Below are 60,948 nucleotides of genomic sequence, written 5' to 3' on the forward strand. Positions count from 1 at the left end.
TGTCAAGTTATATAAGTGAGAACTTTGACAATCATGATTATTTGATTAGAATAGAAAGCTTAAGATTATGGGGTTGGGGAACTTCCCCTGGTGGTTCAGTGGCTAAGACTCCATGCTCCCAGGGCAGTGGCCTGGATTCCATCCCTGGTCAGGGAACTAGATCCCTCACGCCACAGTGTTGAAGGTCCCATGTCTGACAGCTGAGATTTGATGCAGCCAAATAAATATTTTTTAAAAAGATGATGGGGTTAATATCAGTAGATTCATAGGCATAGGATTCTCATTAAAATGAAGCTGCTTTTTTCTTCAGTCATAGTGGGAAGGGTAGGCGAGGTAGGTGAAGTATGTTTTGCTGTTTTCATTTTTACTGGATGAGTCAAAAAAAAGTTATGTTCATATTAAGATTTATCTGTTTTGGAATCTTATAACTTATGTTGTTCTGCATACCTGTTTCTAAGTATATAGATAAAAAAATTAATGTTTACTTGAATTGAGAACATGCATAGAATAACATGATTATTAGCATTCAATAGTAAGATACGGCATATTAAATGAAAATTTCTTGAAAAATAGGATGTCAATGACAGTTGAAGAAAGTTTTAATTAGAGACAAAGGAATGGACTTACTTAAAATTTCTCTCTCTCTTTTTTTTTCTTTTTCTCAGGATAACAGTCAGGAAACTTTAGATTTACTGGCAATCAGTTCTGTTGCGGAAATGGAGTTGCTGGGCTTGGAGAAGCTCAAGTGTGAACTCATGGCCCGGGGACTGAAGTGTGGGGGCACTCTGCAGGAGCGGGCAGCGAGGCTCTTCTCTGTCAGGGGACTGGCAAAGGGGCAGATTGATCCAGCTTTATTTGCCAAGCCTTCAAAAGGGAAGAAGAAGTGAACTTCATCAGAGCTGATTTTCTGTTTCTTTATAGTCTAGTGCTTATACCCTGTATAATGTTGACCCTTGAACATTATTCCTTTTGCTATTAAAGGTGACTTTTTAATAATCCAGCTTTAACTATCCTCTTTTTCATTATTAGATTTATGGAATTAATTTGTGAAACTATCTGAGCCTGAAGATTTTTTTTGTGGGAAGCTTTTTTTATAGCTCATTTCTTTAATAAATATAGGGCTATTCACAGTTTGGGTTTCATTTTGTGTCTTTTAGATAAGTTGTACTTTCAAAGATTTATGGACATAAGATTATTTGTAATATAGTCTTTTCTATCTTTTAATATCTGTAGGAGCTGTAGTGGTAATTTCTTTTTTATTCTCATACTGGTAATTTCTGTTTTTCTTGATCAGTCTAGGTAGGAGTTCATTATTTGTTGATCTGTTCTCAAAGAAACACCTTTTGGCTTTGTTGCTTTTTCTTAATTGCTTTTAATTTCATTGATTTCTACCCTTTATCCTTTCTTATACTTTGCTTGGGTTTACTTTGGTCTTTTATGTTTTTCTTCTTAAGGTACATACCAAGTCACTGACTAGACTTCGTCTAGTGTAAATATTTAAAGCTGTGAGTTTTTCTTTAAGCACTATTTTGACTTCATCTCAGAATTTTTAATGTATTTTCATTTTCATTCAATTTTAGATATTTTCTCACTTTCTTGTGAAGTCTTCTTTGACCCATGGATTATCTAGAAGTATGTTGTCTAATTAGCAAATTTTTTTTGTTCAATTAACTAAAAAAAAATAGTTTATGCATTTCTCCCATCCTGTACTCCCTGCCTCTGACAGCCACCAATCATTTCTCTGTATCTATGAAGTTTGGGTTTAAAAAAAAAAAAATTTTTTTTTTTAGATTCCACATGTAAGAGTGGTCATACAGTATTTGTCTGTATCTTACTTAATTCACTGAGCAAAGTGCTCTCAGGATCCATTCATATTCTGAAAATAGCAAAATTTAATTCTTTGTTAATGGCTGAATAATATTCCATTGCATATATTATTCGTTTGTCATCCATTTATGGGTACTTAAGTTGTTTTCATATCTTGGCTATTATAAATAATGCTATAATTAATATAGGAGTGTACATAGCTTTTCAAGTTTTTGTTTTCCATTTTTATTATTGTTTATTTATTTATTTTTGGCTGTGCCTCACGGCTTGTAGGATCTTAGTTCCCAGACCAGGGATTGAAACCCAGGCCCTCAGCAGTGAAAGTGCAGAATCAAACCATGGGACTGCCAGGGAATTGCCTTTTTTTTTTTTCGGTAAAGAGTGGATGGATGGTTCACTTTCTGAACCCTCACAATCGGGCAGTGTTTTTCTGTTACTTTTGCATATATGATAACCTTGACTGGATATAAAATCCTAGTTTACAATCTTCTTTAAAAACAGTAGATATTTGCTATTTTTTCTGGGATATAATATTGCAGTAGAGAAGCTTTTGATTCTATTTTGAGTTTCTTAATGTGAATTTTTTCCTTGGATACTGCTTTTTCTTTATGCTTTAAATTTTAAAATGTCACCATGTTATTTCTAGGTATGGTCTCTTCCTTAATATTTCTTAGTATTAGGTAACTTTTTTTGCAGTGTAAAGACTGGCCTTTTAATTTTACACCATTATTTTCCTATTATTTGATTATTGCCTTTATTGTTTGCATGGAACCTGATTTTTGCCATATCCAATCTGCTGTTTACCACTCTTGGATTTGTAAACAACTAGGCTTTTCCCTTAGAAAATCTTTCTTACTTTCAGGTTAGTCCATGCTTACTTGCTTCTGTTTTTAAATATGTTCTCTTGAAACTTCGTATGCATATGCTTTGGAATCTTCTATGTTTTCTGTTTCTCTTTCATAAGGGCATCTTTCCTCTAATTCCTCAAATTGATTTCCTTATAGTTTTTCAGTCTTTTAGTGTGGCTCGTGTGTATACATTTAGGTCTTCTAGGATAAGGTTAGCTATACAAGAGGTATGTTGGGGGCTGGGAACTCGTGTAGGAGAAGGCAAGGGAGAAGCTTCAGGTGTAGGTTTGATACCATAGAAGGAGAGGGAACAAAGGCGGGTTAGGTAGGAAGAGTCTCAGACTATAGTCCAAGGAAGGTTGGGCCAAGCACATGGAGAGTTTTCAAGCCACAGTCATCTGTGGAATCCAGCATCTCGCTGAATGGGCCTGCCTTACTATCCCACTGCACCCTTCGGCTAGAAAGAGTCCCCTGGAAGTGAAGGTTGGGGTGGATCTGTAGATCCAGAGGGGCAGCCAGTGGGACCATCGGTCAGTGATGTTCTCCACCAGGGGATCTGAAGGGTATTTATTCATGGTTGCTTAGGATTATTTTTTTGGCTCAGGTAGTTGAAATCAGTTTTCTTCAAATTATATGGGTACCCGTGCACATATATATATATATTTTTTTTTTCCCCCATTTATTTTTATTAGTTGGAGGCTAATTACTTTACAATATTGTAGTGGTTTTTGTCATACATTGACATGAATCAGCCATGGATTTACATGTGTTCCCCATCCTGATCCCCCCTCCCACCTCCCTCTCCACCTGATTCCTCTGGGTCTTCCCAGTGCACCAGGCCCGAGCACTTGTCTCATGCATCCAGCCTGGGCTGGTGATCTGTTTCACCCTAGATAATATACATGTTTCGATGCTGTTCTCTCGAAACATCCCACCCTCGCCTTCTCCCACAGAGTCCAAAATTCTGTTCTGTACATCTGTGTCTCTTTTTCTGTTTTGCATATAGGGTTATCGTTACCATCTTTCTAAATTCCATATATATGCGTTAGTATACTGTATTGGTCTTTATCTTTCTGGCTTACTTCACTCTGTATAATGGGCTCCAGTTTCATCCATCTCAGAATTGATTCAAATGAATTCTTTTTAATATCTGAGTAATATTCCATGGTGTATGTGTACCACAGCTTCCTTATCCATTCATCTGCTGATGGGCATCTAGGTTGCTTCCATGTCCTGGCTATTATAAACAGTGCTGCGATGAACATTGGGGTGCACGTGTCTATTTCCGATCTGGTTTCCTTGGTGTGTGTGTCCAGAAGTGGTATTGCTGGGTCATATGGCAGTTCTAATTCCAGTGTTTTAAGAAATCTCCACACTGTTCTCCATAGCGGCTGTACTAGTTTGCATCCCCACCAACAGTGTAAGAGGGTTCCCTTTTCTCCACACCCTCTCCAGCATTTATTGCTTGTAGACTTTTGGATAGCAGCCATCCTGACCGGCGTGTAACGGTACCTCATTGTGGTTTTGATTTGCATTTCTCTGATAATGAGTGATGTTGAGCATCTTTTCATGTGTATGTCTTCTTTGGAGAAATGTCTGTTTAGTTCTTTGGCCCATTTTTTGATTGGGTCATTTATTTTTCTGGAATTGAGCTGCAGGAGTTGCTTGTATATTTTTAAGATTAATCCTTTGTTGCTTCGTTTGCTATTATTTTCTCCCAATCTGAGGGCTGTCTTTTCACCTTGCTTATAGTTTCCTTTGTTGTGCAAAAGCTTTTAAGTTTCATTAGGTCCCATTTGTTTATTTTTGCTTTTATTTCCAATATTCTGGGAGGTGGGTCATAGCGGATCCTGCTGTGATTTATGTCGGAGAGTGTTTTGCCTGTGTTCTCCTCTAGGAGTTTTATAGTCTATGGTCTTACATTTAGATCTTTAATCCATTTTGAGTTTATTTTTGTGTATTGTGTTAGAGTGTTCTAGTTTCATTCTTTTACAAGTGGTTGACCAGTTTTCCCAGCACCACTTGTTAAAGAGGTGGTCTTTTTTCCATTGTATATTCTTGCCTCCTTTGTCGAAGATAAGGTGTCCGTAGGTTCGTGGATTATATTTTTAATATTTATTTGACTGTGACCGGGTCTTAGTTGCGACAGTTTGATCTCTGTTGTGGTATGCAGGATCTTTAGTTGTGGCGTATGGGATCTAGTTACCTCACCAAGGATCCAACTCAGACCTCCTGCATTGGAAGTGCGGATTCTTAGCCACTGGACCACCAGGGAAGTCCCCTGTGCAAATCTTAAAAAGCACACTCTATAAAGGGAAAGGGGAGAGTTTAGATTGAGTGGAAGATTTACTTTGTCAGATTAGAGGTTCTTGTATGTGTGTGAGATTTGGGCAACCATGTCCAGAGACTTTCTTTTCTGTTGTGGCAACATGAATTTGGCTGGCCAGTGCCCCTTTCCTGATTGGCATGGTTATGCCCTTCAGTTGCCAGTTCAGGCTGTGCATTGCTTCATTTAGTGTGGAAGTGTGAGCAGCCCTCACCCTGTTCCCCACAGCATGTAGACCTTCACTGGCAAAGTAAAAAAACCCATAATTCTCAAATTGTCCCTTGTAGCATTAAAGGAAGTAAGGAGGTTCACAATGTACAGAGACTGTCTTGACATCATTATTTGTGGCTGGACAAATAAGCTGGACTTATTTGTCCAGCTTTCACTGGTGCACGTGTGGGATGGTAATGGGCTTCTGTTGGGGTTCATTTCAATGGCTTAATCTCCCCCTCCCCCACTTGATTGAGAAATAATTGACATACATCACTGTTTAAGTTGAAGACATACAGCATGATGATTTGATTTACATATTTTGTGAAATGATGACCACGATAGTTTTAACTAACATCTGTCTTCCCAAATATATACAATAAAAAGAAAAAAAGGAAAAATACTCTTGTGATGAGAACTCTTCAGGACTTACTCTCTTAACTTTCCTACGTACCACACAGCTGTGTGGAGTAGAGTTGATTTAAATGTTGTGTTTCATGTTTACAGCAGAGATTCAGTTATACACACACTTGTATTCATTCTTTTTTAGATTCTTTTCTTACATAGGTTATCACAGCCTAGTACTTTTTAATTCTAAGTTTGTACCTTTTAACTATCTTCCTCTAGTTCTCCCTTCCCCACCCTCTACCTCTGGTAACCTTTCTTTTTTAATGTTTGATTTTCTTTTTAGTGTTCCACATATAAGAGATTATGAATTTGTCTTTCTATGACTCAGTTTTACTTGCTCACAGTTTGATTTTGAGGTACTAACCTTTTTCCTCATTTCTAGTACTACTACAGAATTTCCTTGTATTCCTTTAATCACTTCAGTGGGAGTTGGTAAGAAGGAGTTAAGTGTGTGTCCTCAGCTTACCATCCTGAACCAGTCCCTGTTAGTGGATTTTCTAAATCAAAAGTGCCTCCCAGAAAGTTCAATAATTTAATAGCAGATGTTAACAATTCTAGGCTGGCTCTGATCAAAATCAGTAAGGTACCAACTGTTCAACCTCATGACACTCCTTGTGTGTCTGAACTAGAACGTGGAGAAGGTGGCACCGTATCACACAGACCCTCGCTCTCAGCCATCTGTTGGTTGACCTGTTTCTGGGGAGAAGTCTGATCCAGGTAAGGAATCACAAGTAGTAAGGAAAAGAAGTGAGGAATTAGAGGAGTGTAGACAAATAAAACGGGCATTCAGTACTGATAAGGCCCCCAGGGCTGGATATCTCAGTTTACAACTAGATCACTTGCTACCCTTCAAGGATAGGAATGACAGTCTAGGGAGGCCTGTCAGGTCTCTGCCTGTTGAAGTTCTCATCTTTCCAGACAGCTCACATTACCTCCTCCAACTGTGGGTCTCTGTGAAAGGAAACCGTGGGCTCATCTTAAGGGTTTATTCTGCAGACCTACAGTTTCTGAACATTGTTGATTGTGCACATCTATCAGTAAAATATTTGGGGGTGTGCACCCCAGATGATATCACTCATTTATTTAGAGCTCCATCTGCCTCTGACTAAAAAGCCCAAGGGCTTACTTACAATCCTTGGCAACCCCTTCACAGTCTATACCCTCACCCGGCTCTGACCTTGTCTATTCCTGCCTCGCTCCATCTCAGCCAAGGCAGCCTCCTTGCTATTGCTTGGATAAATCGAATCCACCAAAGACACTCTGCTTCCACAGTTCTGTACTCACTTCCTCCTCTCTGGAACACTCTATCTCTGGTTGTCCACAGGTGTGCCTCTCACTTCTCTAATTTAATATAGCAGCTACTCCTCCCCCCATAGACATCCTTATCTTTCTTTCCTGCCTGTTCTCTGTTCTTTTTCATAGTACCAATTTCATGCTATATATTTTACTTGTTTATTATATGTTGTGCTGCACCCCCCCACCCCCACTTACCATAGAGATAAGCTCCATCAGGGCAGAAATACTTGTCTGTTTTGCTAAAGCCTGGTACATAGAAGCTGCCCCCAAATTATTTACTGAATGAATAAATGTACTACTGTCCTAATATGTGTTTTATGAAACAATAAACAGAATTCCAAGTGTATTTGCCATCCATCGGTGGATTACATGGCATATCCCATGGTGTACCTTTGAAACCTTTGCTTGTAGACTTGGGGTGCCTTTGAAGGTCGTTGTGGAGAATGACTGGAACTGAATATTTTATCAAAATAAAATATTCTGATATTTTATTAAATTTTTTGAATAGGTGAAGTCGTGGCAGGAAGGGCAACCCTACAGAAAGGGATTCAATTGCGCCGCACCTGCCAAGCAACAAAACGCTGCCAATTTGTGGAGGAAGAAAGACTTTTCCTGTTGCCCGTAGAGGGCGCCAGTCACCAACGCATGCGAGCAGGAGCGGCGGCAGGCCGGGACCCGCTCCGAGGTGAGTGACAGATGCGTGGCAAATAGAAGGCCGCTGGCCTGATTTGACCAGGCTCTGTCCTTTCTGACCCTGGGATTCCCGTATTTCACTCCAGCTTTCACTCTACCAGGTGTGAATAAATCATGTATAGGCTTGCTGAATGCGGGCTTCGTTGGTGACTCTGGTAAAAACCCGCCTGCCAAAGGAGACACGAGTTCAATCCCTGGGTGGGGAAGAACCGCTGGGGAAGGAAATGGCAACCCACTCCAGTATTCTTGCCTGGAGAATTCCGTGGACAGAGGAGCCTGGCTGGCTACAGTCCAAGGGATTGCAATGAGTTGAACACGGTGAGCAATCGATCACTCGCGCGCACACAGGCTTGCCGAATATCCCAGAAAACTGCTACTTTTCAACAGCTCTTTCCTAATCGCTTGCTGTTTTCTTGATGGAGGAATTTGAGTATCCAATTTGAGTAACAACTGCTTTGTTTTTGTGTTATAAAAAAAATTAGGGGGACTTTTCTGACGATCCGGTGGTTAAGAGACCGCACCCCCGATGCAACGGCATGGTTTGATCCCTGGTGGGGGACAAAGGTCCTGCATGCTAAGCAGCGGAGCCTAAAATAAAAATAAAAAATAGGAGAGGCAGGTACAGCTGTATTTTGTACACCTTTGCCATATTTATTTCTGCTGGCATCCTCAGGTCACTTTAGTGGGAACTGTGTGCACTGCCCTTACATCAGCCAGCAAAAGAGGCCTCTGCCTATAGCCTTCTCAGCCCCCAAACACAGAGACACAGGAAATACACCATCTTCTCTTCCTTCTCTCTGCAGAAAGGTTGCAGGGAGATTCGACCACAGACTAAGAGCAGACAGCAAAATGGGGGCAGCAGGGAGACCTCAGGCTGGGAGTGGGGGGGACAAAACCCCCTCCTCTGCCCTGGAAAATCAGAGATAAATGGCTGCTTCTGTTTAAAGTCAGTCCCCCAAGTCACCCTAAGTAGTGTCGAGGCAGATGGGGGTCCCTTAGAGAGGCAACCGGGGTCCCTTAGAGACACCACTTCCCTCCGCTCACTTGATGGAATTAGGGAGGCTCCTTGGAGAAGGAAATGGCAACCCACTCCAGTATTCTTGCCTGGAGAATCCCATGGTCAGAAAATCCTGGCAGGCTACAGTCCATGGGGTCCCAAGAGTCGCACATGACTTAGCGACTACACCACCACCTGGGACTGCCTGGAAATCCCAAGTGGGCACAGCTAGGGGAGGGAAACCCAGCAGTCAGGCTCCTGGGGAGCTGGCCGGTCTGTCCGCTTCTCTGGAGCCACCGCAAAATGCCTGATGTTCAGGGTGCTGTGATTCTGTGGCTCCTCAGGTGCTGTAATATACCCCTAGGCTCCAGTTTTGTCTTCATCTAAATAGACTTAGTGTGCACGTCAACTGATGTTATCAAAAACAAATGCCAGGCCTTTGACTTCAAAAGCGATTTTATTTGAATAAAATACTATCTCTTCATATATTGAAGTTCTACATAAGAGTCAATTTATAAAAACAAGGTTTCTTGATAAAGCAATTTTGAGAGCTTTGAGACATTAATTCTTTATATTGGTATTTTGGAAATATGATTTTTGGAAAAATGGATAGGCCAGAACAGAGTAAAGTGGGGGAAAAAAAGAATGAAAAATGACCTTGCAATGTAAGAATGAAATATTGTAACGTTATAATGTTGAAAGAGACCAGACATAAAAATGGCATATACAGATTACAAAATTATTATGTAATTTGTGATTTTATAATAATGTAAAAACAGCTTATCTAGGAAAAAAATGACTGGAAGGAAATACAGGTTAATGTTTACCAACATGATCACTGGAGGTTGTGAAACAGATTACCCCCTGCTTCTCCCCAATCTCATATATTTCCTAAATATTCTATGATCTAGGATCAGGTTACTTTTGGTCGGGGAGTACCCATCTGTTCTCTGTATCTACAAGTCATTATTTTATTTTGTTAGATTGCATGTATAAGAGAGATCATACAGTACTTGTATTTCTCTGATTTATTTCACTTAGCACAATGCTGTCAAGGTCCATCCATGTTGTCAAAAATGGCAGGATTTCCTTCTTTTTATGGTTGAATAATATTCCATTGTGTGTATATGTATATAATTTTTATAATAATGAAACATGTTATGACTCTTTGCTGGAATATGTCACTTTGTCTTGATTTTGTTCAAAAAGTACAGGTTGAACACCTGCCCTGCACTCTGCTCTTAGGGATGCCTTTCTCATAGAGCTTAAATCCAGCAGCCACAGTGAATGTTTACAATGTGGTTACAGCAGTTTTCTATGGAGAACATACAATAATAAGGCATATTCATGGGTGACATGGCACGAAAATGGACGAATCAATCATTCCATCTGGCAGAGTGAGTCAGGGTCACTGGGGAGGCACCTGGGAGCCTGGGCTTTAAAAGATAATCCTCCATCCCAGACCAAAAAATGAATATGAACAGAGGGAGTGCTTAATAAGAAGTAGTATTTGCAGGCCACACATGATTCATAAAGTCCTTCCCAGTCCCTTGGCGGTGCCCAGGCTGGTGGTGATGGGGAAGCTTAGCTGTTGCCTTTTGCCCCCATAACAGAGCCTCCCAGGACTTCCCAAAGAAACAGACAAATCTACGTTGAAAACAATGTTTAAATACTTTATCTAATTTGCTCCTCATCACAACCCTTCCAAGTAGATGTTGTTATCATCCTCTTTGCAGACAGGAAACTAGAGCTTACAAATAGGAAATGACCAGTCCCAGAGCACACAGCTCTGGAGGGCTGAGCTGGGGATGAAGCTGAGGACTTTGAGCCTACATGCTTTCCATCCACCTTCGGGCCTTGTCCACTGACTTTCCCCAAGCCCCTGAGGCCAGGCCAGCACAGCTTCTTCAGACACACCGGTCAGAGGAGACCCAGGCCCTCAGGACCCCTGATTCCTGTCTTCTCCCATTGGGCCCAGAGCATTTCAGGATGAGACCCCTTTCACACCTCTTTCCTCCTTTGGTAGGAGGTAGCTCAGTGTCCATCCCCTCTGCCTTGCCTTAAGAATCCACCGGGAATTCCTTGGTGGTCGAAGGGCTGGGACTCCGCGCTCCCCACGCAGAGGACCCGACTTCAATCCCTGGTCCGGGAGCAGGGTCCCACAGGCCACAACTAGGAGTTCACAACTGAAGATCCTGCAAGCCTCAACTAAAAATAAAAAAGGATTCCTCATGCCTCAACTAAAGTGATCCTGCAAGTGGCAACTAAGATCCACCAAGCCAAATAAATAAGTAAATAAATATTAAAATGAAAAAGAATCCACCTTGGGCTACTGGGAGATAGTTGCATTTGCCTGGTGGGCAGGGCCCATTCTGCCAGCTGTAGGCGGCAGAGATTCACAGCTTAATCAACCTCTGAAAGGCTCACCATGTCTCTTATTTGTAAAATAGGGACTGTAGTCCCTGCCCCATACAGTGATCTCCAGGATTCATTGAGATCGCTTTCCTAAAGCACCCGCAAGTGCTTTCCAGCGCTCAGAACAGGACTTACTCCCCTTTACTCTCAGGTGAGAGCCGGCAGTCAGCTCCCGAATCAAACCCACTGGAACACAACCCTGTGGACGGGGGTCTGATGCAGCATCCTGCGAGCTCAGACAGGCTGGACTTGGAGCTGTAAGTGGCTTTCTGTGTGGGTGTTAAGACCTTGCTGGAAAAAAAAAAAAGATGTATGAATACAACAATGTTAAAGACAATGCTGAAAATGAAAATGTGGAATACTACACTAGCATAACTTATTTTGCAATGCTTTCTAGTTACTCCATTTCAGATTCTGTTACTGTCTTTTGTTAGGTCTCAAACATACTGACCTGTCCCTCCCCTTCTCCCCAGTCCAATCCACAGTCAAGTCCTGAATGATCAGCTGCCCTCAATACTTTAGTCTTCAAAGGTCTCTGAGCTTCCTCTCTGAAGCCCCAACCCTGCTGTTCATCCTCTTCACAGCAGGCAGAATTATCTTTAAAATGTTTTTCTTTTATTGTGGTAAAGTATATAGAACATAAAATTTACTATTTTTAACATTTTAAGTGTACACTTCGGTGGCATTAATTACACGCACATTATTGTGTAACCGTCAACACAGTCTGTCTCGAGAACTTTTTCATCTTCCCAAATGGAAAGTCTGAACACTTTGAAGAATAACTCCCCTTCCTCTCTTTCCAGCCCCTGGCAACCATCATTCTATTTTCTGTCTCTACTAACTTGAGTACTCTGGGTCCCTCCGGTAAGTGGATTCACACAGTAGTTGTCCTTTTGTGACTGGCTTATTTCATTTAGCATAATATCCTCAAGGTTATAGCTTCTGTCAGAATTTCCACTTTTTTTTTTAAGGATGAATAATATCCCATTGTATGTGCATGCCACACTAGGTTTATCTGTTAGGATTATCTTTTAAAATACAAAGCAGATCATGTCCCTTGTTTGCTTAAAACCCCTCAGTGGCTTCCGGTGGCTCTCAGTCAGAGCCTTCTCCGGCCGGCCGGGACCCCCCTTCTAGCCCTGCCGCCTTTGCTCTGGCCACATGGACCCTCCCTGACCCCAGAAGAAGCCCTTCCCAGCCCCACACTCTCTGGAGCCACCTTCCTGGCTCCCTCTGGCACAGGTTTGTTCTCACTCCAGATGTTGCCTCCTTGGCGGGGCCTCCCCAGTCACTCTCTCCTCCCTCGTCCAGTTTACTTCCTTCACATTATCTGGCTTCTTTGGCGGCTTGTTTATTGCCTGTCTCCTCTCTGGAATAGGAGCTTCACAAGCCGCAGGCCTGGCTGTCTGGGGCGCTCCGGTGAGCACAGGAAAGCTGCTGTGAGGAGTGCCTCATTGAATGGGCGCTGTGGGGCTGTCTGCAGACGCTGTGGCCTGCTGTGATGTAGCGTCACTTGCTCTAAATACTCGTTTATAAAAATATTGTACTGATGTTAGAAGGTGGTTATGACCTTGGAAGGGGCTGAACTGGATTGTTAGGAATCCAGGTTTTCTCCCTCTCTTCCATGAGGGGTATCCATACCCCTCGATCATGTAGCTGGACTGAAGGCCTCAGTTTCTTCTTGAGTCAAACCATGGTGGGGGATGCTGACAGCACGAATCTCCTGGGTTACCAGCATTTTGTGATAATGTAAGAAGGAGAAAGAGAAATGAAGACTATCGGGTAAACATAAAGAGTTTTTAAAAGAAATATATCAAATCCTTCAACCAGAGGAAAAAAGGAACCAAGAGGAACATAAATAATTTGAAAAATTTCCCCAGAGAAAGAGCAGAATTTCCACTCATTTGCATTAAAAAGTTTGTAATGAGGGAAAACCTGTTCAATAAATACAAAAAGTAATTTATTTCAAATTATACATATCTATAGAAACACATAAAAATGCATAGTTAGAGGAGGATGAAGAGATTTTAAAAGGCAAAGCCCTTAATTTAGAATGCAGGCAAAGAGCTAAATGATATATGTACTGGCATATTTTTTCTGTGTTGCAAATATCTCCTCCTACTCTCAGCTTGCCTTTTCATTAATGGTGTCTTAAAATAAATATATTACTGAATATAACATGCATACATACAGAAAAGTGGCTACATCATATAGTACAATGTGAATTTTTTTTACACATGAACTGTGTGACCAGCATCCAGGTTGAGAATTGACATCCCCAGCACCCCAAAGCCCCTTTATGCCTCCTCTGGCCTCCATACTCCAAGGTAACCACTGTCCTGACTTACATACATGGGAGATGAAGTATGTTCTCTTTGGTGTGTGTTTGCATGTGGGATTCAGCACACTGATTTGGGCAGTTGTCATTCGCTCATGTTTGTTGCATTATAGCCGTCTGTTCCATGACAGTTTATCCATCCTATGACTGATGGACGTTTGGATGGTTTCCAGTTCAGAGGCACTACAGATAGTGCTGCTGGGAACATTCTCGTACATGCATTTGATGAGCACATATACATGTTTCTGTTGGGTATACGCCTATGCTGGTCATAGGTGTCTGTATTTCGCTTTAGGAGACATTGGGGGAAATATGCCAATACCTGGTACTTTTTGTCTTTCCATGATATTGATTCTTTTTCATTACAATTGGAGGATGCTTGTATTGTATTATGTTTTATTTTGCATTTCCCTGATGATGAATTGAGCATCTCTTCATGTTTATTGGCCATCTGGATAGCCTCTTCTGTGATACATCTGTTCTAGTTTATTGCCCATTTTTCTGTTAGATTGTCTGTTCTTGTCTTGTTGTCCTCTTTTTGACTTTTGGGAAATCTTTATATATCCTGAATACAAGTCCTTTGTCAAAGTATAAGAATTGTGAATATCTTCTCCCAATCTCTGGCTTAAGTTTACACTCTTCTTTTTAAAAATTTTAAAAAAAAATTTCACTCTTAATGGTGCCTTTGGAGGAACAGAATTCTTAAATTTATCATTTTTTTCCCTTTATAGCTAACATTTCCATTTCTGTTAAAGTATCTTTGATAAGTAGATATCTCCAATTTTAATATAGTCAAATTGAGCAGTCTTCTTTTATGACAGTTTTTTTTTTGTTTAAAAATGTATTTATTTATTTTCTTTTGGCTGCACTGGGTCTTTGTCATGGCGCATAGTCCCTAGAGGGCTTGTGCTCAGTAGCTGTGGCTCGCAGGCTCTCCAGCTGTGGTGCATGGGCTTAGTTGCCCCACCCGGCAAGTGGGATGTTAGTCCCTGACCAGGGGTCAGACCCGGAGTCCCCTGCACTGGAAGGCAGAGTCTTAATCACCAAACCTCCAGGGAAGTCCCTATGACAGTTCTTTTAGTGTCTAATGTGTCCCTGGAATCTTGCCTTACCCTATGTTCATTAAGATATAAACCCTCTGTTCTCTCCTAAAATTTTTTTAGCTGTGCCTCACACATTTAGAGAAGGAAATGGCAACCTACTCCAGTACTCTTGCCTGGAGAATCCCATGGAGGGAGGAGCCTGGTAGGCTACAGTCCATGGGGTCGCAAAAAGTTGGACATGACTGAGTGACTTCACTTTCACTTTCACACATTTAGGTCCATAATCCACCAAGAATTGATTTGAAGGATGGGTGAGGGGAGGGATGGACTGGGAATTGGGGATTAGCAGACACAAACTATTACATATAGAATGGATAGACAACAGATCCTACTGTATGGCACAGGGAACTATATTCAATATCCTGAGATAAACTATCATGGAAAGAAATATAAAGGAAGAATATATATATATATATATATCTGAATCTGCTGTATAGCAGAAATTAACACAACATGGTAATTCAATTATACTTCAATTGGAAAAAAAAAGAATTCATTGTATGATGTGAGATAGGGGTCTGATTTTACTTTTTTCCATATAGATACTTCAAAGATAGAGCACTATTTGTTGAAAAGACCATTCTTTCTTTATTACAATGCTGTACATTTTAAAAATGCATAAATAAATACATAAAATACATAGATAAATAAATACATAAAAATAAATGTACAAATGCTGCCCATTTGTGATAAATCAAGTGTTCATACATTCATGGGTCTGTTTCTGACTCCCTCTCTTGTTTTTTGGTGTACCTGTCTGTCCCTACCAATGCCACATTGTCTTAATTCCGTGAACCCTTGTCCCCTGCACTGGAAGCATCATGACTTAACCACTGGACCACCAGTGAAGTTCATGCTGTTTTTGTTACTATAGGTTTATGGCGTGGTCTGAGGTCAGGGAGTCTGATTCCTCCACCTCCATTTTTCTTTCTCAGGATGGATATTTTCTGCAATTGATGTCTAAAATTACCCTTTTTCAACATAAGAGAGTCTAGAAGAAATAAAACCCTAAATATGAAAACTAAAATTATAAGGAAGGGCAACTTAAACAATGGTGAGGTGCTACATTATCAATAGTTACTCAAGAAATCTAGCTTGAAAATTCCCCAAATTTTGGGAAACAGATGCAGTCATTTCATTGCTAGAGACTAGAAAATGTGAACACTCCTCTTGGAGTGCAAACAGTAGCAAAAGGGCCAATACCACCTGTAAATCTACCCCTACCTCCTGTAGGTCAAAAGAAGAAAAGTACTACATGCGTAGAGATGTTTATAACAGCAGTGCTTCCAGGAGTGAAAAACGAAACAACCTATGGTGTCCCATATGATGAAAACAGAGAGCAATCAAAAGGAGGTGTATAGTAACTGTGTAAAACAGGGGAGAGTGTGGAATTCTTCTAAGTTAAAAACAAATTTCATCAAACAGGTATAGATTATCTACTAAAATTTGTAAGGGAAAAAAGTACTAAAAGTTGAAGGGAATAAAAGGAGGAATGAAAATTGTAGGATTATAGGTACCGCACCCCATTTTTAAGTTTCAAAATGGTCATGAAAAATCTGGCTGTTTGGGTGTTTTCAACTTAAGAGCAGGGAGCAGTGAGTCACCTCTCTTTCCACCACTCTGCCTGGCTGAACCCAACTCATTCTCCACATATCATATTAAATGTTAGCTTATCACAGAGACCTGACTCATCTCCCTAAAGTAGAACCCAGATATGCACTTTCATTTTCTCATAGTGTGCTCTATAATTCACATTTTCCGCACTTCTTCCTTCTGTCCAGATGGCTTGAGTTTAAATCTCAAACCCCAAATTACTAACAAGCTACCACTCTGTGCTGCAGGTTCCTGTGAAATGGGGGTAATGACAGCCCTTCCTGGTGAGGAGTTGGTGAACTGGTGCTTGTAAAATTCACTGTGTTCTGGATTCACAGTAAGTGCAGCTGTGGATAGAATTGCATCGCCTCAAAATTCATATATGTGAATCCTAACCCCCAGTGTGATGGTATTAAGAATTGGGGGAAGACCCAGAGGGATCGGGTGGAGAGGGAGGTGGGAGGTGGGACTGGGATGGGGAATACATGTAAATCCAGGGCTAATTCATATCAATGTATAATAAAAACTACTGTAATGATGTAAAGTAATTAGCCTCCAACTAATAAAAATTAAAAAAAAAAAAAAAGAGCTGAGAAACAATAAACAGAGTAGAAAAAAAAAAAAAAGAATTGGGAATCTTTAGGGATTAATTAGGTTTAGATGAGGTAATGAAGATGATGCCTTCATAGTGGAATTAATGCCCTTATAAAAGAGGAAGCCACAACAGAACTGTCTCTCTGCCACGTGAGCTTACAGCCACCTGCAAGCCAGGAAGCAGGCTCTCACCAGAGATCAAATCAGCTGGCACCTTGACCTTGAACCTCCCAGCCTCCAGAAGTGTGAGATGATAAATGTCTGTTGTTTCCACCATCTAGTCTGTGGTATTTTGTTACGGAAATTTGAGCTAACAAAGCCATGTTATAAAAGTGTTGGCTATGATTATTATTTAACTGTGTAGTCGTTAAAAATCATGTTTTGAAGACATTTATTCTATGCTATAACAACACTAAGTGGAGAACAGGATAAAAATCTACGAACACCAACACCTTAAATTTTGAAATAGCATGGAGGAAAACATACCAATATGTGGTAATAGAGGTTAATATCTAGGAGGTATGATTATAGATAACTTAAAATTTCTTTTTTATAGTTTTCTGTATTTTCAAATGTTTTCTACATGAACAATAGAAAAGTTTAAAAAGCAATGAATTCTTGTAAAATGTTTTTTACACATTTGACAAGCTCATGTGCTACCCTCTCCTCTCGTACCTGGGGTCCTGTGGCCACTGCCTGAATCCTGCTTGGCCTAAAGTTAGAGCCGCAGGTGTTCTCCCCTTGGTGACCCTGGGCAAGTCCTGTGACCGCTCTGGTCTTGGTTTCTTCATTTGGGAGGACCCTGTGATCTCACGGGGTTTTGGAGAAGAGAAGATGACCACTGAGCCAAAGTACCTTGGAGATGCTTTGGATGGGCAGGGTAACCCTGTGACTCCCAGAACAGCAGGTATTCCCACCCCCGCACCCGCCAGCTGCCAGCCCAGTCTCAGTGTGAGGGTCAGAGTCAGGAGAAGCTCCCACCACTCCCCTACCTCTTTACTGCCCAGGAGGACACTGCTCAGAGCTGGGTCAGGGGCTGGTGGGTGTGGGGTTGGGGGTTGATGGGAAATTCAGAAAAATCATAAATATGACAACAAAAATCACCCAGATATCTTCAACTCAGTAATAATCAGCATTGACACATTTGTAAATTTCCTTTTTTTCCCCTTTAGTGTGTTAACTGAAATCATACATTTTTTTTCATATTCTTTTCCATTATGGTTTACTATATGATATTGAATATGATTCCTTATGCTATACATTAGGGTCTTAGTGTTTATCCATTCTATATATAATGGTTTGCATCTGTTAATCTCAAATTCCCCATCCAACCCTTCTCTGTCCCCACCTGCCCTCCCCTAGGCAGGCATAAGTCCCCATCGCTTCCTAGGTAACTGTCAGTCTGTTCTCTATGTCTATGAGTCTGTTTCTGTTTTATAGATAAGTTCATTTGTGTTATGTTTTAGACTCCACATGTAAGTGATGTATATGGTATTTGTCTTTCTCTGTCTGATCTACTTCACTTAGTATGATAATCACTAGGTCTATCCATGTTGCTGCAAATGGCATTATTTTATTCTTTTTGAATAGTAAGAATAATATTCCATTGTATATATATATACACATATATATACACACACACACATATATATTATATATATATATATATATATACACATACCACTCCTTCTTTATCTATTCATCTATCAATGGACATTTAGATTGTTTCCATGTTGTGGCTGTTGTAAATAGTGCTGCTATGAATTGTAGTTTTCTCTGGATATATACCCAGGAGTGGGATTTCAGGATGTGGCAGCTCTATTTTTATTTTTTGAGGAAACTCCATACTGTTTTTCACAGTGGTTGTACCAATTTACATGCCCAAAAGCAGTGCTAACTTTTTGTTGATTACCCCTGTCCTGTTTCAACTGCTCCATGGATGGGGTCCTGGCTGAAGGCAGGGGGGCCAGTTAAATAGCTTCTTGAATCCTTGCTCTACTTTTTTAAAAAAGGTCTTCCATAGTGATTTCCAAGTCCTGAAAATGGTTTAAGTGCTTAATAAATAGTGATTCAAACACCCTACAATGAAAGCTCTATTATCATTCTCCTCATTCGGTAAATGTGGAAACTAAGTCACGGGGAGCAGCCCAAGGCCACTCGACATTGACAAGGTGGAGCTGGACTTGGGCTGAGAGCAGGCGCTGGGTCCACTCAGAAGCAGGGAAGGGTTCCTGCTGCGTGCAGAAGTCAGCACCTCCTATTTGGGGCTTAGCCACACATTTCCTGACTTATCACGCTTCTTTCTTTTAGGCCTCATCTTATTTCTTCAGGTGCCCTGAGCACTGATAACAGGCAGACTGGCCAGTGTTCTTGGGGTGCCAAGGATGACACTTTCTTTGCAGTCTACATTGTGGCACAAGAAAGTTTGGAAGGGATCATAGGCATGAATCACCGTGCCTGGGGCCTTTCCCAACCCTAAAGCTCAGGGCTGCCTCTGCTAGTCAGCATGGAAGGGTCACACCAGGGAGATATGACATGGACTGCTCCCTGGGAAGCTAGCGAGAATCCACATCAGCCTCTCTTCAGCCCAGTCACACTTATCACCCCGAGTAGCTGTCTGTTTACTAAGGGTGGGCTTCCTACTGGCTGGGACTCTGTCTTTGTTTCCCCAGCTCTGAGGTGTCTGGTGATTGATCAGTGCTCAGTGAATGTTGATTGAATGAATGAACTGTGGATGGGATTAGCTGGCTGCCCAGAGGTAGCCCATCTACTGAGATTGGGAGATTGTTTACCCATGAGATTAAGATGCTGTGGGTGCAGCCTGCACTGGTTAAGGGGCCTGTGTTCAAATCCCAGAGTGGTCCCCGACATTCAGGCTCATGGTCTTGGATGATATTGTGTTTCATGAATGGTGTTGTGTGTTTCGACCTGTTTCCTTCTCAAAATCCCCCATTGTTGTGAGGGTGCAAATGGAATGTGTGCGACGGCAAGGAGCCCCAGGTAGACAGAATGATGGGTGCTGAGCCTTGGGACTTGGATCACGGAGCCTTGATCTGCTCTTACCCTTGCTTCTTCTGGGCAAAGGCAACATTCAGGGCTTCAGGGTTGCCTTCCTTTGTTGTTCAGTCGCTATGTCATGTCTGACTCCGTGCGACCCCACGGACTGCAGCATGCCAGGCTTCTCTGCCCTCCACTACCTCCCGTAGTTTGCTCAAATTCACGTTCAGTGAGTCGGTAATGTTATCTAACCATCTCATCCTCTGACTTCTCTGCCCTCCTTGAAAATGCTTTTCCTGAAGAGGGGGCTCTGCATTCCTGACAGCCTCTGGAAGGCAGGAAGCTGATGTGCAAAGATGTCTGGAGTCTGGCTGGACACATCTCACACTGGCTGAGGCTGGACTCCAGGAAGTTCTAAATCTTCCTCCCACCATTAACATTTAAAAAGCAACCAGGTGATGTGGCGAAGGCAGAGGAAGAGGGTGTCAGAGAAGCAAGGGCTCGTCTCCACTGTGTCCTTCCTGACGTTCCGTTCTCCACCCTTCTTCTTTCTCTCATTCTCCCACAGGTCCCCGAGCGGGTGGCGGGGGCTCAGCCTCCCTCAGATTCCTCCGTCTGGCCTCCATCAGAGGGAAATGGCTCCTTGTTCTGGGACAGAGCAAACAAGTCCTTGGGACTGTGAGACCCACCTTAGAGCCTTTGCCTCAAGGTCCTGTCCCCAGACCACTTTACAGAGGGTCGTTCCATCCACTCCAGCTAGAGCCGTCCTTCTTTTTTTGTTTTAAATTATTTATTTTTGGCCGTGCTGGGTCTTCATTGCTTTTTTGCAGGCTTTCATTGTTGTGGGGAGTGGGGGCTACGCTTGGTTGCTGAGCACGGGCTCTAGAGCACAGGCTCAGTAGTTGTGGCTTAACTGCTCCACTGCATGTGGGATCCCTGTGGACTGGGGATTGAGCTCGTGCCCCCTGCATTGGCAGGCAGATTCTTATCCACTGTACCACCAGGGAAGTCCTAGAGCTTTCCTTCTTGTAAGGATTCTGTTTTGAAAAAAAGTAATATTCTATGAGAAGTGTATGTAGGCAGAAATGTAATATTGATAAGTGATTGCATTCCTGGGGCCTGTTGCAATCTGAATATGTTTGAAGTCATCCCTGAGGACACAGTGATCTATGGGCAGACTGGCTTTGTCGGCTGCAGACCAAGTAGCCACAGCCCCAGACACTGCAGCTGGATTTCTTGATGAAAATGTTGCCAAACTACCATCACCTAAAGACTATGAAAGGAAGCTCAACTAAGAAAACATATAACAACAAGATACTATTTGTCTTTGTTGTCTTTTGAAAGAGTCACAGTGTTTGTATTATTTTGTGACATATTTGTATTGTATGTATTTATATTGTTTCATATTTATATATAATAGCATTTACCAAACTAAATAAAAATGTTGATGACAGGACTTTTAGTCAATATGCTTTAATCACTTTTTCTACTTGCATCGACTTGCCCAAAATAACTCTTTTAATTTTAACTGTGTACTAGGTATATATTATAAGTAATGTGTTTACCTTTCCCTTTTGCAGATTTGTAGCTGTTTAAAATTTCAGTAGCTGTTGAGTTAATTTCAACTTCATTTTGTTCCTAAGATTTTTTTTTTTTCTAGTAAAATGGAAGTAAACAGGGAAAGATGTATTCAGTAGAATACAAAGTCAAAAAGAATGGTGTCTAATGAAACTGACAAATAAATGACTGTTGAGTGGTATTCTTAGGTTTCTGAGGACAATGGAAGTAGAAGAGACTTCAATATATTTATAAATGTGTGAAATTATTTTGGCATATTACTAGTCACTAATTGTTGACTTTGTCATAATTCTATTTACCTAAGTACATAATGGGCAAAATACTGACAATTTTATTGTAATTTCAAGTTTTTAAAAAAAATTCAGATGCTTAAATGTAATGGGACATACTTTTTAAGTTTTGAATCAGTAGATGTTGATTCATACTAAGACATTAAAAAGGTAAAATATTTTCTCTTGAAACTTAACTTTTAAAAATTGAGGTATAATTGATTTACAGTGTTGTGTCTGTCAGTTTTGGGTACAGCAAGATGATTCAGCTATATGTATACATATTCATTTTCAGATTCTTTTCCATTATAAGTTATTACAAGATTAATTTTTAATTTTGGATAGTACAAGACTACTTTTGAATTTGTGAAACTGACGGGTACAAACTAGCCTTTGTTGCAAAGGTGAATGACTTGATTTTGGTAAGACTATTCATGACTCAAGTTAGAAAACCATACTACCACATATGCGTTTCCCACGTGGCTCCGCAGGTAAAGAATCTGCCTGCAATGCTGGAGATGCAGGAGATGTGGGTTCGATCTTTGAGTCAGCAAGGTCCCCTGGAGGAGGGCATGCCAACTCAATCCGGTTCTTACCTGGAGAATCCCATGGACAGAGGAGCGTGGCTACAGTCCATAGGGTTGCAAAGAGTAGGACACAACTCAAGCTACTGAGCACCCACGCACTATTACACATGGTGGTTTGAAAAAAAACATCACATAAATGTCCTATTTTTGATAGCTGCTTTCTATTCGTTTTTCAACACCTGGTGATCAACTTTGGATTTTATTAATCATGAAAATTTCTAGATAAAAGGGCAGAAATTACAAAACTGCCCTTGAAATGCTGTGCTGGTTCTGAATATCATCTCTGAACAGCCTCTGATATGCTAATAAATGCCCTGTGCTCTAAACTAAAAAAAAAAGTATTATTCTGTTTAGAGACACCCTGTAACAGGCAATATTAATATATAGCAATAGCAACAGTTTTCCTCTGAGAGGCTGCCCGCTGCAGGTGCTTGCGTGAGAGTTAAAGGAGCAGGGGCTGCGCTGTCTGGTTCTATTTTGCAAATAGCATGTCAGTTTCAGCTCCAATATCATTGCCTCTTAGACTTCTGTGAGGCACAATGGTTGCTTTCCTTCTGCAAGCTTTTGGGCAAATTGTTGGTCTCCTGCATTCTAGTCCCTCAATTTGTCTTCCTCAGAGGCTTCTCTGGGCTCTGGGGACAGGGGTGGTGGTGGTGGGGCTCCTTTTCTTGGAGAAGTCTTCCTCAGGAAAGAGAGGAGGGGCTACACGGTTCTGTGATCAGCGCCTCTGGGGGAGCCTAGAAGACGCCCTTGGACAAAGAATTTGGGTGACGTCCAGGGATATCTCTTTCGTTCACAGAGCCCAGGTCAGCATCCCATTGCAGATGCGGCTGAAATGCACACATCTTTGTACAAGGAGCAAGCTGACCTACATTCACAATGGGGAGACTTGGTCTCAAGTCTTTGCCAAAGAAAAGGTTTTGATAGTGAAGACTCACAGCCCTATTTTCTCCAAAAAAATAGGTGAGTCTCTTTGAAGGATTGACTCTAGAGCAAATGAATATTATTTGGGAATATTAAATGCTCAAAAATTACAATTAGAATTCTCAAAATGATTTTTTAATTGAAGTATATAGTTGATTTGCAATATTGTATTAGTTTCAGCTGTAAAGAAAAGTGATTCAGTTTTCCAGTTCTTTTTCATTATAGGTTATTATAAAGTATTGAATGCATTTCCCTATGCTGTACAGTAGATAGTTCCTTGTTTAACTATTTTATATATAGTGGTGCATATCTATTAATCCCATACTCCTAATTTATCCCTCCCCCTGTATGTAGGTTCCTTTTAGTTTTGTTTACAGTTTCCTTTGCTGTTCTAAAATAAACTTTTTATTTAAAATAACAAACAGCAACAGAAGGGCTAGGCTATAAAGTCATGAATGTTTCAGAATGTGAAGCCATGGGCGCAAACAATAAATATCAGTACACATAAACAGATGTCCAACGTACAGGTTCAACCAGTTCTAGATACAGAAAACAGAGACCTTGGAGAGAGGGTGGACAGGGTTGGGAGGATGAAATTTATTAAAAGAAAAAAGAAGAGAAAGAGAGATGAGAATCAAAACAGATAAGAAGGGCCCACAGATCTTAAAGAAGGCATTCTTTTATTATTTTTTTTTATTGAAGTATAGTTGTTGTGTGCACCACTATATATAAAATTGTTAAACAAGGAACTATCAATCAATATATGTAAGGTCTTCCCTGGTGGCTCAGATGGTATAGAATCTGCCTGCAATGCGGGAGACCTGGGTTCGATCCCTGGGTTGGGAAGATTCCCTGGAGAAGGGCATGGCAACCCATTCCAGTATTCTTGCCAGGGGAAACCCCATGGACTTCATCTCCAGTCCATGGGATGGCAAAGAGCCAGACACAACTGAGCAACTACGCAACTTTCTCATATTCTTTTCCTTTATGGTTTATTACAGGATGTTGAATAGAATTCCCTGTGCTATAAAATAGGACTTTGTACAAATATAATGTAGCACAGTTTGCATCCGCTAGTCCCAAACTCCCAAGCCAATCCTCTCCTGCCCCCTGTTCCCCTGGCAACTACGTCTGTTCTCCCTGTCTGTGAGTCTGTTTCTGTTTCACAGATAAACTCATTTGTGTCACATTTTAGATTCTGCATATAGGTGATAGCATATGGGATTTGTCTTTTTCTGACTTTGCTTCGTATGAGTGGTCCAGGGTTTATTTTGGACTCAGCGCTATTTACTGGCCCTACCATAAAGAATATTTACATAATAATGGTAACATAATTGTCACTTATTGGTTTTCAGCATTTAAAATCAACTTTTAAACAAAGGACTAGATAGAATGCTATGGTTACCAACCTTGACATTAAAAATGCCAGGGTGTAACTGGTACAGGGTTAGGAGACCAGAGTGGGTGAGGAGGTGGAAGACACAGCCGCTTCATAGTCTTATTTTATGTGAAGTAGTATTAAGACAATGTCTGCAGCTCAAGGAGTGAGAAATAGAGGTTTTTGTACATTGTTGAAACTTGCAAAAGTGTTGAGAAGAACTAAAATTATCAACACATTTATTAAAAATCTGAGAGGAGGATGGAATCCAGAGTGAGGAGGAAAGGAGCTAAATCTTTGTGTTTTGTAGCAAAGAGTCAACAGATACAGCTAAGTTAAGGAGTCAAGCATAGTGTTTATGGTTTGGGAGGAAAACTGTCAGAAGTGCTGTTTGAGGACGGGGGAAGGATGCAGTGGGAGGCTGTTACTTTTCATTCTAAATCTTTCTTTGCTATTTGATGTAGGACCACAGATATATCTTTGAACACACACACACACACACACACACACACACAAACACACATACACAAAAGGCTCTTCAGAAAACTCATCAGCTCCCACCGGGAACCCCTCAGAGCTCCAAGAGCAAGCAGCAGGCCAAATGCTCTAAGGACAGCTTAGAGCTGCATAGAAGAGGAAGCAAAAAGTGTTTCCAGGAGGTGTGGGGGCTGCCTGGTGGTTGGAGTGTCACATCCCCTAATGAACATGCAGGAAGTGGGTGAAACACGCCAGAGTGGATGGCAAAAGCTCGTTTCCTTTCCATGATAGATGCAGTGCTGAGCCATTGACAAAATGCTGAAGTATGTGGGAAAAGGATCTGGCCCAACAGCACAGTGCTAATCCGAGGGATTTCCCAAATGACTCTGTGCTCGTTGTTATGGATTTTGTTTACTCGGGCCACCTTTCCAATTACCTGTCAGAGGGGCAAATCCTTCCTCCCTGCTTTATCAGGTGTGAGAGGTAAAGAAACGGGTAAAGAAGAGGGTAATGAGAGCAATACCATAATAATGACTCTGATACCACATATCAATTAATGATAGCAGATATCAATACCGCTGCCCTCCATTAACACTTCTCCCCTGGATTGGGTAGAACTCTGGCTCCACAAGAATGAACTCAGTACTGACAGCCTAGAAAAATATGCTCTGATACAGACCTTCAAGAATTTTCCATCTAGAACAAGGTGATCCTAAAGAAAAAGTCAAGGGAGCTTGCCTGCGCCCCTTAGCTTCGCCACTCTTCTCTGCTTCCTCTGCCCATTCAAGCTGGGTGGGGGGCACGAGCAGGCCCAACAGCAGTGGCGAGTGAGGTGCTTGAAGCCAGCTTCTGCTCCTCCTCCAACCCCTCTGTGGGAACACTGGTTGTCACCATCATGTCTGCTGCAAATTCTGAGACTCCAAACTCAATCATCTCCAGAGGCCAGCACCCAGTCTTCATCAGCTATGACCCACCAAGGCTACATTTTACCAGAGGGCAAAGTCATGCCAAATACTCTTTCTTTGCTGGTGGAACTGATGTTAGGATGGACAAAACCGAAATTAGAGGTTTCTTTATTAGGTATCCGGGTTCCATCCCTGGGTTGGGAAGATCCCCTGGAGAAATAAATGGCAACCCACTCCAGTATTCTTGCCTAGAGAATCCCATGGACAGAAGAGCCTCGCAGGCTATAGTCCATGGGGTCACAAAGAGTTGGACATGGCTGAGCGATGAACATTTTTGCTTTACTAGGTATGTTTCAGTAAAACAAGATAATCACAGATCGAACTGGTATGTCTAAAGGCTATGGATTGTTGCATTTTACAATGATGTGAATGGGCAGAAGATAGTAGAATCACAGATAAATTTCCATGATAAAAAGCTGAAATTGAGCTCTGCACTCAGGAAACAAAATTTATGTGCTTATCACGTACAGCTTCATCCTTTGGTTTTTAATCTTCCTCTTCTACCACAGCTTTAGAGTGTCTGGAGTAACCCAAACACTGAAACTTACAGGCAGCCTCTAACCACAATGAATGCTATAACTCAGTATGTTCAGGCTTATCCTCCATATCCAACTTCACTGGTTCAGGATATCACTGGATATCAGCTGTCTGTTTATAATTATCAGATGTTACCGCCACGGCCTGCTGAGGAACAACGGAGACGTTATTTCTCTGGCTTATAGAGCTATTAACTGCCACTCTGATGAAGCTGATCCAGGAGCTGAAGTTTTGCCAAATGAATGCTCAGTTCATGAAGCTACATCATCCTCTGGAAATGGCCCACAAAAGAAATCTGTGAACTGAAGCATACGGACAGTGGTATCTTGACTGTTTAATCCAGAGAACAGACTGAGAAATTCCCTTTTAATCAAGATGACTAGTGCAAGGATAAAAGAGTTCATCGCTTTAGACGTCAGGCAGTGCTTAAGTCTGTTTGATCCTCTCTGCTAACTTCCTAGTCTCCTAGGAAGTTGCACGTTTTGAATAATAAGAGACTGCAAGTTTTTCCACTATTATAGAAATTTAATTCTGAATTTTGATAAATTGCACTCAGAGTTTCTATGCAAGTCATATTGGATTGCTCAGTTTTATTTTACATTGACATTGTTTTTCATTAGACATTTACTTAGAAAATGATTCTGTGTTGAATATACTTAAAAGTGAAAAAATAATTCTTTTGTAGGAATAACTTTTTATTTATCTGTATTTATCTATAACTTTTTTTAAATCTATAACTTCTTATTTATCTGTAAGGACTTTTAAATTGACATTTTAAGCATTTAAAAGCAAATACTGATTTTTTAAAAAATATATTGTATTAGAAAACCTATTTTGAGAGGTCAGAATTTTTTTACATAATATCAATAGTAAAAGATGTTTATCAGCTTTCAAAATCAGTAGCCAGACAAAAAATAAAAGATAGTTACAATTGCAAGCCATAATGGGAACATGACTAACCTAACAATATGATATCATTACATACAGTTTGGGGTCAAGCAGAGTGATGTGATAAGTGGAAGTGCATTCATGGACATGTTTTTGAAAGGTCAGAATTTTGATAGTTTGAACACAAGCACTTCACTTCCCCAACAAGTACCGATGAACAGTACAATATCTATAATATTATGCTTTTATGATTTGTCTAGAAATGTGCCACAAAAGCAGAGCTTTTCAAATGGCATTTTCAATCAGTGAACCTCAGCACAGAGTTGGCTTTATTGAAGTTTTCCTTATCCAAACCCAGTAAAACAGATTCTAAACAAACAGTCCGTCAGTGGGTTTTAAGTTTATTATGTGCCTGTGTGCTCAGTCCCTCAGGAGACTCGTGGTGTATCTGACTCTTTGCGACTCCATGGAATATAGCTCACCAGGCTCCTCTGTCCACAGAATTTTCCAGGCAAGAATACTGGAGCAGTTTGCCATTTCCTGCTCCAGGGGATCTTCTGACCCAGGGATCGAACCCCAGTCTCTTGCATCTCCTGCATTGGCAGACAGATTCTTTACCACTAGCACCACCTGGGAAGCCAGCAAAATATTTTGTCTTTTATCTAGGATACACACATTGAGATATCCAATTGGAATGGTAATTAGGATAACTAAAATTCCAGGCCTAATTTTTTTAAAGAATCCCAAGTTTGTTTTTTTAAACAAACTGAATCATAAGCTTCTCAGTGAGTTACTATTCTCCTTTTTTTCATTTACTTTTTTTCCCTTGAAATGTTAACCTCAATGGCTGTATTTTAAATTGTGCAAAATATTAAAGTATTAAAGAAGGACAAAATTTTTTTATGTCACTTAAAAGTTAAGAGTATCTGAAAGAAATTGTATTTTACAAAAAACATTAAAATGTTAGTTATTTGTTATAGAACAGATAGATTTATTTTTGTGTTTTTTGCCTATTGTATTTCCTTTTTTAAAGTAAAATATGTCCAGGAGAGTCAAGGTAGTTTTGGCGATTCTAAACCACAAAAGTTGCTTAGTAATATCCTCAAAATACCTAAAGTTAGCATTAACAATCCATTTAAAATTTAAGTTTAAGATTAACTCTTAAGACAGATTTAAGAATCTGTTTTACTGGGCTCCTCGTTAGACATTGCAAATCGTGACGAACAGCCTGAGATCCAGAGCCCCTTTGCTGTGCCCACGGTTTGGCTTTTCCGGTCTGTACCTCCACGCGTTCAGGGCGTTTGCTCCTAGAACAGGTGATGGAAAGAAGAGATGCAGCAGCGAAAGCGGTCCGAGGGCTAAGCCTTGGAAAGGTGACAATGGGGGTAATAGTCTTTCTAAGGGAAACACTCGTATCAGCATCATTTGACCTGCCATGGACATGAGTTTAAAGTGGCTTCCTGGCTTTTGTGTCATTCTCCAGCCTCTTCACTAAAACTTGAAAACTCTGTTTATGCCTATCCTTAATGAAGCTTCCAGGGCTTCCTAGGTGGCGCACTGGTAAAGAATCCACCTGCCAAGCAGGAGACGTGGGTTCGCTCCCTGGGTTGGGAAGACCCCTGGAGAAGGAAATGGCAACCATTCCAGTGTTTGTGCCCAAGAAATCCCATGGACAGAGGAGCCTGGCGGGCTACCGTCTACGGGCATCGCAACAAGACTTGGGCACGACTTAGTGACCGAACAACAGCAACCTAGCTTCCGTGGGCCACATCAGCAGTGCCCATGGTCTTACAGTTTCTAATAATCTCCATGCTACTCTGAAGGCAGGAGGCTTTTAGCTTAAGGATCCCCAGGAGGGCTTTCTTATGGCTCAGAATTGGAAAGTGCCCTGAGATTTGTTCATTTTATTAGTAAAATTCTCTGATCTTTTCTGCATGTGTGTGCGCTATAGCCTTCTTTACCTGTATTATTCTATGGTTAAATCTCCAGGTTGCTATAAATGATACCAAAATTCTAAAGAACCAATCCAAATTATCCCAATATGACCTTAAGAAAAGTAAAGGAATAAACTTTTCATTTGTCTGTTATTTTGTTGAACTGACATATTTAAAAGAGTAAGGTAGAAAGAAGAGACAAAATCCTGAACTTTTCAAAATGGAAAATTAATTTTAAACTTAAAAGTGTATTTCTCTTACCTATGCTGATACTGTCTTACCATGAGTGAATAAATAGAAATAAACTATTTTTTCAAAAATGTTTTGACCCACTTTTCATGTCATATTATCTAAAAAAAAAAAAAAATGGTAGAGCTTTGCATGGGTAGTATGTGACAAGATTCAGATCCTTGAAATTCAGAAGTATAAATATTGTTCAATTTCTTAATCTGGCCAAGTAGTTTATAAAAGCAAATTTTGGTACACTGAAAAAAAGATAAGGAAAAGGCCTAGGGAATCATGTGAGGTCAGGAAATCCAGGACCGAGCACGGATGACTCCCGGCTGCGTTTCCAAGGGCAGGGAGGCGGTCAAGGACATGCTGTTAGGTGAAAACAAGAGAACACATTCCCACACTGAGGTTATCACACACCTGGGCTTGTGCAGGTCCAGACATTCCAGATGCTCATACAGGATTCAGCATTGCTTTGAGGGAGGCTGAGCAGAGGTTAGGTGTTAACATAGGAGATGCTTCTCATCATTGTCTGTCCATCTTCCAAGTTGGTCAACTTTAAAGTTTTATGTGTTGAGGACTTCCCTTGTGGTTCAGTGGTTAAGACTCCATGCTCCCAACACAGGGAGCCCTGGATCGATCCCTGGTCAGGGAACTAGAGCCTGGATGTCACAACAAAGATCCTGAGTGCTGCATCTAAGACCCGGCATAGCCAAAAAAATAAGGTTGGATGTTTTGGTTATTAGTTTATTGCAAAATTCTGACTTAAATTGAAGAAAGTAGGGAAAACCACTAGACCATTCAGGTATGACCTAAATCAAATCCCTTATGATTATATAGTGGAAGTGACAAATAGATTCGAGGGATTAGATCTGATAGAGTGCCTGAAGAACTATGGATAGAAGTTGATGACGTTGTATAGGAGGCAGTGATCAAGACCATCCCCAAGAAAAAGAAATGCAAAAAGGCAAGATGGTTGTCTGAGGAGGGCTTACAAATAGCTGAGAAAAAAAGAGAAGGTGAAAGGCAAAGGAGAAAAGGAAAGATATATCCAGCTGAATGCAGAGTTCCAAAGAATAGCAAGGAGAGGTAAGAAAGCCTTCCTCAGTGATCAGTGCAAGGAAATAGAGGAAAACAACATAATGGGAAAGACCATCGATCTCTTCAAGAAAATTAGAGATACCAAGGAATCATTTCATGCAAAGATGGGCACAATAAAGGACAGAAATGTATGGATATAACAGAAGCAGAAGATATTAAGAAAAGGTGGCAAAAATACACAGAAGAACTATACAAAAAAGATCTTCATGTTCCAGATAACCACGATGGTGTGATCACTTACCTAGAGCCAGACATCCTGGAGTCCAATGTCAAGTGGGCCTTAGAAAGTATGAACAAAGCTAGTGGAGGTGATGGAATTCCAGTTGAGCTATTTCGAATCCTAAAAGATGATGCTGTGAAAGTGCTGCACTTAATATGCCAACAAATTTGGAAAATTCAGCAGTGGCCACAGGACTGGAAAAGGTCAGTTTTCATTCCAGTCCCAAAGAAAGACAATGCCAAAGAATGTTCAAACTACCGCACAATTGCACTCATCTCACACACTAGCAAAGAAATGTTCAAAATTCTCCAAGCTAGGCTTCAACAGTATGTGAACCAGGAACTTTCTGATGTTCAAGCTGGATTTAGAAAAGACAGAGGAACCAGAGATCAAATTGCCAACATCCACTGGATCATAGAAAAAGTAAGAGAGTTCCAGAAAAAGATCTACTTCTGCTTCAGTGACTACACCAAAGCCTTTGACTGTGAGGATCACAACAAACTGTGGAAAATTCTTCCAGAGATGGGAATACCAGACCACCTGACCTGCCTCCTGAGAAATCTGTATGCAGGTCAAGAAGCAACAAATAGAACCAGACATGGAACAACAGACTGGTTCCAAATTGGGAAAGGAGTACCATCAAGGCTGTATATTGTTACCCTGCTTATTTAGTGTCTATGCAGAGTACATCATGTGAAATGCAGGGCTGGATGAAGCACAAGCTGGAATCAAGATTGCTGGGAAAATATCAAAAACCTCAGATATGCAGATGACACCACCCTTATGGCAGAAAGTGAAGAAGAACTAAAGAGCCTCTTGATGAAAGTGAAAGAAGAGAGTGAAAAAGCTGGTTTAAAACTCAACATTCACAAAACAAAGATCATGGCATCTGGTCCCATCACTTCATGGCAAATAGATTGGGAAACAGGGGCAGAGTTTATTTTGGGGGGCTCCAAAATCACTGCAGATGGTGACTGCAGCCATGAAATTAAAAGACACTTACTCCTTGGAAGAAAAGCTATGAGCAACCTGGACAGCATATTAAAAAGCAGAGACATTGCTTTGCCAACAAAAGTCTGTCTAGTCAAAGCTGTGGTTTTTCCAGTAGTTATGTATGAATGTGAGAGTTGGACTATAAAGAAAGTGAAAGTGAAGTCACTCAGTCGTGTCCGACTCTTCGCAGCCCCATGGACTGCATGGTCTACCAGGCTCCTCTGTCCATGGGATTTTCCAGGCAAGAGTACTGGAGTGGGTTGCCATTTCCTTCTCCAGATAAAGAAAGCTGAGTGCCAAAGAATTGATGCTTTTGAACTGTGGTGTTGGAGAAGACTCTTGAGAGTCCCTTGGACTGCAAGGAGATCCAACCAGTCAATCCTGAAGGAAGTTAGTCCTGAATTTTCATTGGAAAGACTGCTGATGAATCTGAAACTCCAATAATTTGGCCATAAATTTGATGCAAAGAACTGATTCACTGCAAAAGACCCTGATGCTGGGAAAGATTGAAGGCAGGATGAGAAGGGGACAACAGAGGAGGAGATGGTTGGATGGCATCACCAACTCAACGGACCTGAGTCTGAGCAAGCTCTGGGAGTTGGTGATGGACAGGGAAGCCTGCTGTGCTGCAGTCCATGGGGTCGCAAAGAGTTGGACATGACTCAGCGACTGAACTGAACTGAAATCAGTAGTGGCCTTACTCTGGACTAAGGCTTCATGTATCTAGTTTCCATTCATTCACTCTTCTCTTTCCCCTGTCCTCCACCCCCTGCCTCTCTCTCTCTCTTTTAGCAAGTGCAGTTCAAGTACAAATTATTTTCTGGGCACGTGTCAGGTGTGATTACAAGGTGGACCTGAGGGTTGAGTGGAGGGTGGCTGTGAGGGGCAGGACACAGGGCTGGGAAAACAACCTGAACCTCAGAGGAGACAGACCTCTGTGCTCCGTGTGGCCACCGGAGTGACAAGTTAGGGGTCACCTGGGCACAGGGTCATGGTTCAGAATTAGTACCTTGGGCTAGAGAGTCTTGTGTCACAGTTCTTGAATATGAAAATATTCAGAAGCTATGAGGAAAGACACAAAAAGTTCTTTTTGCTTGAGGGAGAGAAAAATCCTTTCTCTGCCTGCTCTTACTCTCAGATTTTCAGGGCAAGCCCAGAAAAGACCTTAGAGAAAAAATTAGGTCTTCATTTTTCTCCTCTGGTCACTTTCTTCCCTCTCATCACAGAGAATCAGGAAGCTGAGGAATCACCTGGAACAGGCTGGGTTATAGTTCTCCTTAATGGTAGGATGGGATATCTTCACAAGATATCCCTGCCACCCAACCCCGCCAGGCCAGAGAGAGCTGCTGCAGGAGCCATGGACCCTGGTCTGGGGAAGGCAGAGCCAGGCTGCCAGGCTGGGTCACCTAGAGCAGCAGTGCCCAACCTTTTTGGCACTAGGGACTGGTTTCGTGGAAGATGATTTTTCCACAGACTGGGGGGCAGGGAGGGTGGCTGTGAGGGGAATGATTTTGGGATGATTCAAGTGCATTACATTTATGGTGCATTTCATTTCCATTATTACTACACTGTGATATATCATGAAATGATTATACAAATCACCATAACGCAGAATCAGTGGGAGCCATGAGTTTGTTTTCCTGCAACTAGACAGTCCCATCTGGGGGCAATGGGAGAGCAGTGGGGAGCAGCTGTAAATAGAGATGAAGCTTCAATCACTCCCCCGCTGCTCACCTCCTCCTGTATAGCCCAATTCCTACCAGGCCTCGAACAGGTACCCCATGGCCTGGGGGTTGGGGACCCCTGATCTAAAGGCCACCTGAGTGGGAGGAGACTATGTAAGCGTCCCCAGTCCAAATGCCCGTGCACGCCAGCAAAACAGAAGGGAGCATGAAGTAATTGCATGCTTATACAGCATTCAAGCGATTGCACTTAGAACATTCACAACACACTCCAGTATCTCTGGGGGGAAACAAAAAGTCTTCAAAAACTTTTCAGACCCTTAACAATACAGATTCATAAATGATATGGACTCCTTCCACCTTGCCTTGGGGGACAGAGGTCTAATTTAGACAGCTTTGTAAGTAGTCTCCCCTCCCACAAGGTCAGAAGAGGCTATTTTGCAATTTTTCCACTTTTCAAACCCAACCTGACCCTATAGACGGCTGACCAGAATCTCCCCCCCAACTCAGATCCACAGTCGGAGGGGAGGCCTGGTTCCCAACTCTGCATGACAAAGGGCAGCTGCTCTTCCTCCAGGCAACTGATGGGTCCCTTGAAAAAAAGTCTCCCAATCCACATTCACCACTACCTAATTGCCCAATTATTTTATTTCCCCAGCAAAACTCTTCAGTCCTCCTGGAATCCACATTCAGGACCAGGAGCCTGTGTCCAGGAAGCCCCAGGAGTCTGAGGGACTTGCCCTCTGTCTGTCTGCCCCCTCTGTCTCCCCTGCCACCCCTGCCCCGCCCCTGAGTTGACTGAGTCCCCAGTTCGCCTGGGGATTATGGATGCACTCTGCTCTGCAGGCTTTAGGGGGTCCGACAGGACTGTGCGCTGGACATAGTTTGAAGGTTTGAAAATCAGGCTGGAAATCAGAAGACTTGACTTCATGCAGGCATTGATCATTAACTGTGTGAGCTTAGAGATGCTATCACTTCTCTGAGCCTCAGTTTTCTTAGCTCTAAGAACCACAGGGTAGGAGAATGGACCCGACAGTCCATTTCAGCATTAAGTCCTCTGATTCTACAAAGTAGCTCTGGGCAGGTTGGGGATGGGGGCACCTTGCCAGATAAATCCTCTGAGGGTGATATATGCACCCAAGCTCTGTCCCCTTGAGGGAGGTCTCCATGATTGGAAAGGATTGTTGATTTTTTGAACTGTGGACCCCTGTCCAGACACCAGTGGCCCCTAGGAGCTCCCTGAGCAACAGACCCCAGAAGCCCATCCATGCAGGCAGCACTGGTCCTGGTCAGTTCCAATTCCCATCAAAGACTTGGCTCTAGAGTCAGCTCTGTGCTGGGAGGCCAGTCCAGGAGCACCAGTGAGACACCTAGGGAAGGCTGAAAACCCGGCAGAGGAAGGTCCTTTCACTTTACTTTTTTCTCTGGAAAATGAAGTTTCAGTTTAACCAGTCAGTTACCCAGGTAGAGAAGTGGCTTCTGACCCCCCCCACCCCCACCCCAGGTGACTCCCAGAGGCCCTCAGCTCTGAAGCATCTCCTCAGCAGAAGAGAGCCTCATGTGGGCATGTGTTGGTCAGGGAGCTGCAGCCCAGGGCTTGGCCAACCTTTGCCCTGAGACAGCAGGGCCCACAAGGCCTCACTGTGAGCTTCCAGCCCCACGGAGCTCCTGGACGTCCAGATGCTGGGGGTCTGGCAAGGGGGCCTCGGCCTGCGAGGGCACCCTGGGTGTTATATCCTTGGCACCACCTTGGCCAGTGATAAGCCCCAGCGCTTCCTCTCACCCAGCGGCGAGGGTGGACTACTGCATATTTACGGAATGCCTACCCAAAACAACTTCCGGGGACTGAGGGCCGCAGGTCCTGAGTCTCCTGTAAATGTGACACTTCTTCACCTTTTGGCCTGACTTAAGGCCCAAATGTTTGCACCAAGTAAGTCCTTTCCCTGCTAATCACTTGTAAAGAAAGGCAACAGATCTCCTTTTGAAGAAGGCTACACTTGTCACAGGGAGAGCAGGAGGGCCCCCTCAGGCCGGACCCAGAGGTGGCACCTTATATTTCAGGGGGTGTTGGAACAACGTGATGTATGAACTCCGAGCTGGGATGTGAATTCTACCCTGAGGATTACTCAAATTCCGAGGAAACAGAGGTGCAAGAGGAGGAAAGGGGAGCAAAGAATCAGCAGAGGTCATGACTGTATTGCCCCCTGAGAGGCTTCCCGCTCTCCCCCATCAGCCTTCTCTCCCCTCTCCAGTTCAGTCTCAGAATTTCTGTATTTCCTCTTATCTTGTCCTGTGTATTTGACAGAATCTCTGTTTCCTCCCTTCAAATAACCCAAGCTCTGGCACTTATGAGCTGTATGACCTTGGACATGTCAGGTGACAGTTTTATGCCTCAGTTTCTTCATCTGTAAAATGGGAACAATAATGGTAAGTTGTGAGGATAGAGTTGATGTATGCAATGCATTCAGAACAGTGTGCAGTTCATAAGCAGTATTAGCCATTATGATTATTATCAGCATTATTATTATTATTCCCTTTCTTCAAATTCTAAGTCCCCCCCCCACCTTATGCACATGTTCAGATTTATACGTATGTTTGAATATATGTACATGCATATGCACATTGTGGCAATTTGTGCTCTCTTCCAGAAGAAATTCCTCCCTTAAGCACCAGAAGTTTTTCTCTTCCTCGCCTGGGATGCGTGAGTAGCACAGTGGCAGGGGGATGGGACAAGAGACCCACCAGTAACACAGCTTACCCACAGAGGAGGCCAGAGTGCCTGTGCTGGGAAGGAGCTGAGGGGTGGTCCCTGCCCACTGGGCCCCTCAGCCCCAACCACAGTCCTCATCCTCTTCCACTGTCATGGCTCATCCGCCACGTGCCAGAACATGAGGAGGTGAGGCTGTCATGTTTCAAGAAGGGCTTCCTCCTGCACATCCTCAAACGCCTCGTGCCGGGAGGGACCTCAGGGACAGAGGTCTGCGTTGCCCTCCTCGCCCTCCACCTGCTGAGCAAGCATGGGCAGGTTCCTTCATGTGCGTGTTCTGGCTTTGCATCTGGAAGACTAGTGAATGCTGGCACCTGCCTCCTAGGGCTGTTGTGAACACATGTTCAGAGCCCAGAACAGTGTCTGGCACAGAGTGACGCTCAGGATATGACCCGTCTCCTTGTCATCATCATTTTTAGAAAGGCACACCCTGAGACCTTAACAGCACACAAGTGAGAACAAAAGCAAGCCCACTAGGATGCTCACCATGCCAGGCCTGCCCTGAATACCTTAGGTGTGTAATTCATTTAATCTTCATACTAGCCTTGGGCCTTCCCTGGAGATGCAGATGGTAGAGAATCTGCCTGCAATGAAAGAGACCCAGGTTCGATCCCTGGGTCGGGAAGATCCTGTGGAAAAGGGCATGGCAACCCACTACAGTACTCTTGCTTGGAGAAGTCCATGGACAGAGGAGCCTGGTGGGCTGCAGACCATGAAGTTGTAAAGAGTTGGACAGCTGAGTGGCTAACACGTTCACACTAGCCTTAGGAAGTAGAGCTGTCATCATCTCCTTCTTCAGGGGAGAAACTGAGGCACTGAGAAGTTAGGGAGCTTGTTAGCAGGTCAAACAGCCAGCGAGCAGCAGGCCCACGATTAAGCCGTGACAGTCTCAGCTGTGTGTTTGAGGCAGCACCGGGGCTTCTCTCCCCAATGCTCACACCCTGTGACTTTGGACAGGATGTGACTCTGGGCAGCTCTGACCTCTGCTTTTCAGGTTCCTCTCCTGTGTTCTGAACCCGGGTGTGACCTGGGCTCAAACTGAGTGCTGATGGTACCCAAGGTAGGGTCACTGCTCAGAGGGCTCCCCAGAACCATGCTGTGCTTGCGGGGACGCTTGGAGAAATTGCTTCTCTTGGAACCAGCAGAGCTGAGCTGCCAGCTGTCCTGTCCCCGTGGCGTCTAGCTTCCTTCTGCCACGGGGGAGGACAGAGTCCCCTGAGAGACTGTGAAAAGGAGCGGGGCGGGGGGCTCGCAGGCACTGAAGAACGGAGGACGGCGACTCAAGGGGCTTCTGTGAAAGTGCCTTGAACCGGGCCTGGCGTAGAAGAGGCAGGAATGCAGAACACTCCCTCCTTCCTTCCTGTCAGCGAGCAAACCTGGACCCAGACTGGCCTTCAGGAACGAGGTTTAAATAGCTGGCTGATGGGACACTCTTTGTCACAGAGTAGGCTCACTTTTTCATTGACTAGGGACTAAGTTAGGATCAGGGAAATTCAAAAGGCACTAAAATTCTTATTGAGTTGCCAGAGAGCAGCAGTCAGAGGCCCCAGGGCTGTGTGGCATCCAGACAGCCCTTTGCCCTTCTAGACAGCCCCCTCCAAGGGCTCAGGGACCTGTCTGGATGCTGAGCTCCCAGGAGGTCTGAGGGGTGTGACCTCCCTTCCTCCCGGCCTCTCCCCCCTCCCACCACCCTGGCCCAGCCCAAGGCTGCTATAAAGCTGGCCCAGCCTGGCTCTCAGCACACCCCGCTGCTGAGACCCTCCTGGAGCCTCCTCCGGGGACACGTCCACTCTGCCCCTCCTTCTCCCGAGCAGCGCCATGCGGCCCCTGTGGCTCTGCTGGGCCCTCTGGGCGCTGCCCCTGGCCGGCCCCGGGGCGGCCCTGACCGAGGAGCGGATCCTGGACAGCCTGCTGCAGCAGCTGCACCTCAGCGAGGTCCCCATCGTGGACAAGGCCGCCGTGGAGGGGCTGGTCATCCCGGCCCACGTGAGGGCCCAGTACGTGGCTCTGCTGCAGCGCGGCCACGGGGCGCGCTCCCGGGGGAAGAGGTTCAGCCAGAACTTCCGAGGTGAGGCCCACCCTCCTGCCGCAGCCTGGTCCGCATGGTGGTGGGGGTGGGGATGGGCGGGGGTTGGGGGGCTGTCTGGGGTGCAGGGTCCACGGGGCTGTGAGGGGGGACCATGGCCTGTGAGGATGGTGGGCCTGGGCCCCTGGTCTCTATCTGCACTGAGGACCCTGCCTCTCAGGGCCAGGAGGAGCTGGGCCGGGCTGGACCGGCTGCCAAAGACAAGGCATCAGAGAAGATGAGGATGGAGAAGAGAAAGCAGAGCCAGTGGGACAGGGTGGGTGGGGCAAGAACCCTGACCAGGAAGCCTCAGGGAGCTGCGGTAGAGTCAGGGCTTCTCAGGTTCCCTTTTCACTCTGATACGAGTAGCCTGACACAGTCACAGTTTTCTTTCCAGTTTTCTCCTCTGGAACATTGGTGTGACTATCTGCCCCATCTCGCAGGAATGTGAATATTAAAGTGGAGGGAAATATTATTGTGGAGGGAAAGGTGTAGGAACAACACTAAAATGTGACAGGGAGCTATTTAGCTGTCAGAGATGCTGGCATCCTGAGTCCTACTCAGCCTCTTACCTCCCTGGGCCTGGACTCACTTCTTCAGTGCCCAGAGCTACACCCAAGGCCAGGTGTCCCCAGGAGAGGAGTCTGGTGTTCAGCGTCTCAGCTGAGGCAGCCAGGTCAGCCCCGCCAGCTTTTCCGCTGGGCGGAGGTTGTTAAAAACATGATGGATTTTCAGGTAACTGGGCTTGGCCCAGGGGGCCAGAACAGGGGCTGGTCTCTCCCAGCCTGGCCACCACCTCAGTGGCCCCTCACCCTCAGAGCTCGCCTGGTGCCCGGAGGGGACTCCCCTGATCCCGCTCCTGTCCCCAGAGGTGGTCGGCAGGTTCCTGGCGTCCGAGGCGTCCTCGCATTTGCTGGTGTTCGACATGGAGCAGCGGCTGCCGCCCCGCAGCGAGCTGGTGCAGGCCGTGCTGCGCCTCTTCCAGGAGCCGGTGCCCAGGGCCGCGCTCCGCAGACACGAGCGCCTCTTCCCGCGCAGCGACCGCGCCCGGGTCACCGTCCAGTGGCTGCACGTCCGCGACGACGGCTCCAACCGCACCGCCCTCATCGACTCCAGGTGCGGAGGTAGCGGCTGCGGGGGCGTGGGGCTCGGGGGAGGGAAGAGGGGCTGGGCCCGGGGCAGGAGGAGGGGCGGCTCGGTCCCGGCGGGGACACCCGGGAGCGGGAGGGCGAGGTGGCCCCCGGGGCCACCCCGGGCAGTCCCAGTCCCCACCCCTGAGCTCGGGCCTGTGTCTGCCTCCGGGCGGTGTCGCAGACTGGTGTCCATCCACGAGAGCGGCTGGAAGGCCCTGGACGTGACCGAGGCGGTGAACTTCTGGCAGCAGCTGCGCAGCCCCCGGCCGCCGCTGCTCCTGCAGGTGTCGGTGCAGCGGGAGCACCTGGGCCCGCTGGCCTCCAGCGCCCACAGACTGGTCCGCTTCGCCCCCCAGGGGCCGTCGGGCGGCCGGCAGGGGGAGCCCCAACTGGAGCTGCACACCCTGGACCTCAGAGACTACGGGTAGGCCCGGCGGCAAGCTGCCGGTAGACTGGGTGGTCCGGGCCCCTCTATGGGCGGGGCCAGCTGGGGAGCAGAGGCAGACAGCCCCAGGGCGCAATTGATTCCTCATCCTATGCTAGAGTTTCTAATGACAGACACTTTCATTATTTAAACATTTTGTTGAAAATATCTTCAGATATTTTCAATGGGTTTTATGTTGTCATTGATACATATGTTATTGTAATCATCTATTTTCGCTCTGCCCTTTTCTCTGATTAATTCTTTGAAAGATTATTTCTTTGAAAACACCATTAGTGGTTGCTAAGGGCTTCCCTGGTGGCTCAGACGGTAAAGAATCTGCCTGCAATGCAGGAGACCTGGGTTCAATCCCTGGGTTGGGAGAATCCTCTGGAGGAGGGCATGGCAAACCACTCTAGTATTCTTGCCTGGAGAATCCCCATGGACAGAGGAGCCTGGCAGGCTACAGGTCCGTGGAGCTGCAAAGAGTTAGACACGACTGAGTGACTAGGCACAGCATGAGGTTGAACAGCTTTCCTCTGGCTTTCCTAACTCTTTCCTCATGGGACAAATTAGCTATTTGGAGTAGATGAGGCTTTGGAGTGGATGGTGCTGGACAGTAGACTGGTTAATAACTGGCCTTTGCAATCACACAGCCTAGGTACATTTAACTCTGCTTTCTATTAGCTGCAGAACCTCTGAAGTGTCAGTTAACATCTTTGGTCTTTGTGTCCTCAGGTGTAATAGGGATGATGCTGAAAGTACCTAGTTTGGTGTCTGGCATAATAGGAGACCATTAAAAAAGAGTAACCGATTTATGACTTATATTTCAGATATGTTTGTTCACTCACCACTTATCACAAATATTGTTTTTAAAATTTAACTAATTTGTGGCTGCGCTGGGTCTTCGTTGCTGTGCGGGCTTTCTCTAGTTGTAGTGTGCAGGCTTCTTGTTGTGGTGGTTTCTCTCATTACAGAGCATAGGCTCTAGGCACGCAGCACTCTGTAGTTGTGGCACATGGGTTTAGCTGCTCCCAGGCATGTGAAATCTTCCCAGACCAGAGATCAAACCCATGTCCCCTGCATTGGCAGGGGGATCCTTAACCACTGAACCACCAGGAAAGTCCTTCCGTTCTTTTTGTAGTGAGAGATGGATCATAATTCTCCCTCCAGATGCCCCACTAAACCCTGTCCTGGGCACCCTGACCCCTGCCCTCCCAGCTGACCTCTGACTCTGCCTCTCTTTGCCCCCTGCAGAGCTCAGGGAAACTGTGATCCTAAGGCACTGGTGACAGAGGGCACTCGCTGCTGCCGCCAGGAGATGTACATTGACCTGCAGGGGATGAAGTGGGCTGAGAACTGGGTCCTGGAGCCCCCAGGCTTCTTGGCCTATGAGTGTGTGGGCACCTGCCAGCAGCCCCCAGAGTCCCTGAACTTCAAGTGGCCGTTTCTGGGGCCTCGACAGTGCATCGCCTCGGAGACGACCTCGCTGCCCGTGATTGTCAGCATCCAGGAGGGAGGCCAACTCCAGCCCCAGGTGGTCAGCCTGCCCAACATGAGGGTGCAGACGTGCAGCTGTGCTTCAGATGGGGCACTTGTGCCAAGGAAGCTGGAGCCGTAGGTGTGGAGTGTAGCATGAAGGCCTCTGACTAGGCACGTGCACAAAGCAGGTCTTAACATAGGTCTTAATTTTCTACTTAGCAAGTTAGCCCTGCCTCAGCTGAGTGCACCTCTTGTAACCTTCTTGTGTGTTCTTCTGTTTCTTGCCCTCCTGTGCATCACCAGCCCTGAGCACTTACATGAGTAAGTAATGCAACCAGGATGGCAGAGCTGTAGAAGGAAATTTCAGCCAACTTGTTAAAGGATACAGCTGAGCATGAACAGACTGTCAGCTCCGAGTTTCTGTTCTCTAGTGAATTCTCAACTGAGTATGGGACAACACACCCTATAATGAGAACTGGGAAAATCAACTGACTTACTCTATCACATGATGAATTAAAACAAAACAAAATAAAACAAAAAATCCCTCTGTTTCCCGTGGGCAGGGAGAAAATCTAAAATGAATCCCCATTCACCAAAATGTTGACCTATTCTGGGCTTTTGTAAATATACTTGGGTCCCCAATCCCCTGAGAAAGTGCTAGAACGGAGGATGCAGTGCTTTAGCCTAGGGCAGTGGATATGGAATTGGACACCTGGTTTCTGGATCTAATAGGGCCATAAACTGTGAACTTTGGGCCACCATTTCCTTTCAAAAAGGAGGATTTGGGATTCGGCTCTAGGACTTCATTGCCTTGGGGATCAGACAACCCTACCCTCAGCTACTCCTCTGCTCCTCTGGAGATGGAGCATGGCCTGTGCTAAAATATTTAGGTTATTTCCTCCACGGTTGTAGAGAGCTTATCACCAGAACTCACATGTATTTACATTGTTTTCTAAAACTTAGCAAAAAGAAAACAATTGCATGTAGATAATCTGCTGAAATAAAATAGAAGTGATGTTTCACTTTGTGTCTGTGTATTTTAATTTCTTTAAAAAATTTTTTATTTATTTGGCTGCATCAGGTCTTAGTTACAGAATGCAGGATCTTTCATTGTGGCACGTGGGCTCCAGAATGCACAGCTCAGTAGTTGCCAGGCAAGGGCCTAGTTGCCCCAAGGCATGTGGTATCTTAGTTCCCCAAGATCAAACCTGCATCCCCTGCATTGAAAGGCAGCTTCTTAACCACTGGACCACCAGGGAAGTTCCTATATTTATTTTCTAGTGTACTTTACATAGGAGAGAGGGAGCAATAATGGGGAATGAGAGCAACATAATGATCTGAAGAAAGCGAGTGACCAAGGACCCCCAAATCCTAGGGGATATGGAAAACTGGAATAACAGTTTAGATTCTGCTTTCATCCTGTAATATTTATATCATCCAACTCTTATTCCAAAAACACTATTGTAAACAATCACTCACATAGGCCACCTCCTTAAAAAGCAATTTAACATTTGCATAGTGGTTCTGGGGACAGGGCAGGCAAGTAAATGTTTACTGAGCATTCACTCTGAACCTGGCAGCCATGCTAGGCAACATCCTATACTTTTGTCACTTAATTCTTGCAACTATTTCTTGAGGTAGGTATTATTCCCATTTTTCGGATGAAGAAATCAAGGCTGAGGCAATGCAAATGTATGGAGTAGAGATTCAACATGCCCCAGTAAGCATGCTCTGCTGGTGACACTGGGATTAGTTAACATGCCACATCTGGCAATTCTACTACATTTACCTTTTCTGTTCAGTGGGGTTTCCTTATGCCTGACTTACTGAAGTTCATGGCTTTTCTATGTTGATATACAAAGCTAATTAATAGAAACAGAAAAGCAGAGGGAAAAAACAGCCATGATTTGAGGACATGGCAAGCTTATTGTTGGAGGTAGGGAGAGAAGGTTTGTCTCTGACTTGTAAATGGCTATATTACCTTTGTAAGACAACAAAATGAAGAACTTCCACTTGGCCTGTTGTGAGTGCCAGGTCATGCAGTCGCTGTCTCTACAAGAAGCATATCAAAACCATCCAAAGAACTCTCCCAGCTACTCAGTGATGTATCTGCGGCTCTAAAAGGACTGTGGACTCTCAGACAGTCACATGCAATCAGAGGCAAGAATGGGCCTGCTCACATCACCCCACATGAGCTAAAAATAATTGGGGAGACTGGTTCCATTTCAACAAGTTAGGATGTGCTCATCAGCACAGGGAGACAGTGTGGCAGACAGAATATTCTCTCCAAATGTGTCCATGCCTCCCAACCCTTAGAACCTGTGACTATGTCCTGTTACATGGCACAGGGACATGGCAAATGTTATTAAGGCTACAGATCTTAAAATAGGGAGATTATCTTGGATTATTCAGGTATACCCCATCTAATCACATGAAAGCAGAGAACTCTCCAGCTGGAGGCAGGAAGGGAGGTAAAGAGATTCAAAGCTTCAGAAGGACTCGATCTTCCAGTGTGGGTTTGAAGATGAAAAGGACCATGAGCCAGGGAATGCGAGTAACTTTTAGAAGGTGAAAATAACTCCCAGCTGACAGCAAGGAAAGGGGACCTTAGTCCTACAGCTACATGGAACCAAATTCTTCCAACAACCTGAAAGAGACTCGATGCCGATTCTCCCCCGAGAGCCTCCAGATAGGGACCCAGATCAGTTGACACCTCGATTTGGCCTGTGGGACCTGGAGCAACCAGCTTGGTCCACTCAGATCTCTGACCCACAGGATGTGAGATAACAAATTTGTTTTGGTTTAGGCCACTAAAATTGTGATAAATTGTATGGCAGCAATAAAAAAACTAATACAGACATTAAGCCAAATCCCATTAGAAGTGACCTGTAATTACAACTTTTTTCCCACTGAAAAGATGAAGTAACAACATTAAAAGATAATTTTGAATGGATTGAAAGCCACACATAATCCCACAATCCTAAAACAGAATTATTTTGGTTTTTGCATCTCCTGTTCATACACAACCTGACCTGTTTACATACAACAGGAGTTCATACCTGTTTTAAAAATTAAGGTTAAGATGTGCCTTAATGCATAGGGGAAAAAAAGGTGTAGAGTCACATTTCAAAAGAGCCACACTGGTTCTCCTTAGGTGATGGGATTAAAGGGATTCACTTTTCCATTTAATCTAATTTCTAATTTTTCTACAATAACCATGGATTATTCATATAAAAAGAAGCAAAAATGTATGCAAAAGGTGCCTCCCTGGAAGTTCCTAAATCAGGGAGGATTAAGGATTAAGAGCACCTGCCATTTGACTTGCTGGGAGCAATTCAAGGATTCATTCTCTGGCTCATCTCCATTCTGAGTGTTGCAGGAAGGGGGACCCATTCCAGAGCCCGAAACTAGGCTCTTGTCTAACACTTGCAAATGAATTGTCTGAGGAGACACATATGCTGACAAAGCAAGAGATTTTATTGGGAAAGGGCACCCGGGTGGAGAGCAGGAGGGTGAGGGCACCCAGGAGAACAGCTCTGCCATGTCACTCAGTCTCGGGTTTTATGGTGAGGGGATTAGTTTCGGGTTGTCTTTAGCCAATCATTCTGACTCAGAGTCCTTCCTGGTGGTGCGCACCTTGTTCAGCCAAGACGGATGCCAGAGAGGAGGATTCTGGGAGATGGTCGGACAGGTGGTGTCTCCTTTTGACCTTTCCCGAACTCTTCAGGTTGGTGGTGGCATGTTAGTTCTGTGTTCCTTACCAGGACCTCCGTCGTAAAACAATTCATGCAAATGGTTACTATGGTGCCTGACCAGGGTGGGCAGTTTCAATCAGCGTGCTTCCCCTAACAACTCCCCCCCTGAGAGACTTCATACTCAAGATACTTCTTGGGAATTGGGGTGGAAGTCTCTTTCTTCTGTAACTTCTTCCTTCTGTGCATGGGCATAGGCTTACCTAGCAGAGCACAAGTCTCTCTCTACCTGATCTAAGTCAAGGTATGTTTTTTTGCCTTGACTGAAACCAGCATTCACCCTTGTAGTAACAGCACTTTAGTTTGAAACTGTTGGCTCCTCGCAGAGATGAAATAGACAGGGGCCAAACAGGAGACCTAACAGGATGCTCATCACTGGTCCCCAGAAACAGGAGGCAACGTTTGGAGTGAGGGCTGCAGGGTCTGTGACTTTTTTTTTTTTTGATTGGTTGGTGGTGAGGCAACAGAGCAATGCTCCAGAATCTTGTGTTGAGTCTGAAGTTACCATCCTCCACCTGGGTGGGGGCTCCAGTTCTGTAGAACTCAAAGACATTGTTATGCATATTTCTTTGAGTAGGAACCAGGACCCTGTCTCAAGGCTGTACCACCACTTGATTGTTTCTCCTCTGTTTCTGTATCATCTTGCTTCCCTGATTAGCAATTGTTTGAATCCACCCTTTGGAACTCAGGGAAGGTCAAGGAGGCTGAATGAAGCCTATATTCTATAGACAAGAAATGGAGAACACAGAACACATCTGAACTCCAGAGCCCCACAGAGTCCTGCTCAGTTTTAATTTAGAGAACTGGGCAACTATGACTGTGATAACTTACTGTCAAAATGGGGCATAGGACTGCCTCAGCTTGGAGAATAGACACCGAATTGGAAGTATTCCTGAGTGCCAAGTCCTAGATCTGAGCCTTGTATGATTAAAATCTCAATTCCCTTGGTCTGCCATTTTGCTGTAACAGACCCAATTAGAAGTAGCTGGAGGAGGGATAACTGGAATGTTAATAGACAAAATAAATCTCTCTTTTTTTTAAAGAAGAATAGGCCTGAAACCCAGCCTGGACCTGGCACTTTGGGGAGACTTGTAGCCAGTTGCCTAGTTTTATAAAAAGTAAGGTTGCAGTTACTAGCTTCCAGCAGACATTGTTTTGAGAATGGTGGCATCTAAGCCTGACACAACTCAGAAAACTCAAGTGTTTAGCAATACAATGTCTGATCTGAAATTACACCCATAGTATCACCTAGTTATTTTCCAGGATGTCTGAACCATAGCTACTCTATTTTCACTTTTAATTGTAAAAATTTCCTTAATAGCCAAAGCAGATGCCACCATTAATGACGTCAGTGTTTCTCTAGGTATGAGAAGATGCAAGAATTGGAACTCATAAAATCTTCTCCTGAAAAGATCTAACTATCTGAAGGCCTGTTCTGCCAGTTTTTCCTGGAGCACAGAGTGCCTCATTCCTGATTTTCACCCTGAACTTCTTTCAGGGGCATTGAAACTCAGCAGTTGCCGTGGCCATGATTTAATCTTTGTAGATGGAGATGGCAAGTGTCAGTTTTCAGTTGGCAGAGCCCCTTTTTACTCATAAACTTGACCATGATTTTGAGGGTGGCATTTCATGACCATTTTATCCCATGGTGCTGAGAATGTCCATTCTCAGGTTTGGCAAAGATTTTGTTGATAGGCCACTCAATGTGCTGTTACTGGACTAGGCCATAAAACAGTATCCAAAATTCTCTGGACCACCTGTCTTACTAGCCTCTTGGTCCAGGAAAATGTTCCCTCTGTTTGCTTCTTCCCATATCTAGAGTTACACTGTTACCATCATCGATCTCATATAGAACTATATATTATTCTATCAGAGACCTCAGTCACACATTTGGCACTGTAAGAAACAGCAATTTTGTAAAACAGGTGAAATACAAACAACATAGCCAGCAGTATTAGTAAAGTCACAAATAAGACTTAAGAGCTTCCATTAGATGTAGCCCAGTATATCTCAGGTCATCTGACTTAGTCTACTCTGTACGAATCTTTATCTTCCAGGGAAATTATATTGGAACCATCTATAAGGCACATAGCCCAGTTTTCTAGTGTTACTAGACTGATTATCCTTAGTATGATTTAATTGTTTTCAACACAGAGGAGACTTTAAACCTAAATTACCATAGCCTGGTGTTATCTATATAAATCCATCCCATAATTGTGGGAGATTTTTTCCTCCTTTGCTGAAACTTTGCTTGTTGCTCTGATTGAGCTTGAGTAATAGAAGAAAGCTCAAATTTATGGTCAGAGTCAGAGCAGGCATTATTAATTGGCCCGGTGAGGGGATCCCATCTAGTAATGTCACAGTGACCTGAATATGACCATAATTTTTTTTTTTTAAGTAAATTTTCTCAGGGCCAACCAGTTAGAGTCTTGTAGTAGAGAAATTTACTAAGGTAACCCAGAACTAGATACAGGTAATTGGCCACAAACCCAACAATTGAATTGATTTCTAAAACTAACATAGGATCAGGCCTATGATAGAAAAGCATTTGATTTATATGCAAAGGTCTAAGAAGTCAAAAAAACATTATAAATGATCATATGAATCAGGTCCAGCATCTTGGGCAAGCTGTCTACCTCTGATGTCGTCGTCTTCTCATCCTGGAGTAGTGTAGTTTCTCCTCTATTTGAGCATCATTTTAAGGTGAGATCAGGTCAGCTATCTTCTCTATAGACCAATCCAGTGCAGGGGCCTTTGGAAGTGGGAATTAATCTAAGAGTTAGTTTCCCTTCAGTTTCATTATGCATGAGCTAGTTAAGAGTACCCGATAAAAAAAAAAATCCTTCCATCCAGGTTGGAGACAGTCCCTTAAATTATGTCTTTTTTGAGTCCTGGTTGCAGGTCATGAGGCATCTGATCTTCATCCAAAGACAGATTACTGAGATAAGCTTCAGAAACAAACTTAGGGTGTTCTTTAAGAATTCAATTAAATTTTACATTAATATCACATAACAGCAAAGACCTATCCAAGAAATGAGTCTTACTACATGCAGACCTCCATTAACAAACTGGGATTTAACATTTATTGAAACATCTTTTTCTCCCTAAATTACCCACATTTTTATTAAATATAACCAAATTAAGGCTAGCTTGTTTGCAAAATAGGTCTGTTCTCACTAAGTTTGGTCTGATGATTTATATAACCATAATTGATCATAGACTTTTAATTTTGCTGAAACATTTATAGAGTCTCTGACTCTGACTGAACTTTTAAACTAAAACAGAGCTGGGAAACTAAAACCAAAGTTTTATCACAGATTTTGCCTAACAAATGTAGGTGAATTCTTCCCTTTTTAAGGTCTCAAAAATTCCTTGAGATTTTTGTACCTGTTAGTGAGATAACCTTCCTATCTCATTTGATACATTTACTGGAAACCTAAGAGTTTCAAATCTTTGGAGGAGTCAGATAGAAAACATAATTGTTTTGTTTATAATGTATAATTTTACCAAATTATTGTCATAATTAGTTTGAGAGGAAGGTTTTCCCTACTCCCGGAAAACCTGTAATTTTTCAGATAGAAACCATAAAAGTTATAAACATATTCGCTGGTTCATTCAGTTCTTTGTTAACTTTTGTGACATTATCAGGTTTTCCATTACAATACCAGGACATATCAGAATGTTAAGAACTCCATATAATTTCTAGGATATCTGTATTAGTAATTTTACCATACATTATAACATGAGCAGATTTATTACTCATTTCATAATCTTTTTCATGTAGTTTAACCAACCAAATAAACACAGTTTAATATCTATCTTCGGGATGTTTCAGGGGCCCTCTGAAGCACCCAAAGTTAGCTAGAGGTCAAAAGAACTTCAAAAGAATTCAATTTAGGAAGTTTTATCGAAAAGATCAATTAAAAGGGTTTAGAACATTTGGTCAGATTTAGTTAATGTTGATGGATGTATCATTTAGCTTGTTGATACCTCACAATGGGCATAAATACAAAGGCTCAAGGTCTAGTGAAAGTCAGTTCCACCATCTTGGACCTAGTTGGCTCTAACCAGTTTTCTTGGCTGTGTCATTTCTAACAAAATCCATTTATCTAACTAATTGTAATCCAATTCTAGAAAATCCTGATCATGCATAACTCTTTTTAGTATTTTTTCATACCTTTTTTTTTAACTGAAAACACACTTCCTACTTTCCTTTAGCAACCAAGAACTAATTTTATATTAGCATTTTATAGATTGGTGAGCATAAATATCAGTGATAATTTTTAAAACCTTTGCTTTCTTAGAACATTTTAGGATGGCACCAAACATAATTCATTTATAGTCCCAAACCTCTTTGTTTCTCTGTAAAAGGGAATTAGTGTTTAGTAGTAAATGTTTTAAAATCTTATTTTATTTGAAAATGACCTAACTATTCAACAGACTTCCAACACTCTGTTTAGGACAACCCTTAGAAATTCAAGTTATGCCCATCTGGAGAGACTGTTTTAGACAGATATTTCTAAAGAATAATTATTCTTGATAGAGTTCATCCAAAAGTTCATATCTCATTTACATTTTTTTTTAAGAAGTTTCTTCACTCAAGGTAATTTCCTTGTTGACAAACTTGCAACAGATATGATAATACTTAACTTATATTAAACCTAGGTACAATGAGAATATTCTACTTAATGTTAATTACTCTCAGACATGTTTACATTAGATAGGTCAATAAATAAACATTAATATCAGGTATTTAATACTAAATATTTCCCAGTTCACATGAACTTGGAATTTATTGTTTAATTTAGATTATTTGATTTGTAAGCACTTACTTTTCTTTAAGCCATTTAAATAGAGCTCATTTACAAATTAACCTCAAAAATATTAGCCAGAGACAAAGACATACCAAGACATCTTTAGACAGACACAATGCAAGATCTAGCTTCATTTTTTAAGCTTAGTCATGAATTAGATATTACAATATAAAATTTACTAGTTTATAAAAAACAGTTGGAATAAATAAAACTTTTAAAGCCTTTTTCCCAATTTCCCTCAGTCTCAGGGGTTAGAGATGGTCTAGATAAGTGTTTCTGAGGACAGAGCCAGAGCCCTGGTCTCAAGGCACAGGGAAAGAAAATCAAGTTCTAACAAAATGGCGGCAGGTATAAACCAAACAATGGCCAGACAAAGCAAAATGGCCATCAAAAATCACAACACAGAACACAGAGTTAAAACACACATAAAGACCTGGCAGTCCTCATCAGACACTCCCTTAAATACAAGAATACAGTCTCTCAGAAAACCTTCTATAAAGACACAGAACTTTAGATCCAAGTACTAACAGAGTAATGGAAAATATCTCAGGTCTTCAAACATTTCGAAGGGAGGAAAGGAAACCAGGTTGAAAGAAGGGGGAGGAGGCGGTGGGGGGGGTGGTGGTGGCAAAAAGGGTGGTCTTACAGATGTTTCCTGCCACCTGAAGATACCCAGGCGTTATGGGACTTTACCCTGGGCCTCCAGAGAAGGGAGCACTGTAACTCGGCCCTACCAGAAATCAGACCAGAACAGAACCAGAATTTGAGTTCTCTGCTAAGAGGAGGTCATCAGTCTCTGAACCTCAGCTCAGGCTGAGGCCCTTCAGCCAGATTCCTGCAACCAGGACTGGGGGACTAGAAAAAAGGGAAAGGATAGGAAGGGTTAAGCAGAGGAAAGAGAGAGGGCAGGGGAGCGAGGTCAATAAAGTCTCTTGTTCCTTACCTGGTTGGGGCACTCTGGCCAGTTGTCCCCATTAGGAGGAGACCAGGGACAAAAGAGTCCCAGCTGTGGCCGCTGGGTCTGGTCCATTGGCAGGCAAGATGGCCCCTGAGTACCCCGAGTGGTCAGGATACCAGTTGCAGAGAAGAAGAGTCCTGTCACAGTTGCCATTTGTTGCAAGAAGGGGGACCCCTTTCGGGGTCCAAAACTGGGCTCTTGTCTAACAGTTGGAAGTGAATTGTTCAAAGAGACACATGTGCTGACAAAGCAAGTTTTATTGGGAAAGGGCACCCGGGTGGAGAGCAGGAGGGTGAGGGAACCCAGGAGAACAGCTCTGCCATGTCACTCAGTCTCGGGTTTTATGGTGATGGGATTAGTTTCCGGGTTGTCTTTAGCCAATCATTCTGACTCAGAGTCCTTCCCGGTGGTGCACCCTTGTTCAGCCAAGATGGATGCCAGAAAGAAGGATTCTGGGAGGTAGTCGGACATGTGGTGTCTTTTGACCTTTCCCGAACTCTTCAGGTTGGTGGTGGCTTATTAGTTCCGTGTTCCTTTACGACAGGACCTCCTGTCGTAAAACAACTCATGGCATAGTTACTATGGTGCCTGGCCAGGGTGGGAGGTTTCAATCAGTGTGCTTCCCCTAACATTAGGACAGATGATCCTACCATCCAGAGACAGACCAGGAAGGCCATGAGACTGAAAAATGAAGCACGGTCCACTTTGTTGGGGCAGCTAGAGGGGAACAGGGGGGCAGGACTGTGAAGGAGTGAGAAGGGAGGAAGGGTAGGAATAGCTGAACCCATCTGACTGGTGGATGAGAGGATCAGAGGAGAGAAGTGAGGTGGGCAGTCCTGGAATCTTAGTGAACTCCCTGCTTTCTTTCTGGGCTTCTCTGTCCCTTCAGATGGAGTAAAGGAGTAGAGTAGGTACCCAAGAAGACAGGTGCCAGACAAGGAGAGTGTATGTCTGTGGTTGAATAGAAGCATCGGCCTGTGACCTTTCCTGAGGGTGTGTCCTAAGTGGCTGGGTTGGTGAGGAGGTCCTATACTGTTTCGTCCCATCCCGTCCCATCCCATCCCATCCCATCTCATCTATTCAACACTTACGCCCAGGGCTTCCGGGGCGGCTCAGCTGGTAAAAGAATCTGTGCAATGTGGGAGACCTGGGTTCAATCCCTGGGTTCGGAAGATTCCCTGGAGAAGGGAACAGCTACCCACTCCAGTATTCTGGCCTGGAGAATTCCATGACTTGTATGGTCCACGGAGTCGCAAAGAGTTGGACAGAACTGAGTGACTTTCCCTTGTTACTTGTTTTTATACATATAAACACTTGCCTCCAAAGGAAATTCACAGGCACCAGACATAATGGTCATGAGAGCCACATCAGGAGCCACTGCACAAACAAAATGGATCTTTAGTCAGCAAGGTCATCATAAGAAAATAAAATCTAAGTGACTAAGCATCTGTATAATGGAATACTAAGTAGTCACCAAATGTTATTTTAAGTAACTTTACAGTAACTTTGGAAAATATTTATTGTATATATAGCATAGAAATTTCAAAACCATATGTGTATCATTTTATTTTCAATGATGGAAAAGGTCTGTATGCACAGAAAATAATGTGTAAGGAGATACACCAAAAATCCCTGCAAGAAACGATCCTTAGGAAGTATGACTATGGGTGATTTTGACTTCTTCTTTTATTTTTTTGTATTTTCCAAATTTTTCTCAATATGTATATATTACTTGCTAGTCAGAGAAAGTTACCAATGAGGCAGTTCTTCGCATCAGGTGGCCAAAGTATTAGAGTTTCAGCTTCAGCATCAGTCCTTCCAATGAATATTCAGGACTGACTTCCTTTAGGATGGACTGGTCTCTTTGCAGTCCAAAGGGACTCTCAAGAATCTTCTCCAACACCACAGTTCAAAAGCATCAATTCTCTTAAATTTATTAGTGATGAAAAAGTAAACATCACATTTGTGAAACTTTTGAAAGCAAGCAGCATGGTCGGGGGACAACTTAGTCAGGTCTTAAGGAGCCCATCATTTTCTAAACAGAGGAACTGGTTCTGTTTGCAATTCTAGTTTAAAAAGACCAATCGCGTAAACTACGTAAGTTCAAGTAAATAACCGGGGCTTCCCCACCGCCTCCCCGCGCGCGCGGAGAGGGTGCGGGCGGTAATGAGGGAATTCCCAGCTCTAACCTAGATAATCCCCGGGTGCACGGAGGAGCCTGCAGCTCACGGGCCTCCACGCTCCAGTCTAAAGCCTCACCAGGAGCGTCACATTCGCCCCCTCAAATCAGCAACCTGGAGAGTTTCTCTAGCTTTCGAGAGGCGGCTGACGGCCAGCGCCACAAATAATATGAGCCAGACCTCGCCGCCGGCCTGAGCTTAGCGCCGCGCCTGGTTGCCAGCGGCAACCTCCATTCGCAGGTGGGGGCGGGGCTCCGGGGACACCCAGGGCGGGGGCGTTCCTGACGCGGAGATCCGGGCTTCGCGCGCTGTGACGGACTTCCGCCCACCAATCCCGTGTCAGAAGGCGGGCACACGGCCCCGTCCCGGCCGCGGATTGGTCTCTCTGGCAGGGCGGGGCCGTTTGGAACCCAGCGGCCTGGTGGGTGAGCGTGAGAGAGGCGGGGTTGTGGAATCGAGGCCGGAAGCTGCGAGTGTTTCCCGGGATCTGGCGCCTCGTAGCCGGGCCGACTACGTTCTCGGTTCTCCACGTTTCTCTCAGGGCTGCTCTGAGCGGACTCCTGCGGCGGCCGGGCAGACGCGGAGTCCGGATAACCATGAGCGTGGGTTTCATCGGCGCCGGCCAGCTGGCCTGCGCCTTGGCGCGGGGCTTCACTGCAGCAGGTAAGCGCCTGAGGGCGGGAGGCGGGTGCGCGGAAGGTCCCCAGCTTAGCTTGTGACCGCCCCCCCGCCGCACGAACGTGAGGGAATGAAGAAAGGGGAACTTGCGTTTGCTAGGGAATTAAGGATTCCCAAATCCCTAATAAGGGATTAAGGGGCAGGGGGGCACCAGCGACCGCCTCCACAACGGTCGGAGTGGCGTGGGTTTTGACTCTGCTCTCCCAAGGAAAACATGAGAACCGGGTGGGCCATGATCCCCAGTTGAAAAGCCCTGTCTTCTGTAGGCATCCTGTCGGCTCACAAAATAATAGCCAGCTCCCCGGAAATGGACCTGCCTACGGTGTCCGCTCTCAGGGTAGGTGGGGCATGAGGGTGTGGGGAAGGCGGCGGAGACCCAGGAGAAGGGTGGCCTGATGAGCTGAACCGCTGTGCTGTTCCATGGCCGGCGTTGACCTCACCACCAGAAGCATCACTATCCTCCATCTTTCCTGGGGCAGCTCAGGGTGGTGCGAGCAGCCAGGCAGACCGACTTGGGTTCCAATCCAGACACTGGGGTGATTAGAAGGTTAGTTGAGGTTTTGATGTGTGGAAAGCACCTAGCACATTAGTAGGTACCCAATAAAATAGTCACTTTGCTTCATCCACTAGCTCAGTTAAGGTACTTAGCTGAGGTACTTAGCTTAAGCAGTTAAGGTACTTAGCTGCTCTGAGCCTCAGTTTCTGCATTTATAAAATGAAGCCCACAGTAGTCACTTTGCTGAGCTATTCTGAGGAGTAAATGAGCATGTTGGGAAAGAACCTGGCAAGTTAGTTGTTCCTCTTTCTAAACAAAGAATATCCCAAGTCTTCACCCAAAACCTGAGCAGTGTGGGAGAGGATGGCTTATGAGACAGGCAGCAGGTAACAGGCAGTGTCTGGGCCTGGGATGGTAGGTGTTGCCATCACTGGAGAACCTTGTTTCTTAGTGTGAAGTCTTAGAGGGGTGTCCTCCATTACACCCCTGGACCACACAGAGACCAGGCACCCTGATGAACATGTGTCCGGGGTTGGGATAGAGCCCTGCTTCTGACCATTGGGCACTTTCACCTTTCACTTTACCTGTGCCACTTTTCAGCCATGGAGACGTCTTACCTGGCAGAGGGGTGCCTTGGGTGCCAGAGAACTGGTGGGGATGGGAGATAGCGATTTCCTGTTAGCCATGAGGAAGCTTGTCCATGTCCAGCACTCACTTGCCCAGTAGCAACACTGGAAAACGTCGAGGCAATGGGGGTAGGGGCAAACTGAGGGGAACAGGGCAGGGAATTCCAGGCTGCCCTTGGCCATGTGAGCTTGGAGGGGTTCAGCTGCTCCTTGAGAGGGCCGTGGCTCATGAGGCTGCCACACACTGTAAGCCTGGTGGTCTCCTCTTGCAGAAGATGGGTGTGAACCTGACCCGGAGCAACAAGGAGACGGTCAGGCACAGTGACGTCCTGTTCCTGGCCGTGAAGCCACACATCATCCCCTTCATCCTGGACGAGATCGGGGCGGATGTCCAGGCCAGGCACATCGTGGTGTCCTGTGCGGCTGGCGTCACCATCAGCTCTGTGGAAAAGGTGTCCAACTCAGCCCCGGCGCCCCTGTGTGATGGGAGGAGGGGGTGGGTGCTGGTGGGATTGGCAGTTCACTCGGCCCTCTGCCTTCACCCCAGAAGCTGATGGCATTCCAGCCAGCCCCCAAGGTGATCCGCTGCATGACCAACACACCTGTGGTGGTGCGGGAGGGCGCGACAGTGTATGCCACGGGCACCCACGCCCTGGTGGAGGACGGGCAGCTCCTGGAGCAGCTCATGAGCAGCGTGGGCTTCTGCACGGAGGTGGAGGAGGACCTGATCGATGCCGTCACAGGGCTCAGCGGCAGCGGGCCTGCCTACGTGAGGCCCTCTGGGGACCCTGGGATGCACGATGGCTGGCGGGCAAGCCTGGGTTGGGGGTGTCGCCTACCTCTTGGGTGAGGCTGTCTGGTGGAGGAGGTTGACCCTTGGAGCTAGTTGTCAGGAAAAGACCTTTGCGCGCGCCGCTGAGTGCCTGCAGCCCCGGGGCTCAGTGATTGTCTTCACAGGCATTCATGGCCCTCGATGCGTTGGCTGACGGTGGGGTGAAGATGGGCCTGCCGCGGCGCCTGGCTGTCCGATTGGGGGCCCAGGCCCTGCTGGTTAGTATCTTCTCCCTGTGTGTTCTGGACCCTGGTGTGGGGATGGGATGGGATTCTTAGGGCTCTCTGAGCCAGGACAGGGCTTCGTGGGGAAGCTGGGATAGGGACTGGGGAGGAGTGGGTGTGGAGAAGCTCATCCCAAGGGGCACCAGCAGTTTTCTCCTGGTGGCCCTTTCTGATGGCCCTTCCTGCCCTAGGGAGCTGCCAAGATGCTGCTGGACTCAGAACAGCATCCAGGCCAGCTCAAGGACAATGTGTGCTCCCCTGGGGGGGCCACCATCCACGCCTTGCACTTCCTAGAGAGCGGGGGCTTCCGCTCCCTGCTCATCAACGCGGTTGAGGCCTCCTGTATCCGAACACGGTGGGTCTCTCTCCTTTTCTGCCCAGGCCCTCCACTTGGAGCCAGTCTCGTGTGGGCTGTCAGTGTCTTATAGAATCTGCCTTCTGTGTCCCATTAGCACTGCTGGAGTCTGTGCTGCGTTAGTAACCCAATTATTAGACTCTGTTAGTCTAAGGGTTTGCAGGCCTTACTTTATGTAATTCTTACACAGTTCTGATAACTGGGGTTAGCTTTGATTTCCAGATGAGGAAGTTGAGGTTTAGAGATAACAGCTTTCCCAAAGTCAAACAGCTAGTAAGTGATGGAGGTAGGATTAGACTTCAAGTCTTTGACCCCCAATTCTGTGATTTTTTTTTTCCCCACTCTCCCTGCCTAGCTGATCACAGATACCGCTTGAAGCCCTACATCTGTGTAGTAAGCCATACTTAGTGCTATTTAAGCACTTCTGAGAAGCTTAGGGGAGTGTTTGGTTTGGGGTTCTAAGTTCAGGTGGTATCAAGTCAGCAAGGGTTGGGGCTAAGTGGATGGGGAGACCTTGTGTATCTAGCTCTAGCTCCTCCTTCAACCTCTTGGGACTTTGCTTGCAGAGAGCTGCAGTCCATGGCTGATCAAGAGAAGATCTCCCCAGCTGCCCTCAAGAAGACCCTCCTGGACAGAGTGAAGCTGGAATCCCCCACAGTGACCACACTGACCCCAACCAGCTCAGGGAAGCTCCTCACGAGAAGCCCAGTCCCAGGAGGCAAGAAGGACTAAGGCAGCCTGGGTCTGCCTTCCCCTGTGTCCAGAGCCCTTGGCTGTGGGGGCCATGCAAGGTGAGCTGACAGAGGCTCAGTCAGCTTCAGGTCCTCATGATAAACCACCTTCCGTCTGTTAGACCCAGCAGCGCTGGTTTCCCCACCTGTCCGTCTGTTAGACCCAGCAGCACTGGTTTCCCCTCCTGTCTTGTGTTAGAAGATGCTCTGAAGGGGTGGCTGACACTGGAAACCAGATGCAGACCTCACACAGTTGGAGGAGAGGGAGGCTGGGACTCCATTCAGAGCCCCAGCTCCGTCGGCAGGCCTGGAGACCGTCAGTCGATGACCTCTTCAACTGGGGTCCTCCCACTGCAGCCCACAGCAGGGTCAGTTTGTTGCTGAGTCAAGGTGTACGAAACATGACAAGGACTTTTCTCTTCAAAATGGTAAAAGGAAAAGAAGTGAGTGACTTAGAATTATCACAATCAGAAATGCACATCTTAGACTGTGTTATATTTAACTCTTGCTTCATAGGTGTACCATTGAAAATGTGTTATTCAATGTTGCTAAGTTTGGCTGCTTTAATAAAGTTTTATTTTTTATTACCTTGCTTTTCTTTCTTTTTTTTTTTTTTTTATTTGTTGGAGGCTAATTATTTACAACATTGCAGTGGTTTTTGTCATACATTGAAATGAATTAGCCATGGATTTACATGTATTCCCCATCCCGGTCCCCCCTCCCACCTCCCTCTCCACCCCATCCCTCTGGGTCTTCCCAGTGCACCAGGCCTGAGCACTTGTCTCATGCATCCAACCTGGGCTGGTGATCTGTTTCACCCTAGATATACATGTTTCGATGCTGTTCTCTTGAAACATCCCGCCCTCGCCTTCTCCCACAGAGTCCACAAGTCTGTTCTATACATCTGAGTCTCTTTTTTCTTTTTTTGCATATAAGGTTATCGTTACCATCTTTCTAGATTCCATATATATGTGTTAGTATACTGTAATGGTCTTTATCTTTCTGGCTTACTTCGCTCTTACCTTGCTTTTCTTATGCTTAATCTCAAATCATTATCTTAGAGAACTTGAGACCCTTGCCAGGTGTTCCTGGCTTCAGCACTGAAGTAGGGATGAGAAGAAATAAGGGGCCAGGCCCTGACAGCTGTAATGACACTCTGCTCCAGCCCAGCCCCTAGGGTCAGGTGGGCCAATGCTCCACTTTGTGGGGTCGGGGAGCGGGCAGCATCCTAGATGGAGGAAGCTGCCTGCCTTGCAATGGGCCAAGCACTGCATCAGACCCAGACAAGTGCTCTCCGAGGGAGGAACTATTCTTTTCCTCACTTTACAGAAGATACTGAGGCCTAGAGGGGATTGGCAACTTCCCCCGGTTGAGTTGCTGGTCAGTCCTGCGGTTTCCCCGTGCAGGCTGTGTGCCTGGTGCTCTTCCCCAGCAGCTCCTGCCTGTGGCTTTGTCTTCAGCAGCAGCTCTGAGTTCACGTCTTAATTTCCACCAGTTTTAACTAGGTGACCATGGAGAAGTTACTGAGTATCTCTGATCACAGGATTTCATCCCTATAAATACAGAGGTCATCCTTCATCAAAAGGTTCTGGTGAGTATGAAATGATGAAATGAGACTGTATGGAATGGCTCAGTAGAAACATCTAGAACATGGGGACCCTGGTGCTGGTAGAGCTCGTTCTAAGAGTTAAGAGGTTAAATAAGTGGCCCCTAAAGATGTTAATAGATATTTCACCAAAGGAGATTTACAGATGGCAAATAAGTTCATGAAGAGATGCTCAATACCATTAGTTACAAAAGTTTAGTGTTAATTGCTCAGTCATGCTCAACTCTGTAAACCCACGGACTGTAGCCTGCCATACTCTTCTGTCCATGGAATCTCCAGACAAGCAAACTGGAGTGGGTTGCCGTTTTCAATCAAAGCCCAGTGAGAAAGTACTTCACACCCACTAGTGTCGTGCTTCATTAAAAAGGATGATGACGAATGTTGTCAAGGATATGGAGAAGTTAGAACTCTTATGTATATCTCTGGTAGGGATGTAAAATGGTACAGCAACTTTGGAAGACAGTTTGGTAGTTCCTCAAAAAGTTAAGCATAGAGTAGCCAGACAGTTCCACTTGTAGGTACCAATCTGAGAGAAGAACATGTATCCAACCCAAAAACTTGCATGTGGATATTATGGCAGCATTACTCAAAATAGCCAAGAATCGAAAATAACCCAAATGTTGAAAAACTGATGAAAGGATAAAGTGTGTAATATACACATGGATATTATTCAATAATAAATGGGAAATACACATGCTACAGGCCTTCCCAGGTGCTCAGTGGTAAAGAATCCACCTGCCAATGCAGGAGACACAGTTTTGATCCCTGGGTGGGAAAGATCCCCTGGAGGAGAGCATGGCAACCCACTCCAGTATTCTTGCCTGGGACATCCCATGGACAGAGGAGCCTGGAGGGCTACAGTCCATGGGATTGCAAAGGGTCAGACACGACTAAACCACTAAGAATGCACGCAAAATCAGATTATGGCGATTGTTGCACTAACCTGTACATTGTCAAATTGTACACTTAAAGTGATAGATTTTATGGTATGTAAGTTATACTTCATAAAGCTTTAAAAAAAGGAAATATGTTGCCCTAGCTTAATTAGCTAGGAAGTAGTTCAGTTCAGTTCCATCCCTCAGTCGTGTCCAACTCTGCGACCCCATGAATTACAGCATGCCTGGCCTCTATGTCCATCACCAACTCCCGGAGTTTACTCAAACTCATGCCCATTGAGTCGGTGATGCCATCCAGCCATCTCTGTCATCCCCTTCTCCTGCCCCCAATCCCTCCCAGCATCAGGGTCTTTTCCAATGAGTCAACTCTTTGCATGAAGTGGCCAAAGTACTGGAGTTTCAGCTTCAGCATCATTCCTTCCAATGAACACCCAGGACTGATCTCCTTTAGGATTGACTGGTTGGATCTCCTTGCAGTCCAAGGGACTTTCAAGAGTCTTTTCCAACACCACAGTTCAAAAGTATCAATTCTTCGGTGCTCAGCTTTCTTCACAGTCCAACTCTCACATCCATACATGACCACTGGAAAAACCATAGCCTTGACCAGATGCACCTTTGTTGGCAAAGTAATGTCTCTGCTTTTTAATAAGCTATCTAGGTTGGTCGTAACTTTCCTTCCGAGGAGTAAGCTGCTTTTAATTTCTTGGCTGCAGTCACCATCTGCAGTGATTTTGGAGCCCAAAAAAATAAAGTCTGCCACTGTTTCCACTGTCTCCCCGTCTATTTCCCGTTAGGTGATGGGACCAGATGCCATGATCTTAGTTTTCTGAATGTTAAGCTTTAAGCCAACTTTTTCACTCTCCTCTTTCACTTTCATCAAGAGGCTTTTTAGTTCCCCTTCACTTTCTGCCATAAGGGTAGTGTCATCTGCGTATCTGAGGTACCAGGACTCAGATCCATGTCTGGTACCAAATTCTGTCCTTTCTGCACTAAGCCTGTTGACAAGCTGTCTAAGGTGATAGGATGCTGTCCCCTCATCTCCTCCACCCCCTTCCCAGGCCTAAACCCACCAACATACATTTACTGAGGACCTCCTAACTGCCAGGCCTTGGTCATGCCTTGGTGTGAGTCCACCTGGCTCAGGTGAGTCCTCACCTGCTTAGGACCTCCCTGCCCTTTGCTTCTGAGCTTTGACCAGGTATGTACGGTCAGGACTAGGTTTCACCCAAGATGGCTGCAGCCCCAGTCCTCCAGGGCATGATTAAAGAGGGCCTCTCAAGAAAAACTGTTCCGGTCACCTTTCCACAGGGCTTCAGGCCTGCCCCCTCAGCTGCCCGCCTTCTTACAGGGCTGACCGGCCAGAGGCGGGAGACGCAGGCAGGCAGAGCCAGGGGCCGGCAGCTCCCATTGGACACCCTGTCTGGAAGGTCTGGAGCGTGTGACCTGAGCCACCAGGAGAACATCCAAATGCCCCCTGCAAGCCGTTAGGAGTAAGAGCTGGCCTTGGAGATCAGGGCAGCCTT

At 44.6% G+C, this 60,948-nt stretch overlaps 3 protein-coding genes and 1 pseudogene across 5 annotated transcripts in view; all 4 read left to right on the top strand.

Moving 5' to 3' along the window:
* The window catches only part of SDE2 (SDE2 telomere maintenance homolog), a 15,979-nt gene extending 14,979 nt beyond the window's left edge, over positions 1–1,000 (top strand). Inside the window, exon 7 of the mRNA XM_020879499.2 lies at positions 666–1,000. Within this exon, the coding sequence (XP_020735158.2) occupies positions 666–887 (222 nt within the window). The 3' untranslated portion in view covers positions 888–1,000. The remainder of the gene's footprint in view (positions 1–665) is intronic.
* Positions 1,001–23,296: 22,296 nt separating this feature from the next.
* On the top strand, positions 23,297–30,266 carry LOC110128644 (deleted in azoospermia-like; annotated as a pseudogene).
* A 7,728-nt stretch (positions 30,267–37,994) lies between these two features.
* On the top strand, positions 37,995–42,299 carry LOC110128635 (left-right determination factor 2). The gene is made up of 4 exons (XM_070473750.1): positions 37,995–38,244; positions 39,060–39,357; positions 39,556–39,798; positions 41,053–42,299. Exons 1-4 carry the CDS (start codon positions 37,995–37,997, stop codon positions 41,414–41,416), a joined length of 1,155 nt encoding a protein of 384 aa, XP_070329851.1. The 3' UTR covers positions 41,417–42,299.
* Positions 42,300–53,401: 11,102 nt separating this feature from the next.
* On the top strand, positions 53,402–57,510 carry PYCR2 (pyrroline-5-carboxylate reductase 2). Of its 3 annotated transcripts, none has more exons than XM_020879481.2 (7): positions 53,402–53,644; positions 53,926–53,996; positions 55,054–55,233; positions 55,332–55,550; positions 55,739–55,831; positions 56,029–56,192; positions 56,759–57,510. In XM_020879481.2, exons 1-7 carry the CDS (start codon positions 53,578–53,580, stop codon positions 56,922–56,924), a joined length of 960 nt encoding a protein of 319 aa, XP_020735140.2. In that variant the 5' UTR covers positions 53,402–53,577; the 3' UTR covers positions 56,925–57,510. The 3 variants fall into 3 exon arrangements, with proteins under 3 accessions (XP_020735140.2, XP_020735138.2, XP_070330536.1); XM_020879479.2 differs by having other exon boundaries at positions 53,404–53,644; positions 55,329–55,550; XM_070474435.1 differs by lacking the exon at positions 53,926–53,996 and having other exon boundaries at positions 53,404–53,644; positions 55,329–55,550.
* Positions 57,511–60,948: the final 3,438 nt, after the last annotated feature.

Source organism: Odocoileus virginianus, chromosome 11 (assembly GCF_023699985.2).
Source record: "Odocoileus virginianus isolate 20LAN1187 ecotype Illinois chromosome 11, Ovbor_1.2, whole genome shotgun sequence".
Lineage (NCBI taxonomy): Eukaryota > Metazoa > Chordata > Mammalia > Artiodactyla > Cervidae > Odocoileus > Odocoileus virginianus.

Bases quoted from the DNA above. Each gene is read 5' to 3' on its own strand.
- LOC110128635 (XM_070473750.1), top strand. From the start codon at position 37,995: ATGCGGCCCCTGTGGCTCTGCTGGGCCCTCTGGGCGCTGCCCCTGGCC. The intron at 38,245-39,059 runs GTGAGGCCCACC...CCTCACCCTCAG, and splicing joins GTTCAGCCAGAACTTCCGAG to AGCTCGCCTGGTGCCCGGAG. The intron at 39,799-41,052 runs GTAGGCCCGGCG...TGCCCCCTGCAG, and splicing joins CTGGACCTCAGAGACTACGG to AGCTCAGGGAAACTGTGATC.
- PYCR2 (XM_020879479.2), top strand. From the start codon at position 53,578: ATGAGCGTGGGTTTCATCGGCGCCGGCCAGCTGGCCTGCGCCTTGGCG. The intron at 53,997-55,053 runs GTAGGTGGGGCA...CTCCTCTTGCAG, and splicing joins CTACGGTGTCCGCTCTCAGG to AAGATGGGTGTGAACCTGAC. The intron at 56,193-56,758 runs GTGGGTCTCTCT...CTTTGCTTGCAG, and splicing joins GCCTCCTGTATCCGAACACG to AGAGCTGCAGTCCATGGCTG.